Raw genomic sequence first — 72,089 nt, forward strand, 5'->3', positions numbered from 1 at the left:
TCCTTATGGAAGATGATATCAAGCCAGTACGTGATGCTCAACGTAGGATTAACCCCTCAATGATGGAGGTCGTAAAGAAAGAGATCCTCAAATTTCTAAGTGTGAGTTAAAAGTAAGAGTATATGAAGATATTCAGAATACTAAGTCTCTGGCTAGTAAATCTAACTTATTCTGAATTCTGTTAAGAATGCATAAAGATATTCGGAATACCAAGTCTCTGGCTAGTAAATCTAACTTTTTCTGTTTAGATAAGTTTCATTTAGTCAACACAATTAGCTTTCCGGTTTACTCGTTTATGTTTGTCATATCATTCCTGTAACTTGCATGAGTTAATAAAAATCTATCTTGGTATGTGTTGAAGATCAATATTATTTCAGCTTTCGAGTTTCTCGGTGTATGTAGGCCTTATTACTGAATCATTTTGATTCTCATGTCTTCTTTACTTATAATTGATTCATATTGTTTAATCAATGATTCTTCTCGATGGTATCTATTATAGTGTCGGAGAGGAGAGAGCCGCTCAAATCGCTTCTGCAATAAAGTTAAAGTTTTCGTTTTTCGCATCAACAAAAGTTTTCTTTCTCTTTTCTCAATTATTTACATCTAAAATAGTCGATACTCTTTCTACTCTCAAGCAATCAACAACAAGAGTTGGTCATGATCTTGTATATAAGGTCTATGCAATTTTATCTAAATCAATTGATTTTTTTTGGCCGCTCAACAAAAAAATGCACTTCCATCAAAGAGATGGGGATGATGAAATATACATTCACTGAAGTACTTTAACTCGACTTTCATCTGTTGTTGTTCTTTTCCTATTCCGCATGATTAAAATAACAACCGACTTTTCTTTTTATTTGTGGTGTTATGGATTATTCAACCACAGATTAATACTGGTCTCATCTATATTTGTGATTAATGAGAATTCATTAAGTCACTAAGGCTTAGTTTGGTATTGCTGTAGCTTTTGGAAAAGCACTTTTCTGCTGTATTAATTAATAAAGTTAAAGCTGATTAAAAAAGAAATCAAAATGTGTTTGGAAATATCATATTCAACCATTGTTGTTGTAGCAAATGACAAACACATACATATATCTGAAAATAGTTTTGTTCAATTGTATTGAGTTTAAAATAATTTTTTTTTACTATTAAACATAAACATATAAAATATTAAATTTACTTAACCAATATATTTATATAAATATATAAATATTTTATTATTTAATATTTGTTTTTATTATTACTTTTGACAAAGTAAATGAAAGGGTAACATAAAATAGTTTGAAAATAAAATATAATAATATTTAAAAAATAAAAATAATAAAAAATTGATTCTATATATTTTTAAAGGTAATTTTTGTCATTTACAAAATATAATAGGGACATAAAGGATAAATCAAACATTAAATTTTGGTGGGACCAAAACTTATGCTTTTGTAGCTTTTAAAAGCTCCTCCTCCCAACCTTTAAAAATTGAGGAATTTGGGAAGTGTTTTGGATAAAAAACACTTTGAATTTTTTTTACCAAACACCAATTTCAATTTTTTTTAACATATGTAGGTTTTGAAAGTGCTTTTGGAAAAATAAAAGTATTACCAAACCCATCCTATGTCAGATGAGTATGTGTCAGAGGCCCGATATCCCACCACCATGAAAGTTTTGGTAGGACAAGATGATGCAAAAAAGACTCTCTCACTTGGTGAACTTCTCATGCAAACTCATCCTCACAATCGTTTCAATCCTAGGATCTGATCAAGATCTGAGAGTGCTAATTAAACTTCTTCCCTGTCCAAGGATGAATCCATGATCTTTTCCCTTGGGACTGAGATTTATTGATTAGTGGAGTTTTGCCATCGTCAGCATATTTTCCTTTTTTTTTTATTTATTTTACAAAAAGATCAAAGCAAAGAAGAGATCATACGATGAAAGAGCTGGATAAGTCACGATCTGTTTCTACCAGTGGTGATAGAGAAAATATTGGCTCTTTAAGAAGATTCATTCAGCTAGAAAGGAAATCTTTCGCATTAGAACGAGACTAGCTACTTTAGTGATATAAAGGTATTAAATATTAAAGAGACAGGAAGTTGAGGTTTTAAACCTTGGCTTGCAATTGACCCAAAAATGATTTGGTGGATGATTCATGCAATTATTTCCTCTATTGACCACGAAGGACGAGTGGTCCTAGTAGGATTTAGAAAAGTTTTCAAAGTTTCCCTTTCTGGTACTATTAGAGTACTCGGGATATTTTTCTCAATGTGAGAAGAACGTTCAAAAATAGGACTCTCTAGATTAAGGAAGATTCTTGTTTCCTAAAATAGAATTTCTAGGTTTCTCACGCATAAGCCGACCTAGAGCGTCCCTCTTACGTCCTGACATACAAATATTCAGCAAAAATATGAGCACATGGAATTGCTGGCTCACTAATTTAGGTAAGCTTGAGTTACCTACAACAAAATATACCTACAGTCGAACACCGGTCACAGTTACGAGGATGAGATTTGTGGTGTATCGGATAATAACGCCCAGAGAGTTCACCGTACTAAACCACGTGTCTTCCTAAAATCGGTGTCGTACAAAAATGCAATTGGTGTGTGCATGTTTTTTTTAAAATAATAAAATACAAACAAAAATAAACAAACAATAAAAGAAAATTACAAGTCCAAAATAAGAAATAAAGAAACTAACAAAAATAAAAGTCCAAAAATAATATCTTCGGTTTTCTTCTTTTTTGGCAAGTTCAACTTTCCATTTTTAGCTTCGAGTCAGTCCTTCACAACAACAAAAAATATACCAAAGCCGTAAAATAGAACAAAAATCTAAAAAAATAAAAATAAAACTACAAAACCTAAAAATAAAATAAACCTAAAACCTAAACCTAAATACAAGTCCGCTTCGGCGGCGCTAAAAATTGATGTAGTTTTGAAAGTGGTAAATAAGTGATTAGTTTCTCGAACTTGTGAAGATTCGATTTTAGATTCAAAATTCTAATCCTAAAATTGCAAATTAAATTAAAGTTGATAACAAGGTTGTTGAGAACACTGAGATTAGGATTCCACTATTTTCCAATTTTTATGTGATTCAATATTAATAATTATCATGCAATTCATACGTTCAATTGATTCTAAAATACTTCCAATAGTAGATTTTCAAAATACTAGTTGTTAATCGCAAGCATAGAACATCAAGAGCCCTAAGCTAAGCATGCACCATCAAGTGAAAACACAACGAGTTAAAAAAAATCATTATTTCAATTTTGATTCAATGCAAAAGTTATAAAATGAATTGCAGAAATTAATTAAATAGATATTACCGCATATTTGTTGGAAAAATAGCTTCCTCCGTCGCCTCAGCAATAGGGTTTAGCTCCTCATATTAATTGTGTGCTTAAAGTACATGTTTATGGCTCAAAAGTTGATTAAGACATGTCAAATAATGGAATTTGGAACGGATATAAATGTTTTGATACACTGTTACACATAATTTAAAAAAAAAAGTGTGGCCTAAAAGTTAACACTAGTTCTCTCTCCTAACATGTGCTCGCAAGTGAAGTAGAAGCGAGATCGAGGTGATGAATGGTTCAACACCACAAAAATCACCTTTATGCTGAATGGTTCATCGCTCACAAAAATCACACAGATCACAAAAATCACAAAATTTGATCTGCTAGCTGAAATTGGTTGCGCTGAACCAAACAACGCTAGGCGGTGGTCGCAGCTAAAGTGGACTGCTACTTTAGCACTCACGTAGGACTTAGGAGGTTGTCCTAGCTGACGTGGACTGCTAATCTAGCTGTTAGATTAGCAACCACAGGACTTAGCCTTAGGGGTGACAGTTTGCTTCTGATTTGTAGGTTGGACATAGCGAGCATTTCGTGTCTGAGCTTCTAGTAGGGCTTCCAAGTTTCCAACTACAATTATGGATCTTAAGCCTCATCAGATTCACGCCTATTAAGGATCAGTAAGTTTTCTTCTCTTAGCTGAGATGGCTAGATTTTTAAATGTACATCTAAATACTGATTGTTGTTGTTCTTCTCCGAAGGTTGGTAATATGGTTTCAGAGTCTACTGCTGAAAGAAGGATGAGCATCTCCAGAGGTCGAAGGAATTGCCAAATCAGGTGAGATTTCTAGTTTGGTTGTTATTTTGTAATTCTTGTGCTTTGCAGCCAGGGGCGGGGCCACATGGAAGGATGGGTGTGCACTTGCCCACACATTCCATATAGTTTCCAAGCCCAATTTTTCATATTTTAGCCCAATATACCCATTTTTACCCATTTTGCACCCTTTACATGTCCACCAATTTATAACTTTCCCACCCGATTCTTAAAACCTGGCTCCGCTCTTATTTACCGCCTTTTGCTACATCTTTTTGTTGAACTATAATTTTAGGCATACCAAAAACTTTCAAGGAATACAAATAGTTTTCCCATCCTAGGTGACTTTATAAGGGGTGTCTATTTGGTAGTTCAATTACCTATATACCCTTGAACCTAAAATCAAAAAATAAATTGTCCTAAAAATCTCTTCTTCTTCCTCTAGCTAAACCACCTTCCTTTTCTCTCATATTTTTTTTCATCACCGTAATTAATTATCGATTCGTGAAAATTCGATAATCGGTTAAATTGGACCATATAATGGATCGTACAAAGAAAAAAGAAAACGTCAGGTGTTCTAAATCCTCTTCCAATCCATGAATTAAAGAAGATGAACCAATTGAAGATGAAGGTGTAAAAACTATAATTGAACCAGAAATTGAATCGAAATTCAACCATTTGAAGCTCCAAATACTGAAATGAGGATAAGAAGGTATTCCCTATAAACCCAATCTTTTATTTGTTATTTTTCATGGATTGAATGGGTTAAATTGCTAAAAACTTAGGGTTTTTGACGGTTACAGTAGCGGGTTCGGCTGATAATTGAGTTGAATTTTGAGCCGAACTGTTCTTGAAATTTCAACCTGAAAGTGTCTATGAACAGTTCGGCTAAACCGTAAATGTCAATTTTTAGACGAAACCCAAAGTGTGTATTAAATACGTCCCAGAACAGTGTCAGGTTCGGCTAATACCTTGCAAACCTTCCCGGCCGAACCTGAGAAGTGAAATTTAACCCAGGTGGTTGTCAGGTTCGGCTGACTCGATTAGATCACTTTCAAGCCGAACCTCTCTCAGTAAACACTTCAAAAATATTGATTTGCAGGATCTAGGTTCGGCTATCACGTGTTGTTGAGTTATCAGCCGAACCTTCTCTTTGCACACTCAAGATTTTCGATCTTGTTTTGGCCATAAATTTTTCGTCTGATGTCGGAATGACCTCATTCTTTTAGCGTTGTGTTTATCTTTTCATTCTCTTGAAGTTGAATATAAGATCTCATTGATTTTAATGAGTTTAATATGGACCTTGGTATTCTCCATCATTAGATTTCACTTTCTTAACACTTTTAGTAATTTTCACTTTTATTGTTTGGTTCATCCTATGAAAGGCTGCACAATAGAAAACATATGTAATAAAAATCCTAACCCCTAAATGTGTATGAATTTAAGTGTTTCATGGAAAATCAGTATCATGTTCGGCTGATGTGATTTTTTGAATATGAGCCGAACTTGGAAAAATATATAGTTCGGCTGATACGATATTTAGAGTGAAAAACGAACCTAACTCTCAGGAATAGGTTCGACTTGTTATTAGACTTTAATATAAGCCGAACTAGGATCTTGCAAATAGGTTGGAAGTTGGAAAATGAAGGTTTGGCATATAACGTTAACAAATTCAGCTAGTCGAACTGTTCATCAATTTAGTGGGTTCGGCTTATATTTTTAAGCCGAACATAGTCCTGGTTCGCCGAACCATGATGAAAAATACAATTTTTCGATGATTTCAAGCTACAAAAGTGAGATTAAACATAAAATAGAAGTGTACATGTGTGTTAGAAGCATTGGGTTCCTCATCTATGTATTCATCATCTGGATTTGGCTCATAAAAATCATCATCTTGAGTTTGAGTTTGTGTAAAATCATTCTCATAATCTAAGAAATCAGCCATTTCTGGATCATTGTTGTAGTTGATATGTATTTTCCTAGGTTTTTTAGATGAAGAATGACCCTTCTCATCCTCCATTGAATCAAGAAATTTTTTTTCTCACTTTCTCCTTTTCCTTCTCTCCTTCTCAATAAAAACTTGATTTTTTTTTCCTCAAATTATTTTATCTACCCAAAACTTTATAATTCTAAATTATCTTAATCACTAAACAAAAGTTTTAATCACTAATCCAGATTACTAACACTAATACATAAAGGATAGATTTGCCATTAAAAAAAATTGGTTAAGGGGATTTCTTATTTTGTTATTTCACATTCTTTTTTTGTCTTTATTCAATATGCCTAATAAGATTTCAGTATGCCCAAAATCATGGTTCTTTTTGTTTGCTCTTTTTTGGTTGGTTCTTTTTATATGCATTCGTTTAGCTTGGGGATGTATGAGAACCTTCTGTTATGCAGAAATGGGCTGAAATTATTGGACAACCATTCTAGACTTTCTCAAGGATCAAGATGTATTGCCGGTATTTTTCAGTTGTCAAATTGTTGGTTACTAGCTTCAACTGTCAACATGCTTTTTATTTTCGAGGGGCCATTTGTAAATTATTTTAAAGGGACTCGATATTGGTTTTACTACGCATTGCTACTTTACGGACAAATATTGGTACTACACTTGGAAATTTTTTCCCACCACAACAAATGTTGTTGATCTTTTTGGACATGCTGAATGTGTGCATGTATTTCTTGTCCACTTACATGTTCCTTATTCAATAATCTTTGCTTACATGATTATTAGCCTGGCTAAATTGGGGCCTATAAGCATTAATTGGGTTCTATGAATTTTTCATCCACCCCATAGAGAATGATAAAGGGTGTCTAAGTTTGATGAAACTATCATTTTATCATCTATAAGAAATTTTAATACTACCAATTTATCCTCATTTAATCCTAATAACAAAAAACAAAACAAAAAAAACTAAATCAAATCAAAATCACTTCCATTTCCATTTCCATTAAAATTAAGAATTCAAAACCAAAAAAAAACATTATTGATAATCACCAAATTCACTAAAATAGGTAATTTTTCGTTTTAGCTCGAATCAAGTACTTTTCTATTAACCCAATCCCCTAGAGTAGGTTTCAAAAACATGTAATCACTCAAACAATCCAAAAAAATTTAAATCAAAGTTTTTTGGGTATATAACAATCGGTCTACGTCAATGCACTTGTAAACCGATTTCATTTAGAAATGGTTGTTGTTTATGCCCACAAAGACCGATTGTCCTGGATGGCATTCTGGTCGTAGGAAATTGAACCAGAATCGGTCTACTTTAATGCCCACATAGCCCAATTCTGGTATGGAAGAGATAATTGTTTTCCTGTGTTTTTTTTTTGTTAGAATCGGTTTACACGATACATATATAAAAACCGATTCATGTTATGCAATGTTAGGAATCGATTTTTATATATGTATCGTGTAAATCGATTCTGGTTAACCAAAAAAAAAATTAGTTAATACTCGATCATAAAATGAGTATGAAATCATAATAGATTTCATTTCGATTAAAAATGAAAATGAAAATAATTCTATATGCTTTTAACCAATTTGAAAATGAGTATAACTTTATATTTGAGTTGAAAACGAGTATAACTTTATACTCGAATTGAAAACGAGTACAACTTCTTAAACGATTTGAAACTGAGTATGAAGTCATACTCATTCTTAACTCGGGTATAAATGAATTTTAATTTTGTTTGATGTTTAAAAACACATAATTCACAGATAAAAAAGAAAAAATTTACCCACAATCGGTTTATGTTCATGCCCATATAAATCGATTCTGGATAATCGGTTGATTTTCATGTCCATATAAACCGATTCTGGGTAGAAGCAAGTTTCAGAAAATCTTTGTATGTTTTTGAGGTTACAATCGGTTGATACCAATGGCAACATATATCGATTCTGAGTCAGTGTTCTTCAAAAAAATTCAAAATTTCAAAAAAATTCATGTTCAGATGATTCATTAACAAGTTAATTTCACATCTAACACGATATTTTACCACTAATCAATCGAATTAATACTAATTAATCAGAGGTAAATTAGCCATTAAAAAAATAGTTGATTAAGGGGTTTTTGATTTTACTTCAAAATATCTCTTTTTTGTCACGTAGTGATAGGCCCAAACTAATCCTTATAGACCCCAATTTAGCCAGGATTATTAGCACGTGTAGGTTAATTATGAATTTCAACACATTAATTGGTTTTAATAAGCCTACAAACAAAACTGTGCCGGGTCAGAAAAGTCATTAACCTATGAGATGCCAAGAAAGACTAAAAATAGATACCATAAATTAGAATTACATGTACAAATCCTTAATTATATACTGCATTGAAAAGTTACAAGCAATTATGGAAGCGTACAACAAAGTGTTATGCTACCGAAACTTGAAAACATTGACAAAACAATATATACTCCCTCCGTTTGTGAAAAATGTTGCTTTCATTTTTTCAATTTGGCTTATTTTTAGACTAAAATGAAAAAATGACAGTAACACTTTTCCATAAACGGAGATAATATATTATTGTGGTTGCTAGTTGTTGTTAATGATGTTCTTGTTGCTGATTCAATCAACTAGCACAGTTCTACACTAGCTAAGCCATCTCTTGATTAAACTGATTTAAAGCTTGAGATTCAAAACCCCGGTATGAATTTCTCTGTCTTTTCTTGGAGTTGCTATAATTAATGAGCTTTGTTTTTCAAATTTTAGGAATTTGGGTTACTTATAATTCATAGTAATAAATTTTGGCATATTACCCTTGTGCTTATAAATAAAAATATTGCTTGGGAAAAAAATTAAAAAAAAAGGAAAAGAAAGGAAAAAAAACATGTTTATTCAAACAGTCATTATCAGCCTGGCTAAATTGAGGCCTATGACGCTTAATTGGGGCCTGTGAATTACTTCAACTAATTTAAAGAGTAGGATATGGGGTGTCTAAATGATGGTAAAAATACCAAATTAACCTTGAAATAAACTTTAATTATTCTAATACAAATACAAATACAAAATCACGATCACTTAATTAACAAATAAAAAAATCATTAATCAAAACTCAAATTCTTTCCAATTTCCATCAAAATCAAAACTAAAACTAAAACCTAATCAATCACAAACAACAATTGAAATCTAATGACCTTTTTTGAGTTTTTATAAAAAAAGAAAAAAATAAAACCGAACAATTCAAGTGATTGAGTTAAATTCTTTTAACCAATTCTTGCTAAGAGGTACTCTACAATGATTTACCTCTAAATCTTTGAAATTCACTTATCAAATTTTCTGAAAATCCACCCAGAATCGGTATACGTGTGCACCATATTAGTCCGATATGGTTGATGTTACAAGCAATCGGTTTTTATTGTGCACCAACATATCCCGATTTTGGGTGAACATCAACCATAATCGGTTTTTGTCAATGCACTCATTAACCGATTCTGGATTCAAGTTCGAATTTATAGAGAAATACAGAATCGGATTGTTAGTGCATATATATAATCCGGTTGTAACTGTTAACGAGTATTTTTTGAAATTAAAATTATAGCCGTTGTTACTTTCTGTATATAAACAGGATAGTCTATTCTCTCTCATACACTACCTAATCCAAAGAAATCTTTCTCCATTGTTAGTTTTTTTCATTTGAAGATGTCAAGTCCATCATCATCAACTACCAATTCAATCGAACACATACTTAGAAGATGCAAGCGAACAACCAAATCAATTGCGTCAATGGAAGAAGAGATACGAAAAAGAAGAGAGCAAACAACTACAAACGCGACTTAATCTTCATCACCTAACAAATATATTATTGTAATGAATGAAGTGTTAAGCAAACAAATAACTACAAAATAAACCATATCATCGTCATCGACTACGATAAAATATAAAGAGAAACTCAAGGCAAAGAAACGAGGTCAAGAGCAATTCCAACTAAGGGAAAGAGTGAATGATGTTGAGGAAGAGACTGAATGGATTAAAAATTATTACATAGTCAAGGATCTTCCCAAAGAACAACAAGATGAGAGTATATTTTGGCTTCAAGTTGGTTGGGCCCTTTCGTTAAACAGACGAGCAAGAAACCACGCTATAATTATGAACCATCCCACATTTGTTCAAGGACGAATCATGGTAGGAAATTATACATCAAGTACAACGAGATTCTCGCTAGACATAGAGGAAACCGGTTCGCGGCACAAGATGAATATACCGCTTGGAGAACAGAGCGTTTTTATCATTTCGAAGCAGCATTGATAGTTAAAGCTCACACTAAAAAATAGAACCGTGCTAGTTTCAATTTTAAGATTTTATGAAAAGTGGAAATGACCCACAATCGGATCATGTTGGACCGTATGTAATCCGATTACTGAGTTAAAAATTGTGTGTTCTCCTATAACTTTTCTTCCCAAAATTGGATTACATTATCGTCCATAAAAACCGATTCTGAAAGAATCCCAGACAACGTTTGTTCATAATCGTTTTATAATAGTTCATTAGTAAACTGATTTCTCTTTGAAGTCAGAAACGGTTTATAACAGTTGTAGCTTAAACCGATTCTGGAAAAGCTGCAGCAAGCTACCTTCACAATCGGGCTTTAGAAACGTATTATAAGACCGATTATGTTTCAAATTTCATGGGTACAACATACCCAAAAAGACAAATCACTTTCATTCAGTAAGCTTGGTTCACTTTGCAACATAAAATATATGAAAGCGAAAAAATATAAACATCTGATAGTTCGAGTTATTAACAAAAGAAAAATACTCATTCCAACACTTGAAGACCCTTCATTTGATCCGGCTCGACTAACTCTTCCCAGCGCTTCAGGTTGGGCTCGTATTTTTCAAGAAATTTCTTGGTGAGATCTGATTCATAATGAAACCTACACAGTGGTGTTAATGGACAATCTTCACGTATCCTAAGACCGATATAATGCATGTTGTTAGAGTTGAACAAAACAATTCTCCGATCCTTAAGCGATTCATCCCAAATGTTGTACTTGGGGCGTATGTATAATATGTTCCCTGACCAAATAAATGAACAACACAACTCCACGTTTCTGCAAGAAGATGACCACATAGAGGCATGGTCGGGTAATTGGTACATTCCCCTTTAGCCCTTGAACACTGGAAACCATTTCATCAAATCTCACTTATCTATCCTTTCTTGATCCTTCTTTCATCATCGAAATGTAAAACTCCTTGTCTTCTTGTAGGCGTAAGGCCATCGTCTTTCTAAAATATTGACATTAGGTTACGTTCTCATCGTCCTCCAAACTTATATCACCTATTTGTTCCGACGCAACGTGGTAACCACAATTCCCATCCGTATCCACATCGTCAGTAGATAACACATAGGGATTAATGAATTCAGGAAGTTTCGGATAATACTCATCGAATATGGTGTAACACGTTCGATGGGGTCTACCTCGTTCATCCTTAGGCGTACTTCCATCACCAAGAGTGGCCCTTAGAGTCACCATAGAACCCATTTGTTTTTCTTGTCCCTTCCATGCACGTATCCTTGATACTCGTGTTGTACTCGCTTGACTCTATTTGGAAGAAACGATTAGATCGGATTATATGACTAATTATAAAGTCCGATTGTCGGAAATCGGATTATATGAGCAATTATAAATTCTGATTAAGTACTTGATGATTTGGGATAAAAATTCACAAATCCCACAATCGGTTCAGGTTACATAACATGTAATCTGATTTTGCACCTCATTTCTCCTGAAACTTTTCTTCTTCACAATCGGATTACATATACACGTAAATGAACCGATTATAAACTTCGTGTATTTTAGGTGATTAACAAAAAGGAATCAGATTATGCACATCACTAGCAAAAACCAATTTTGGTCACGTACCCATCGCGCCAAAAAATTACTACAATCGGATTATATGGTGATGAACAACAACCGATTATGATACCCAATTTGGGGATTTTATCCATAATCAGTTTATGTGGTGATATCGAATAAACCGATTCTGGAAAAAAAATTGAATTTTTTTCCTTTGTGGGAGATCTAGACATGCAAATAGATGTTTGTGTATCATTACAGATCATACCTGTTTATTTGAAGCATCATCACCTTCTTCTTCCCGGATATATTGTTCTTGTGCTTGAATAATATCCTCAAGCATTCTTTGGTTGTCATTCTCTTCTTCATTAAACAAATTTTCCAATTCAGTAGGATTGAAATCATGATTATCTGATGCACCCACTTCTTCATCACTACTAAAGTCTTCATCGTCACTATAAAGTTTCATTTCTGCTAAGAAAATCACAAAACCTATTTTTTTCTTTTTTCCCTCTACTTCTTCTTTCCCTCCAAACCTTAAAAGAGGAAATTAATTTCTACTCTAATCCTAACACCATAATCAAACTCCAAACACTAATTAATTTAACTAATACTTGTTAGTCTCTATGTTGGTTTAGCAACAAAACGTGTTTTATATTTCTTTAAACTGGATTAGTACTAATCCTAATCAATGAAGGTTAAGTTTTGTTTATATTGATTATGTAAGTTTAAGTGTACATAATGATAAGTATCTCTTAGACTACTTAGAATGGCATACTAGTTATAATAATGCTATATGAGGTTGTTTTTCAACTCTTGATGGAAGGTTGAATGACACATGTCTTTTCTAGCATGAGGTGGACCCATTCTAGCTCTTGTTTAAAAGAAATGTTTTCAATCATCAAAGTACAAGAGAAGATAGTAGTGGAAGTGTATACCTAGATAGAAAGCAACTGAAATTTCTAGGTTTTCCTTTCAACTATTGTGAGCTAATCTAAGGTATGTACTTAAACTTCCTATCCACTTCCATCTTAATGTTACATAGATGTAGAATACATGATCCAGATGCATCAATTAATACACCAACTTATAATATTAACCTTGAATGAAGAATAACATGATTTTTATAGCTAATAAAGACTTAGAAGCATGATTATAGGTTGATATTCCAACATTGGTATCAGAGCTTTAGGTATAATATATTCTGCAACTAGTTTTGAAACGATTACTTAAATTCAAATCATGGGTTATACATGTTTTGATGTAATCTTGTTACAAGACTGTCATAAAGTATTACTTGAACCTTGTTGCAGTTTTCATGTTCTTTTATTGTTTCTATGTGTCGCCAAAGTGATACTTAGGGATCTGATAAAACGTCATATTTTGGTATGAAACGACTGCGTAAGTGGCATTACAGATGTTGTCTGTATGATGATACCCAAAGGTTAATCATAATGGTAACATATGTGATGGAGCAAGAGAATCTACTTGTACATGGTAAATGATAGGTCTTTTCGACCCAAAGGTTTAAAAGTGCTGTCGAGTACTATGTGTGAGTTGATTAGACTTGTTTTTGTTTGACTTGATATATTACAAGTTTACCCAAAGGTAAAGCTGTGGTTATATCGAGTCTGAAATCAGAATTTAGTTGTTATGAAGTATTAATAACAATTGTGTTAATTTTGATTTATTGTTATATAAAGTTTCAGATTGTTTTATGTTTATATACATGCATATCATTCATATGGAAATAAATTAAAAGGTTAGGCATGCATATTTCAGCTACTTCAATGAATCCTACAAAAGTTCAAGGTTATTTGGCTGGTATCGAGCCACTAACTGGTTCTAACTATCTCAAATGGAGGTCGTATCTGGATAAAGTTCTTGGTTACTTGGAGTATGATATTTCTTTAAGAGAACCAATGCCTCAAAAGCCTGTAGATAATTCTAATAGAAGTGAAAAACAGAATTTCTACAAGTGGGAAAAGGCAAACAGAATGAGTATTATGATCATTCAAGGTACGATCCCAGATGCGATTCAGAGTGGAATTCCAATGAAAGATACGGCCAAAGAGCAGTTGGATGTTATTAAGTCACAATTTATGAGTTAACCAAAGTGTATGGTTGGTGCTCATATGAGTCAGATGACATCAATGAGGTATATTGGAGATGGCAGTGTTCGAGATCACATATTTCAAATGGAAGATCTAGTATACAGGTTACAAGGTCTGGATACGAACCTAAATGATGATTATCTAGTGCAACTCGCAGTAAATTCACTTCCAAAATAATTTGAGACTTTCAAGATCAACTATAATATTTGTGACAGAAAATGGGATGTAAACGAGTTAATCTCTCATTGTCTGCAAGAAGAGGAAAGGCAGCGACGTGAAACTAAAGAATACGCACACTTTGTTTCAGCTGGTCCTAGTAAGAAAAGCTTCAAGAAATCAGGAAAGAACAAGAAACCTCATGAACAGAAAAAGGAAACACCAAATGATGAGTCTGAAGTTAACAAGAATGGTAAGAAGTTTCCATTTAAATGTTATTTCTGTAAGAAGAATGCCCATATGAAGAAGGCCTGCTTTAAGTATAAGAATTGGCTGAAAAAGAAAGGTATTGATTTCCATATGATGTGATTTTAAATTAATCTTGTTGATACTCCTTTGAATACTTGGTGTTTAGACACTGCAGCAACCATTTATATTGAAAATTCCTTGCAGGCATTCACAAGCCAGTGGAAACTAAGTAAGGAAGAGCGGTGTCTATATATGCCAAATGCTCAAGGAGTGGAAGTTAAAGTTATTGGAAATGTGCGACTAACTCTGGATTCCGGGAATTTTTCGGATCTTTTTGATGTATTTTATGTACCTACTGTAAGAAGATGTTTAGTTTCAGTTGGTAGACTTGATACTAAGGGTTTTCGTTTTCTATCGGTGGTGGCTGTTTTAAGATGTATTTTAAACCACAACTAGTTGGTTATGGGCAGAATGTTGATAATCTATACAAGTTGAATGTTGATCTAAATTCTATGAATTCAGTATCTTGTATAAATGTTGATACAACTAAAGGTATCAAAAGAAGTTTAGACACAGAAAATTCTTCAATGTTGTGGGATCAACGTCTAGGACACATATCTAAAGATCGAATGAAAATGCTTATAAGGGAAAATATGTTACCACAACTGGATTTTTCATATTTCAGCACTTGTGTAGCCTGCATTAAAGGGAAGTTTGCTAAATCTAGAAAGAAAACAACTATTAGAAGTCAAGGGTTACTTGAAATTGTGCATACTGATATATGTAGTCCTTTTACAATTGCTTCTAGAGGTGGTCAGAGATATTTCATTACGTTTATAGATCATTATTCTCATTGTGCTTATGCTTATCTTATTCGTGAAAGATCATATACTTTGGAAGTTTTCCAAACTTACAAGACAGAAGTTGAAAACCAACTTGAGAAGAAAATCAAAGTGTTGAGATCTGACAGGGGAGGAGAATATTATAGGAAAGATGATTCTCATGGTGAGCCTCATGGAAAGATGATTGGATTTTTGCGAGAACAAGGTATTGTGGCTCAGTTTACTACTCCCGTATCACCGGAGAAAAATGGAGTTGCTGAAAGACGTAACAGAACTTACAAAGATATGGTTCGCATTATGATGAGTAATTCTACATTACATGAATCATTTTGGGGAGAAGCTCTAAAAAAACAGTGTACATTTTAAATCGTGTACCTAGTAAAGCAGTTACGAAGACTTCCTATGGGCTTTGGACAGGTAGGAAACCGAGTCTAAATCATTTTCATGTTTGGGGTTGTGCAGCGGAAGCTAGGCTATTTAATCCTTCAGAAAAATCACTTGATTCTCGCACTACGAGTTGTTTCTTTGTTGGTTACCCGAACAGATCGAAGGGTTACAGATTTTACTGTCCGTCTAAGCCTTTCGAAATTGCTGAAACTAACCATGCTAAGTTTCTAGAGAATGATCAGATCAGTGGGAGTGAATCTCGACAAATAATATTTGAATAAGAGGATCCTACAGATCTGGATGGAACCGAAGTTCATAAAGAATCAACAATTGACATTCCAGAATCATCTAAAGCCGTCGAAAAAGAAGAAATAGTTTTGCACAGATCTGCTAGACCAAGAAAAACAGTCTTCAAGCCTGGTTTTAGTACATTCATGGTGGAATCAGATGGAGTTATTGACGATATGGAAGATCCATTGACATATTCACAGGCAGTGAATGGAAAGAATTCTCATTTTTGTCTTCCTTCCATAGATGAGGAATTAGAATCAATGGACTAGAATGGAGTATGGGATATGGTGGATCTGCCAGAATGTGCAACAACAGTTGGATGTAAATGTATTTTCAAAATCAAACACAATGCTGATGGTAGTATCGAAAGATTCAAGGCGAGACTTGTTGCGAAGGGGTTTACTCAAGAACCAGGTGTTGATTATGAAGAAACCTTTTCTCCTGTTTCCAAGAAAGATTCATTTAGAGACATCATGGAAATGGTAGCTCATTTCGATCTAGAATTGTTTCAAATGAATGTGAAAACAACTCTTTTGAATGTTGATCTAGATAAGAAGATTTATATGGTACCACCGTAAGGTTTAACATCTAAAGATCAAGAGGGAAAAGTCTGTTGCTTGAAGAAATTTCTATATGGGCTGAAACAAGTTTCTAGGAAATGGTATATGAAGTTTTATCAAGTAGTGTCATCTTACAGTTTCATTGAAAATGAAGTCGATAGATGCATATATATGAAAACTAGTAGGAGCAAGTTTATCATCCTAGTATTGTACGTTGATGATATTCTACTTGCTAGTAACAACATTAATATGATTCATGACACTAGAAATTTTCTCTCAACCAATTTCGAGATGAAAGATTTGGGAGAAGTTTAGTATGTTCTTGGTATTTGGATACATCGGGACAGAAACAGAGGTTTATTGGGTTTGTCTCAAGAAGCCTACATCAAGAAGATACTCCAAAGAATTGAGATGCAGAACTGTGCACCGGGTGAAGCACCTATTGTGAAGGGTGATATTATCAACCGCATGCAGTGTCCTAAATTTGACTTAGAAAGGAGTTGAATAGACTCTAAAAGGTATGCATCAGCTGTTGGTAGCTTGATGTATGCCATGATTTGCACCCGTCCAGATATTAATTTTGTCGTTGGTGTTTTGGGACGCTACCAGAAAAATCCAGGTGAACTACACTGGAAAGTAGTGAAGAAAGTGCTTCGCTATTTGCAAAGAACAAAACATTTCCAACTTGTATACATAAGATCCAATGAATTGGAAGTGGAATGTTTCTCATACTCTGACTTTATGGTTTCGGATAAGCTGAAATCTATATCTGATTATGTATTTATGTTTGCTAAAGGTGTTATTTCGTGGAGAAGTGTAAAGCAATCTGTTGAAGCTCAATCCACAATGGAGGCAGAATACATTGCTTGCTACGAAGCAACAACTCATGCAGTTTGGCTGAGAAATTTTATGAAAGGTCTTTTGGTTATAGATTCTATATCTAGACCTATGAAATTTTATTGTGACAATCAATCTGCAATTAGCTTTGCGAAAGACAATCAAGGGACATGAAGAGTGCGACATATATATGTTAAATACTTCTTGGTAAAGCGCAAAGTCAAGAATCGAGAAATTGATATTTCTTATGTTTCGACTGATAATATGCTTGCAGATCCTACGACTAAAGGTTTGAACCCTAAGGCGTTTAAAGAGCATGTAACTGCTATAGGTGTTGTTGATATGTCATAGATGTGTGATTTGATTGTAAATAATCAAATATCTCAGTTTGCATATCAACATACTTTGTTATGATTGCTCTTGCTATTTATTTTTTTTGCTGTAATGTCTTAATTGATGCATTATAAAGTTCTAAGATATCTTTTCAGGATTAAAAGGAATGCGGTAGTCTTTTAAAAGACGTTAGCAGATCTCTTTTGAGGTCATAAGAGTGCGGTAGTCTCTTAAAATACGTTGGCAGATCTCTTTTGAGATCATAAGAATGTTGTAGTCTCTTGAAAGAGGTATTAGAAAATCCTTTTAAGATCACAAGGAAGTCCTTTTAAGGCATAAATGAATCCTTATGAGGATTAAATGGTTATTGTCCTTTATGTAAGTATGCCTAAATATTAACTCAAGAACAATAGTCTGTCTACATTTCTGATTATGTAAACAACATGTGTATCTTTTAAATGGTGTTTGGATCTTCATAGTCGAATTCTAGCGTATTGTTGATCTTGAGGATAAGGTTATACATGAATGGTTGCTCATTGTAGGATTATATTTTCTAAAAAGGGTTGGCCACTTACAGTTTTCTACCTCATTAATCCAAGTCTGTTTTTTGTAAAGTTTTCTTAAACTTAAAAGGTTTTGTTGCTGCCCAAAGTGGGAGATGTTAGTCTCTATGTTGGTTTAGCAACAAAACATGTTTTGTATTTCTTTAAACTGGATTAGTACTAATCCTGATCAATGAAGTTTAAGGTTTGTTCATGTTGATTATGTAAGTTTAAGGGTACATAAGGATAAGTATCTCTTAGACTACTTAGAATGGCATAATAGTTATAATAATGCTATGTGAGGGTGTTTTTCAACTCTTAATGGAAGGTTGAATGACACATGTCTTTTCTAGCATGAGGTGGACTCCATTCTATCTCTTGTTTAAAAGAATATTTTCCATCATCAAAGGACAAGAGAAGATAGTAGTGGAAGTGTCTACCTAGATAGAAAGTAACTGAAATTTCTAAGTTTTCCTTTCAACTGTTGTGAGCTAATCTAAGGTATGTACTTAAACTTCCTATCTACTTCCATATTAATGTTACAAAGATGTAGAATATATGATCCAGATGCATGAATTAATATACCATCTTATAATATTAACCTTGAATGAAGAATAGCATGATTTATAACTCATAAAGACTTATAAGCATGATTATTGGCTGATATTCCAACATTGGTATCAGATCTTTAGGTATAATATATTTTGCAACTAATTTTGAACTGATTACTTAAATTCAAATCATGGGTTATACATGTTTTGTTGTAATCTTGTTACAAGGCTGTCATAAAGTATTACTTGAACCTTGTAGCAGTCTTCATGTTCTTTTATCATTTCTATGTGTCGCCAAAGTGATGCTTAGGGAGCTGATAAAACGACATATTTTGGTATGAAACGATTGCGTAAGTGGCATTTCAGATGTTGTCTGCATGATGATACCCAAAGGTTAATCATACTGGTAACATATGTGATGTAGCAAGAGAATCTACTTGTACACGGTAAATGATAGGTATTTTCGACCCAAAGGTTTAAAAGTCCTGTCGAGTACTATGTGTGAGTTGATTAGACTAGTTTTGGTTTGACTTGATATATTACAAGTTTACCCAAAGGTGAAGCTGTGGTTATATCGAGTCTGAAATCAAAATTTAGTTATTATGAAGTATTAATAACAATTGTGTTAATTCTGATTTATTGTTATATAAAGTTTCAGAATGTTTTATGTTTATATACATACATATCATTCATATGGAAATAAATTAAAAAGTTATGCATGCATATTTCAGCTACTTCAATGAATCCTACACAAGTTCAAGGTTATTTGGCTGGTATTGAGCCACTAAATGGCGCTAACTATCTCAAATGGAGGTCGCATATGGATATAGTTATTTGTTACTTGGAGTATGATATTGCTTTAAGAGAACCAATGCCTCAAAAGCCTGTAGATAATTTTAATAGAAGTGAAAAACAGAGTTTCTACAAGTGGGAAAAGGCAAACAGAATGAGTATTATGATCACTCGAGGTGCGATTCCAGATGCGATTCGAGGTGGAATTCCAATGAAAGACATGGCCAAAGAGCATTTGAATGTTATTAAGTCACAATTTATGAGTTCGACAAAGTCGATGGTTAGTGCGTATATGAGTCAGCTGACATCAATGAGGTATAGTGGAGATGGCAGTGTTCGATATCACATACTTCAAATGGAAGATCTAATATACAGGTTACGAGGTCTGGATATGAACCTAAATGATGATTATCTAGTGAAACTCGCAGTAAATTCACTTCCGAAACAATTTGAAACTTTCAAGATCAACTATAATATTTGTAACAGAAAATAGGATGTAAACAAGTTAGTCGCTCATTGTGTGCAAGAAGAGGAAAGGCAGCGACGTGAAATTAAAGAATACGCACACTTTGTTTCAACTGGTCCTAGCAAGAAAAGCTTCAAGAAATAAGGAAAGAACAAGAAACCTCAGGAACAGAAAAGGAAACACCAAATGATGAGTCTGAAGTTAACAAGAATGGTAAGAAGTTTCCTCTTCCATGGAAGCCTCCATAAAAATTCTAACCTTTTTTATTGGTTAAACAACATGTTGGGGATTTGGCTCGACCCAAGCCCATGAGATTTGTCCCACATGGGATACGCGGAGTTCTAGGTAGAGACTAATAAGGTGTGGAATCTCCCTACATAGTGCCGAGTCCTTTTCGATTAAAACCCCACACCTTTCTGGACAAAGATGGTGAAAGTGAGGACAGTATAGGTACTATGTAATGTTCGTAGGATCCATCAAATCGTATCAGAATTAGGGCTACTAAGAGATCGAATGGTTATGGATGTCAACCCTAAGGAAGGATTAGGCGCGCAAGGTGGAGTTAGGTGGTACGGGAACACTTTAACTCGGGTGGAGTATGGCAAGACGAAGCTATGGATCATGGTGGAGTTAGATCGTCTCCCTCTCTAACTCAGGTGGAGCAATCTCGAAGTGGCGTCCAAGGCTCAAGGGCGCATATTGACTGTAACCAGGTTTGACGGTAGTATATGGATGATGATCGTGTATGGTATATTGAGTTGGCATGCAGTACACCTAAGTGGTGCCAATCAATGTGGAGTTGTGGACATGAAGGAGCAAGGTGTACCTCAAGATGTTGCATAACGGTGATCGTACGACGATAGTTGGTGAGATATCTTGGATCTCGCCAAGGTGGAGATTGTTGGGGATTTGGCTCGACCCAAGCCCATGAGATTGGTCCCACATGGGATATGCGGAGTTCTAGGTGGAGACTAATAAGGTGTGGAATCTCCCTACATAGTGCCGAGGCCTTTTCGATTAAAACCCCACACATGTCTGGCCAAAGGTGGTGAAAGTGAGACAGTATCGGTACTATGTAAAGTCCGTAGGATCCATCACAACAATCATACTTCAAAAAGTTCCATTTAGAGACTCTCTTTTATATCGTTTACAGGTTGCCGTCTTTTTTGCCTTTCTTCGTCATTGATATACTTTTTCTTCTCTTTGTCATTCTGTCTTTCGATGCTAGGGTGATCTTGATCAGTTTGTGGATTATTTTTCATAGCATGTAGTTGCAAGTTTCCTCACAACCACACTCCACTATAACTATAATCAATATTAGGTAATCATTATTAAACTCTCCATTGATTTATCAAGACTTAAATCGGTTTACAAAATGGATACAAGTATTACAACAATCTTACTTGCTCCTAGATTTACTTTCTCTCTCCTGATTTCTTATCTAACACTCACCTAAAGAACCCTCTCCAAGTAACAACCTCTCCACTTTATATAATACGTTACATAGTGGATGACAGCTAATAGATCCTTTATTTTCGGAATCTCTATGCGTTACACTCGCTCATGTACAATCACTCGTTCTCGCACATATCTTCACACTTTACTCGTGACTTTGCTGACATCATCCATTACGTCATCTCAACCTTGCTTTGTGCGATCTCCCTCGTTTAAGTTATATAGCCTTCACTTCGCATACTTACTAACATGTGCGATATCTCACTCCTACATTCTGCCTCTTCTCATTTCGCTTATTCTACAGGGTGAGGGATATGAGAAACTCCTACCCTATATTATCTCATATGCTTGTCTTTTTACATTTTGCTTTGCCGACAATTTTCCGTAATTCCGTCTTCCCTTGTTTACGTGTGTCTTTTTAACCATTCATTTTTTGACACGTCTTTTTAACCGCTTGTTTCTATCCATTCCTTTTATCGCATTAATGAGAAGAACTTTTGAAAAATGGGACATACTTTTCCTATATATCTTCCTTTATCTTCTTCTTCATTCTTTTTATTTGTTTTATTCTTCTTCGTCTTCTCTCTATTGTTCTTTATCAAACAACCTCCATTCCCATTCTTTAATGGCTCCTGCTGGTAAAACGATGGAGACAAAATTTACCAAATTTAAGGAAGAACTTCATTCGAAAGGTTATATACTTCTTCTTCCTCCATCAACTGATTATTCCTCCAAACTTAATTTTGATTTGATCAACTCTGAACAGTGGAGTAATCAGAGAGTCATTGTTTCATTAGGGAAACTTCAAATTCTTCCAATTCCCCTTTATAACCCTGAAATTCCTCTTTTCTATAAAATTCTTGCTGATGAGAGATTCGCATGGGGAATATTCCAACTGAGTAGTGATGCGATTAGAATAACATTAGAATATTCTCGTCGCACAGCTGGATTAGAGTCTTCTTACCCTTATGAGGTCTGAAACAAATTGTATCGCGATAAAGTTATTAATCTCGCTGAACATACTCTTGATAATTTCTTCAATCATTATTATGTTGGGCTTATGAAAATTAATTTAACCAAATGGGACGTTCGCTTAAGAAGAAAAGACGGCATTGCTGAAGATAAAAGAATCATGCGAGACGATGACTGGAATGAAAAATCCAATAACAGTGCTCGCAGATCTAATGATTCAAGTTGTCTTAATTGTCCCACTATTTTAGAATGTCCCTACATTTTTGGTAAAGCTGATGATGGTTCTGATCTTCCGCTTCCCGATAATCTTTCTTCTTATCAACCTTGGAAGTTCGCATTGTCCGAGAGTGAGACAAAGAAAGTGGTATGTAATTTGGCATAAGTATTTTCAATTTCGCATAACCTTTCTTTCAATTTCTTATTTTCCTGTATTTTTCTCTGCAGGATGCTAAGAAGGACAAAATTTCAGATGATGCATCACCTTCGCAGATTAAGAAAGTAAGAAACATCCTTTTTAATTTTAACAATATTGTTGCCTCTGTTTTTTATCTTGGTTATTCGCGTAGGTGAAATCTTTGGGTGATAAGACTTTGGGCAAGGGTAATAGCATTCTGAAGAAAACCTTGTCTAAGTCTTCATCCAAAACGACTTCGTCCATAGATGATCTCTCTAAGAAGCGCAAAAGATATGATTCTTCCTCAAGTTCGGAATCCACTAATGATGACATTCTCGCTCCTGAAGAAGATTCATCAATTGATTCTTATGCGAAAGAATTATCAAACCTTTTTTCTAGGGATGTGCTGACTACTATTGATCATGAAGGATTGGATCTTTCCTTTAAAATAGTCTCAAATGTATGTATCACTCCTAACTTGGAGGATCCATCTCTTCGTGGACTTGACTCTGCGATAAACCCATATCTCCAATTTATATTTAACTCTATGGTAATATTCGCAATTTTATTTTTAACTTTTACTTAGTATCCCCTCCTTTTACTTATAATGCTTCTTTTACACTCTCGCAGGGAGATCGTTTGTCTTATGCAATTTCTGTGGATTATGAAAGGAAGCTTCTCAAGCTGAAAAATGAGAATGCCAAACTTAAAGATGAGAACTCAACTAATTCTGAATTGATTCGCAAGGCTCGATAAAGAAATAATGAACTTATTGGTATGTGATTATCATTTTCTTTATTTTTTTTCTTTCATGCGATAATTCGCACTTCTTATTTTATTATGTTCGCAGACTTGTATAACCTTTCAGATGAAGCAGCTAATCTCCCTGCTGCTGAAATTCTCTTAGAGCATCTCAATTCTTCCCTAAATAATTATCCCGCTCAAGGATTTGATAAACTTATCTTGGAAGAATTAAGGTTGAAATACACTACCCTTAGGCAAAGCCATAGAAATGCATTAACCTCATTCAATAGCTTTAAACATCGTCTTTATGAAAGTAGAGAAACAGTTCGAGTATTGGAAGCGAAGAAGAATAAACTTATTACTTAAAAAGATGAGATCACTCTTAATGGTGCGAAATCACTAGAAAAGTTCCAAGAATCACTTATTGAAGTTAAGAAATAACGTGATTCAGCTTTGAGCGAAAGGAACACGCTCATTGAAGAAAGAAATTCAATTCGATCTAAACTATTTATAGAGAGTGAAGCTGAATTTAGTTGGGCTGCTAGAGTTCTGAATGATGCTGGGAATAATTTAGGTGTAAATGTGAGCCTTCAGACTGAGCATTCCTCATTGGTCGCATACATTGTTTCCAATTATGAAGGTCATTTGTTGTTCTTTAACGCTTGTTCATACTTCAAGAGTAACATCTTACGTCGTTTTAACTTGCTTGCTCATATTTCGCAGTGAAGGAGAAGGATTATCTTGAGAGAATTAGAGATTTAGAAACTCGCTTAACTGCTAAAGAAGAAGAATCTTCTAATTGCAACTTCAGGTACCAACAATTGAAGGAAAACTGGACCCGTATGGTTTCAAACAACAGCAATGACGCTAATCGCGCTCGTATAGCTGTTGTTAAACGAGTCTGTCTAGTGAATAATATACCTGTCTCGAAGTATAAGTTTCCAGAGATTCCTGAAAATGTACCTATTCCTGATATTATAATCAGTGATGGAGAAGATGAAGATTCTTAAAAAGAAGTTAGTGATTTTGATGCTGAGCGAGAAGATGAAGAAAATGAAGATTAATCATTCATTTTTTTCTTGTTACAAATTCATTTGTTGTAAATTCTTCTTTCTTTTTGTATATCTTGAAGATATTAACTTTCATCATTTTAATGAAAATCTTCTTTTCTTCGTGTTCATGCTGAAAATATTATTTCTCGCATGTATATAAGACTATTAAATGGGGCAATTAACATTTCCTTCGCATTCCCATTCTTGCCTCTTGTTAATTGACGCATCATGATAGGCCAAGTATGATTTATATCATTTATCAACTTCTTGTGCGAACATTATCGGATTAGCTTCAATAATTTTTTCTCTTAGGTCTTATTTTTCCTTCCTATGTAAAGGTCTTATATTGCTATATTTCTGAGCAACGAGATCGTAGGTAGTCTTTACACTATGGTGTATCGACCCATTGATCTCGTATTATTACCTCTTCGGTTTTTATCGCATAAATATGACAAGTCTTAATACTTCCGTGAGTAAAAAGTCTCATGAAATTTACGTCTTTTGACACAATTCAGCTCCCTAATGGAGGGTGTCGTCCTTATCTCTGATTGCCCCTTCAAGGAAGCTTACCTCTACCGGGTTAAGGTTATGGCTCTTCGCATCCGGTAATTCAACAACCAGTTGATTTCGCAGTCTCGCATACACTACCGATGAGGTTTATGGTTGCGAGACTGCACCCTAGGTGGGGTATCTTTGGACCGAGTGCATCATAGTCAGGACTTGTCAAGAGTGAAAAGGTACGCTCCAGACGCCCCGGGCACTCTTGACTCAATCGGGTACCTCGGCGCCATGATCGAGTTTCTGCACTCCTTGAGAGAGACTTTCTCACCTTAGGCTCTCAATCTAAGATTATTATCTTAGACTGAAAATTTAAGGTACCTCTCCCGGATGGGCATTTTCGTTTATTCTCACCCCAAATCTCCATAACTCAAGTTCCAGGGTCGGTGTTTCTTTCCCTTGAGTCATGCTTTCTAGGTCTCTCCGACTATGACGTGCGATATGTCTTATTTTTATATGTTCTTTTGCCTCTTGCATGTATGCGAACTAGGTTGCACTCCATATTCATATTTCTAGTCTATCTGATAATAAATATCATTTCTGTTTCCTTATTTTAAGGTCTTATTTAAAGATTTAACTCTTTCTTTTTTCTTTGACGTAATATCACTATATGAAATTTGAATTTTTCAATCCATATTTCCAATATTTGAGTTTTCACAACTCTAGTACAAAGATATTTTATTGTTTTTGTATCGCATAAAGAAAAGCATGTGCATTCCTCATACTACTCCTTTTCTCTCCTTAAGCTTGCAAATGTTTTGCAGAATATTAGTTCTCTATGCGAGATTCTTAGTATCCTTTGTTTTTGTCTTGAAAATAAAACTTCTGCCTCTGCATGCCTACTTCTTCTATAGAAGCAATATGTCTGATTCGCTTAGCACTGTTACTCGCAGAAGATTTTGCTTAAGTATTCTGCTTATTTGTTTATAATTAACTTCTCATCTTTAATTTCTGCAAAAGTTTGTGCATTCCTCAACTTTATATGCTGAATCTACCAACTTCTCAGCTCTTTGACTCTCTGCGATACGTTGTTTCCAATTCCTTCGCTTACTTTCTCTTTCTTCGCACTTATCAATGTCGATTTCTTGACAGTTCATACTTTCAATTGTGTCTCCTCTGATTATTCCAATGCCATTAGGCAAAGGGAATTTTATGCATTGATGAAATGTCGATGCCACCCCCAGTATATTGTGCAACCATGGTCTACCAATTAAAGCATTATAAGGTGATTCGAAATCCACTACACATAAAACAATGTCCGTTGATAGGTTCTGTAGGAGAATTCGCATTGTCACTTCTCATTTTGGCTTGTTTGCAGCTCCATTAAATCCATAAATTTTGTATGTTGAAGGAATTAACTCATCATCTCTTCCTCCCATAGTTTTGTATGTGTGATAGAAAAGGATATCAACAGAACTCCCAGTATCTATTATTATTCTATTCATAACCCATGTGTTTGCTTCATCCTCTTCATCATCCTCTACTTTCGGATTTGGATTAATTCCTAATCTTACCACCAATGGACATTCATGTGATTCTCCTCCGCCTGGTGTTTCTTCCGCGCTGAATGTGATAACTTGTTTTTTCCACTCTTTTAATGGTGATACTTTCACAAGATTTAGGATCTCTTTGCCTTCAACATCTCTCGCATACACCCTATTTAAGATATTATCATGGAAATCTTCTATATTCTTGAATGAATGTATAATCGAATTACAATACAAGTTCTTCAATTTCGCACCTACTTCAATTATATGTACATTCTTTCCATTATCCGCTTCATACTCATTTCCCCTTGGTGGTGGTGGTGGCAATTTCTTTGGTTGTGCTAAGAAATGGTTCAACTTTCCCTGTTAAATCATCCTTAATATGATTTTCCTTACATTTCTGCAGTTACTTGTTGTGTGACCGTGAAATCTACGATATACACAAAATCCTTTACTCCTCCTACCTGGTGGTGGTTCGTCTCCTGCATTATGTGGTTCTGGAATATCTTTCATTAGGATGGAAGCTTCCCATATCTTATCCACTGTGGTATTCAACTTTGGCAAATTTATCTGCTCCCACACTATTCTTAGAATTTTTTTATTATAATGTGTTTGTGGACCTCAAGAACTTCCTGGTTGAATCGTATCAGTACCTCCGCGATTTTGATGTTGGTTTTCAAACTCTGCTTGATCTGCACTACCCTTGGCTACCAGTTTTTGTTCCATTTTTGCAACATTCCTTCCTTGATTCCCTTGTGATGTACTCGCAACAGTGTTTGTCAATCTTGGAAGTAAACTTGCATTTCTACCCTTCGCATCTGGTATTGCAACTGGGTACGAATCCATATCTCTTTGTTTCTCTTCAAGTGCTATGTACTCTTCTTGAAATTCGCGCAATTCTGACATTGTTATCGTATCCTTTATCCGAAATATTTGTGTATACAATAAATCTGTAGGAAAGAGAGCATTGATAAATGCAAGAATAAGGTGTCGCTCATCTACTCGTCTTCCCATTTCGCAAAACATGGTTCTCCAGCGTGTTGTTAGATGACGCAAAGTCTCATTTGTTCTTCTGCGAAGTCTGAATGTTGTCTCAATCCCTGGTCTTGACATATTATTGCTGATGTATTGTCCTAAAAAGACGTTCTGTAAATGGTGAAATGACCCAATGGATTCTACTGCTAGCCCTTCAAACCATTTCAAATCTTCTCCCGCCAAGCTCGCAGCAAAATATTTACACATGACTGCATCATTATTTTCCCATTGCAATAGAGATCGAGTGTAGGCTTTCACATGTTGTATTGCACAAGCACTTCCATCAAATATACTAGTAAACACTGGTAAGATGCACTTGGAAGGTATTTCTACCCTTTGGATTTGTCTTGTAAAAGGAGTTTTTCCAGCTTCTTCTACTGCTTCTTCTAATTTTCTCTTTCCACCATTTCTTCGTGTAGTCATCATTTCTCTTAATTCTGCCATTTCTCTCAAAATTTCTTCACTTAGGGTTTGATCTAAATCTTCTCGCATTGGTCTTTTTAATCTTGCTTTCCTCAGTCTATTCTCATGATTATTCTGACGTACTGCCTCTTGTATTTCGCATTCTTCATCTTCTTCTCTTCTTCGCCTACGCCTTTCTCTCTCAATGTTCATATCATTATGCACTCTATCATGCCTCTCTTCTTCATCTCTTCTTTGTTCTTTATCATCCATGCGATAACGTTCGCGTCGTCTTAATCTATTGTCATGATTGTTTTGACGTAACGCTTCCTCCAATTCTCTCTCTTCAATTTCTTCTCTTCTTCTCCGTTTATTTCTTTCATCTCTCGCACGTGCAATCTCCTCTTCGCGCTCATACTTATTCCTCACTATTTATCTTCAATGTAACATCATCTGCTCTTGTCTTGGATCATCTTCCTCTCGTTCAAGATTATGATGTGTGCGATGAAGAAGCTGATAGACACATTTTTGTGTCTGAATTGTCCTTAGTGTCTCTATTGCTAGTGCTTGATTTTGTACTTATTATGATGTCTTTATGTTTGTGTAGGTGTTTTTGGAGAAATACACTTGTGTGAAAAAAGTTGCTCAAAAAGTGCTATTTGGACCCCTGGAGGACATTTGCTATACTGACCCCAGATTTGGCTAAGGGACACCCAAGGTTATGCGTATCCCAAATTTTTCTATAGCACCCATTTTCTGAAGGCACCCCAAGACCGGATAGGGGGGAACCCTTCCTCTTCATTTCAAATTTCATTTTTGGCGGGAAGAAGAGTTTCACCTCTGACAGATTTTTCGATCAGATTTTGGATGGGTTAGAGGTAGACTGAATCGCTGAAACTTCATAGCTGGACGCGATATGACTATATAACGTTGGTATGGGTTTTATTTTGGAAAAAAATTGGCAGAATCGTCGCGTGGAGAAAAACAGAGCTTCATGAAGTTTTCACGGGTTTATTTGAATTGCAGAGAGTTTCTCACGTGTTGGAGAGAGTCTATCCTGTTATGGAACATGATATGAATGAGATAGAGTGTGTAATACATCTCTAGGCGCGTGGAAACAACAAAACAGGAAAGAAAATCTCCCCGAAAATAATTTGTATCACCCGAGTAATGAGAGAATATTTGAGAGTTTAATGCGATATTTGGAGGTTCTGTTGGGTATATATAGGGTGTTGGGGACTCATAGAGGGGGTCTGGAGAGTTTTGGGAGAGTTTAGAACAACAATAGAGGAGATTGATCGTGTTGTAGAGAAAACTTTTCCGCTGCTGCTAGGAAGAACGCAAAGAACAAAATACCACTAGAGACAGTCGTTTATCAACAGTGACAACGACAGACACACGAGGGTCGCAGAGATACAACAACGTCAGTTCTTTTCTATCGTTCTTTGTAACAGTGTTTTGCAACAATTATAAACATTGCAAACACCCGATTTTTCATTATTTTCTCTCCATTTCATATTTGTAAACAAATTTTGAGCATGAATCAATACTTTGAGCAAGTTTATACAATGATGAGACAAACCCATCCTCTAGGGTGACGAAGGAAGCTATTTCGCCAATAAAATGTGATAATCTCTATTTTATTTAATTTATACAATTATTATATGATTATTTTCCTTGATAAATAAATAGAAAAAAAATGGTTTTTGTTAAACAATTGTTATTTCAATTGATGGAGCATGCTAGCCTAGGGTTTTGATGTCCATACTTTCGATTTACAATTGTTATTTCTAATAAAATCAACTTTTGCAATATTTAGAATCAATTTGAATGAAGGATTTGCATAATTATAATTAGAGAATATAAAATCACTTTGATATTGGTAATTAGTGGAATCCATAGCCCCAGTCTTCTCCATATTTTTCATATCACTTTTATTTAAGTTTCCTATATTTTTATTTAAAATTAAGTCTAAAATCTGCTTTCACAAGTCTTGAACGAATCTTATTACTACAACAACTTTGAAAACACATCAAATTTTTGGCGCCGCCGACGCGGACTTGTCTTTAGGCTATAGTTTTTAGATTTTTTTTTAGGTTTTTATTTTTATTTGTTCTTCTATACGTTTTTGGGTTTTTGTCTTTTTCTTTCAGATTTTGGAATTTGGAGCGAAAGAAAATTTTGCCAAAACTTTTGGTGAATACTTAAAGACTGGAGTAAAAGGCAAAGCGAAAGGAGCGAAAGAAGAAGATTTTTTTTTTATAAAAAAAAGAGAAAAAAAAAAGAGAGATATTTTTATTTTTTTAGATTTTTATTTTTTTAGATTTTTATTTTTTTAGACTTTCTTTTTCTTTTGCACTTTATATTTTTGGACTTTGGACTTTAAATTTTGGGACATTATTTTTTTAAACCCTACGAAAGGGTAGTTTAAATATAAACTGTTTGCAGAGAAGGACGGTGATTACGATATCAGCTCGGCCCCTCGGGTTCGTACATGACATAGGAGTCGTGGCCCGAGTCGACTACAAAGGTTCATCCCCCGTCTGGTACGGGAGGTAAGTTTGTCGAAACACTCGCGAATCCCCTGTCAGCGAGTTACTGTCTTCCTTCGGTTGCTTTAATTTCCTAGTAAAGGGAAAGGACTAGCCATACAAGATAAGGGTTCAGATTTCATCACCGTTCTCTTCTTGCCCGCCTTAGGAAAACGACACCAAACGCGAACCTAAGCCTAAAATTTTGACTAGAACGAGACCGATAGGGTAACGAGCTTAACAGGAAAGTCATTCGAAAAATATTGGTTACTCTTTTGAGCATACTTCAAAGTTCTTGACGGTTTCTGTAATTGAATGCGTGACTGCGCCGCCTTGTAATACTGGTGAGGCCTTGGGTATCAAAGCTCCACCGAGATTTCCTCGCCTCTATTCAACTTACTTTGACTCGGAGATTCCAGAGGGGTTTTCTTAAATTGTAACGAATTCCCGTTCGAAGGATTAGAAGCTGGTCTAGAAACAATCTAAGTGGAGCCATCATGCTTTTTGTTTGCTAGAAATCAGTAGGTTTGCTGTGGTGGAGTCAGCCTTGTTTGTGTTTGCATAGAACATCCCTTCCGTTTTAGGACTTTTCTTTTTGATTTTGTTTTTCTAGTGTATGCCCGAAGTTTTTAAACTGGCTTGTAAAAGAAACACTCTAGGTCGTTTGATTAGTGACAAACCTAGTAGTTCTTCTTGTGAAGGCGGGGAGCTCGAAGACTCTTCTTTTGAGAGCCCCATTTTTGGAAACTTCAGTTTTGAGAATATGTATCTTCGTGAGGAAAGTACCCCTAGTACTCCTAGTCCTTCGGTAGTGCCAGAAATGGCAACTTTGAAAGCTTTGCTAAACCCAACTAGGACCTCTCGTCCGTCTTTTATCAAGTTAGCTGAAACCGAGGCAAATTATGAACTGAAACCTGGGACTTTACAGATGCTCCTAATGTTTTTAGGGAAGGAGAATGAGAACCCCTATTTTCATGTTAGGGAATTTGAGGAAGTTTGTAGTACTCTGAAAATTAAGAACCTAAGTGATGATGCGTTGAAACTTAGGTTATTCCCCTTTTCCTTAAAAGATAAAGCCAAATCTTGGATGTATAGTTTGGACTCTGAGTCAATTGAAACCTATGACCAACTTACTTCTGCCTTTATACATAAGTTTTTCCCAAGGCATAAAACATCGTCTATTAGGACACAAATATGTACTTTTGCCCAACAAGCGGAAGAATCTTTATATAGGTACTTAGAAAGGTTCAATGACTTGATATCTCAATGTCCTCAACATGGTTTGGAGAAGGTTAGGTTAGTTCAGATCCTCTACCAGGGTTTAGATTATTCAACAACAACCATGGTTGAGTCCTTATGCACAGGTGGATTTGAGAATAAAACTGTTGATGAAGCGATGACATTTTTGAATGAAATCGCCGATAAGACCCAACAATGGGAAAATAGTAGGGAACCCCAGAAAAAAATTCTTCTAAGTAGAGAAAATGTTAATATGGTATAAGGATCTCATGAGTCAGATGCAAAAATAGCAGCTATAGCCAAAAGGTTAGAAGCCTTAGAATTAGGTCATTCTAGTGGTAGTAGTGGAAGAAATGAGCCTTTTTGGGAAGGCCATGTTGTTGAAGAGAAAGACAATGCTCTTTATAACAACACTAGGTTTGATAACCGACAGAAGTTTGACCCATATTTAGAAACCTATAACCCTGGCTTGAGAAACCATCCAAACCTTTCTTGGTCCAAGGGCCAGAATCAAGGTCAGTCTAGTAATGCTCAGGTTCCCCCAGGTTTTGGCTATATTAAGAATCCTTCAGCTCCGGCACAGTTTCAGAACCCTTCGGATAAGAAGATTATGAGTTTAGAAGAGTCTCTTGCTTTGTTAACTCGTAACACTGTGTAGTTTCAGCAATCTGTTGCTCAAGGTTTAGAAGAAAATAAGAGAATAGGTCAGGCCAACTCTCAGGCTATTTCCGAGTTGAAAACCCAGGTTAGTCAGATAAATGAGTCTTTAAGAGAAAGTGGTAAGTTTCCTAGTCAGACTCAACCCAACCCTTGAGGAATTAATGAAATAGGTGAAAGACCATCTGATCATGTGAATGCTATTAAAACCCTTAGGAGTGGTAGAGTGATAGACAACAAGGTTTCCATGCCTGATAGTGAGCATGATGTAGTTCACCCTTCTGAACCAGAAACTGAGGAGACTGATAGAGCCTCTAAAGAGACCAATGAGGGTCATATTGAGCCTGACTTTGTCCCTAGAGCCCCATTCCCACAGTTGTTAGTTCCAACTAAGAGGGAGTCCAATTTTAATGATATATTGGAGGTTTTCAAGAAGGTAACTATCAACCTTCCACTACTAGATGCAATTAAGCAGATTCCTTTTTATGCCAAGTTTCGCAAGGATATGTGTAGGCGAAAGCGAAAGCTTAATGTCCAGAAGAAAGCCTTTCTAGCTAGTCAGGTGAGTTCTATTATTCAGAATATCACTACTCCTAAGTATAAAGACCCAGGGTCCCCTACCATTTCTTGCACTATAGGTAAATACCGTGTTGAGAAAGCGTTGCTTGACTTAGGAGCTAGTGTGAACTTACTACCATATCATGTGTACCTTAAGCTAGGACTTGGTGAGATGAAACCTAGCCAGATGACACTTCAGTTAGCTGATAGGTCCGTTAAAATTCCTCGTGGTATGATCGAGGATGTTCTCATAGAGGTTGACAAGTTTATTTATCAAGTGGATTTTGTTATCCTAGATACCCAACCTGTCCCTGACCCAGAAAACCAGATACCGGTAATTTTAGGTCGTCCGTTTTTAGCTACATCCAATGCGATCATTAACTGTCGAAATGGTATTATGAAATTGTCTTTTGGTAATATGACTATTGAGCTGAACATTTTTAATATTAGCAAGCTACCCTCTGAACTAGATGACTCGAACATAGAATAGGTGAACATGATAGGAACATTAGTCGAGGAGTCATTACCAAACACATTGTTAGAAGATCCATTAGAGAAATGCCTAGCTCACTTTGGGATTGATTTTGATGATGATAATATAATTAATTAGGTTAATTCTTTGTTAGATTCAACTCCTTTGTTAGATACTAGTAATGGATAGAAACCTAAAGTCGAACCACTACCAGTTTCTAAGTCTACCCTAGTTCCTTCGTTAGAAGAGCCTCCTAAGTTGGACTTAAAACCATTGCCAGATTCCCTGAAATATAGGTTTTTAGGCCTAGCTGAGACTTTACCTGTGATTATTTCTTCCGTCTTGGATAGTGACCAGGAAAGTAGGCTAGTAACCGTCCTTCAAAACAACAAAGAAGCTTTAGGGTGGACCATAGCTGACATTAAGGGTATAAGTCCCACTGTTTGTATGCATCAGATCTATTTAGAGAGTGATACCAAACCTTCTAGGGAGATGCAACGTCGACTAATACGAAAGAGGTAGTTCGAAACGAGATCCTTAAGTCGTTAGATGCAGGCATTATCTACCCCATTTCAGACAGTAAGTGGGTCAGCCCTGTTCAGGTTGTACCCATGAAATCCGGTATTACTGTAGTCCAGAATGATAACAATGAGTTAATCCCGACCCGAGTGACCACGGGTGCGTGTTTATATTGACTATAGGAAATTGAACAAGGTCACTAGGAAGTACCACTTTCCCCTTCCCTTCATCGACCAGATGCTAGAGAGATTAGCTGGACATAGTCACTACTCTTTTTAGATAGCTATTCTGGATATAATCAGATCATTATTGCCCCAGAAGACCAGGAGAAACCACTTTTACCTGTCCCTTTGGTACCTTTGCGTATAGACGCATGCCTTTTGGGATTTTTAATGCCCCTGCAACTTTTCGGCGTTGCATGATGAGCATATTTTCTGACATGGTAGAACGGTTCTTAGAGGTCTTTATGGATGATTTTTCAGTGTTTGGTTCGTCTTTCAATGAGTGCTTGCATCATTTGTCACTAGTGTTGACTAGGTGTAAAGAAAATAATGTAGTGCTTAATTGGGAGAAATGTCACTTCATGGTTCATTCAGGAATTGTTTTAGGGCATATCGTATCTTCTAAGGGAATAGAGGTTGATAAAGCCAAAATTGACCTGATTAAGACTTTACAGGTCCCAAAAACCGTAAGAGATATTAGGTCATTCTTAGGGCATGCAGGTTTTTATCGTCGATTCATTGAGGATTTTAGCTTAATTTATAGACCTCTTTGCAAGTTGCTTGTAAAAGATGTTAAGTTTGTCTTTGATGATGCTTGTTTAGAGGCTTTTGAGAAGCTTAAGAATTTACTCACTACAGCCCCATAGTCCAGGCACCCAACTGGAACCTACCCTTTGAGATCATGTGTGATGCTTCAGATTATGCTATTGGTGTTGTGCTAGGTCAGCGAGAAAACAAATTACTTCATGTGATTTACTATGCTAGCAAAACTCTGAATGATGCCCAGTTGAACTATACCACTACTGAGAAGGAACTGTTAGCCATTGTGTTTGCCTTAGACAAGTTTAGACCCTATCTCTTAGGTTCTAAGATCATCATATATACTGATCATGCTGCTTTGAAATATCTTTTGTCTAAGAAGGATACAAAACCTAGATTGATTAGGTGGATACTTTTGTTGCAAGAGTTTTTTCCAGACATTAGAGACAAAAAGGGTGCCGAAAATGTTGTAGCAGACCACTTGTATAGGCTAGTTGTTAGTTCCCCTGATGATTCCCTTCCTATAAGGGATAGCTTTCCTGATGAACAATTGTTCTTTGTTACCCAATTACCTTCGTATGCGAATATAGTGAACTATCTTGTTACTGGTCGAATGCCCCAACATTGGGGTAAACAAGATCGTTCTAGGTTTTTAGCTGAGGTTAAGCACTTCTTCTGGGATGATCCTTATTTGTTTAAGTATTGTCCAGACCAGATTATTAGGAGATGTATACCTGAGAGTGACCAGTCCAGTATTATTTCCTTTGTCATGATCATGCTTGTGGGGGTCACTTTAGTGCTAGGAAAACTGCTGCTAAGATACTGCAGTGTGGATTCTATTGGTCTTCGTTGTTTAAAGACTCCCACAGTTATTGTGTGACTTGTGAACGTTGCCAGAAATTAGGAACCATTTCCCGTAGGAAAATGATGCCCTTGAACCCTATTTTAGTTGTGGAGGTCTTTGACGTGTGGGGTATTGACTTTATGGGTCCGTTTCCTAATTCTTTTGGTAACCTATACATTCTTGTCGTTGTAGACTCTGTCTCTAAGTGGATTGAGGCGTATGCGTGTAAAACCAATGACCATAGGGTTGTGACTGAGTTCTTGAAAAATAATATTTCCTACACGTTTTGGTACACCGCGAGCTATAATTAGTGATGGAGGGTCGCTCTTTTGTAATGGACCTTTTAGGCTTTTGATGAAGAAATATGGTATTACACATAAGGTATCTACCCCGAATCATCCACAGACTAGTGGTCAGGTAGAAGTTTCCAATAGGGAGATAAAACGTATATTAGAGAAAACAGTTAATCCTAATCGGAAAGACTGTTCCTCTAGGCTTAGAGATGCCTTATGGGATTACCAAACTGCGTTTAAGACCCCCATTGGAACGTCACGTTATTGACTTGTGTATGGAAAGGCATGTCACTTACCTGTTGAGTTAGAACATAGAGCTTATTGGGTTGTTAAGCAGCTAAATTTTTCACTTGACAAGGCAGGAGCCCATAGGAAACTCCAGCTCAATGAGTTGGAAGAGATTCGTAGAGATGCATACGATAGTGCTAAGGAGTATAAGAACAAAATGAAACTTGTGCATGATAGAAATATCTTAAGAAAGTCATTTTCTCCAGGTCAAAAAGTTCTTCTGTATGATACCCGCTTGCATCTTTTCCCTGGGAAGTTACGTTCTCGGTGGACGGGTCCTTTTATTTTTCGCACTCTCTTTCCTCATGGAGCTGTTGAGATCGAGACACCGGATGGTAGTAGTTCTTCGAATATTAATGGTCAGAGATTGAAACCATTTTTAGAGCCCTTTCCTACAGGTGATATTGAGGAGGTCCCTCTGGAGGACCCTGTTTACCCTTGATTGACCATCGAGGCGATTGTATGTTGTTGTATATTAGCTTTTGATTTCTCTCTTCACACAGGTACTATCTTTCCGACTTCTCTCTTTACTAATTCCTCATGTTACTTTACTGTTTGGTATTGCTCTTTCATTAGAAACATTAAGGACAATGTTAGATTTAAGTTTGGGGGTGGGAAGAAACTTTTTGTTAGATTTTAGTTGCAATAAATAACCTCCATAGCCTAGAAATTTATGCTTATTAAGGTTGGCACTAACCAATCTAAGTGGATGGGAACATCTTGGTTATAGGAGTTGAGGAACCAATCTGATTAGATGGAAACATCTAAAGAGTCTATTCATAAAATCACAGAGCTCAGGTGTTAGAATTAAAAAAAACATGGTAGTTTCGCTATATCTCGTTGAATCCTAATCCTTCTGTTTTTATTTTTTTAAGTGATTTGGTGGGGCACACGATTCAAGTTGTTACCTTTGCTAGGGTGGAATAGAGTGATTGAGATACAAAAAAAAGAGACCAGACCATTAGACCAACCGAAATAAATTCAATAAAGTCGACCATTGGTGCCCTTGTATATGCCAGTTGTGTTGACCTAGAGTTAGGTTTATCGACCACTGGTCGCCTTGTATATGCCATTTGTGTTGATATTAGTCAGAATTGTATCTCAGTCCATTAGGATAGGTTCACCTTGGCAGAGGCCTTCAGACAGATATGGGAAACATCGTTCACTTTTAACCATCTTCTTAATATTTCCATGTGATTGGTTGACTCCGGTTATGATGTACAGAAACTATCTGAGTAGAACTCTGTCACTTATATATGAATTTAGTATGCTGAGTGCAAACTCGTGTACATCAATTGGAATTTCGCATCAGGGTACTTCCTCCTGTAGTCAATAAGAGTATGCCAACCAAGGAGATTCTTTAGTGTTTTCCAAGGTTCTGCGTAGATAGTTAGGGTCTAGAGTAAAGATTTTGTGGGTACACCTCTGGTAAACCCTACGGAGACAACACTCCTCCACTAGGGCCTCCTAGTGGTTTAACGGCTTGTTGCACGTGCTAAGTATAGTCATTTTTATTTTCTAGATTATATTTGCTCGAGGACTAGCAAATAATAAGTTTGGGGGTATTTGATAGACACATTTTTGTGTCTGAATTGTCCTCAGTGTCTCTATTGCTAGTGCTTGATTTTGCACTTATTATGGAGTTTTTATGTTTGTGTAGGTGTTTTTGGAGAAATACACTTGTGTGGAAAAAGTTGCTCAAAAAGTACTATTAGGACCCCTGGAGGACATTTGCTATACGGACCCCAGATTTGGCTAAGGGACACCCAAGGTTATGCGTATCCCAAATTCATCCTCAGCACCCAAATTTGTCTATAGCACCCATTTGCTGAAGGCACCCCAAGACCGGATAGGGGGGGAACCCTTCCTCTTCATTTCAAATTTCATTTTTGGCGGGAAGAGGAGTTTCACCCCTGGCAGATTTTTCGATCAAATTTTGGATGGGTTAGAGGTAGACTGAGTCGCTGAAACTTCATGGGTGGACGCGATATGACTATATAACGTTGGTATGGGTTTTATTTTGGACAAAATTTGGCAGAATGGTCGCGTGGAGAAAAACAGAGCTTCATGAAGTTTTCACGAGTTTAGTTGAATTGCAGAGAGTTTCTCACGTGTTGGAGAGAGTCTATCCTGTTATGGAACATGATATGAATGAGATAGAGTGTGTAATACATCTCTAGGCGTGTGGAAACAACGAAACAGGAAAGGAAATCTCCCCGAAATTAATTTGTATCACCCGAGTAATGAGAGAATATTTGAGAGTTTAATGCGATATTTGGAGGTTCTGTTGGGTATATATAGGGTGTTGGGGACTCATAGAGGGGGTCTGGAGAGTTTTGGGAGAGTTTAGAACAACAACAGAGGAGATTTCTCGTGTTGTAGAGAAAACTTTTCTGCTGCTGCTAGGAAGAACACAAAGAACAAAAAACCACTAGAGGCAGTCGTTTATCAACAGTGACAACGACAGACATACGAGGATCGTAGAGATACAACAACAACAGTTCTTTTCTATCGTTCTTTGTAACAGTGTTTTGCAACAATTATAAACGTTGCAAACACCCGATTTTTCATTATTTTCTTTCCATTTCATATTTGTAAACAAATTTTGAGCATGAATCAATACTTTGAACAAGTTTATACAATGATGAGCTAAACCCATCCTCTGGGGCGACGGAGGAAGCTATTTCACCAATAAAATGTGGTAATCTCTATTTTATTTAATTTATGCAATTATTATATGATTATTTGCCTTGATAAATAAATAGAAAAAAATGGTTTTTGTTAAAAAATTGTTATTTCAATTGATGGAGCATGCTAGCCTAGGGTTTTGATGTCCCATACTTTCGATTTACAATTGTTATTTCTAAAAAAATCAACTTTTGCAATATTTAGAATCAATTTGAATGAAGGATTTGTATAATTATAATTAGAGAATATAAAATCACTTTGATATTGGTAATTAGTGGAATCCATAGCCCCAGTCTTCTCCATATTTTTCATATCACTTTTATTTAAGTTTCCTATATTTTTATTTAAAATTAAGTCTAAAATCTGCTTTCACAAGTCTTGAACGAATCTTGTTACTACAACAACTTTGAAAATACATCAGAATCTCACGTGGATGTTCATATCGTTTAGTTCCTCGATCTTGAATTGTACATCTTCTCTCTTGTTGATCCTGTGAATTGTTATTTTCTTGCGAATTTTCTTCAATAACTTCCATGCGATGTCTTTGCCTATCATTTTCACGGTTAGATTGACTTTGTTTGGATGAACTTCTGCTTGACCTTGATCTTGACCTTGTAGCACTTCTTGATCTCTGTTCATGTAACCTAAGATTTTCTTCTCTCAGATCATCATTTTGACGAATCAAATTCGCACGCTCTTCGTCATCTCTTCTCCGTTCTGCAATCAATCTTTGTCTAAGTTCTGCAATTGTCATATCTTCTTCATTTCCATCAATTCTTCCTGGTATTCCAGTCCTTTGTGTTTCTTCTCCAGTAGAACTTGTTTGCGAAGTATGAACACTCACTCTATCATAATTAATATCATTGTTCTGCTCTTGTTCGGGATGAGGTTCATGTTGGAGTTCATTTTCTTGAGTTTCTTCTATTCTTTTCTCTTGGTGATCAAGATTTGTAATTCTTGTTCTCTCAACATGTTGCCTCTGGATCTTGTTGTAATCAATGATTAAATGACATTTTACTTTCATTTGTTAAAGTAACACCGAAAGAGATGTCTATGGGCAAGCTGCATCCAATCTTGTCGATTAATATAACTTTGAGGCAGCCATTCAACAAATTCCTGACATGGGAGGGGGTACTTGGGACAGGGATACTGTAATCCGTGCTCTACGGGCTGCATTTAATCATCCATAGGGAGCTATTGACCATCTATATTCTGTAAGTTGGTTCTATGTCAGAGCACACATTATGCATGAGAGTTAGAATTTACTTTTCGTCTATAACATATTATTAGCATTACTTACCCGTGCTACATTATTAGCGTTCTAGCATTGACGTAAGTCAAGCATGTATCTACTGCTCATCTAATAATACACCGTGTTTTTTCCTTTTCTACCTCAAGGTATTTGCGAGCAAGCAGTAGTTCCACCTGTGGCCCAACGACCAACAACAGCACCAGCTGTGAATGCTCCTGCCCAGGCACCGCAACCGACACTACCAGTTCCTTCCACTAGGCTTAATGCAAATCCATTAGGTTTCTTTCCTAAGGTATACATTTTCTAAATTCATCTCTTCAAGAGTGGTTCGCTTGTACTGAGTATTTTAATCAAAATAATCAAAGTAGAGCTCACACAAAGGTGGTGACTGATGACAGAATCCTTTGTCTTCGTGTTAGTTTTAATGTCCGTGGGTTGACTATTGTGTTCTTAAAATAATGTCTTCTGAATCGTGAAGCCTGTGTGGATTTAGTGTGGTTCTCAAGAGGCCCCGATATGTTCTGTAAAAAATCCATCCTTTTGATGAGTTTTTATGCCATTATATGAATGTCCATACATTTCTTAACTTTTGGTATGTTGTCTTTTGCCGATCAAATTTATTTTTATTTAATTTTGTAGCCTTAGAAAATTAATGGGATTAATGATTCCTTCTAACTGCGAGAGGAAAGGATGTTCGTTCAGTCAGAATTAAGGGGAGCTAGGATGTCACTAAGTTGAAGGTTAGGTGCTCCCAAGTATTTGTACGAACTTTGTGTATTTGTTTGCATTCTGATTATCTCACATAATATCTCTAATTAATTTCAGCAGAGTTCGAGAAATTTCCCAATTTTCTGGCCAAGTTTCTGAAGTTACGGTCAACTAGGACAAGGGATAGACCGTGAGGTATGTCTAAGCAACAGTTCACGCCCCATTCTTTTCACTTATGTTTTCCTTAGGAATTCTAATAGATTGTTTGCTTCAATTACAGTACAATGCTAAAGATGGCTCTGTCAGCTTACAAGATGAAGACTAATAAATAAGAGCAGAAGTCTCTACCATACAAAGCAATTGCAAGAATCATGCTAGCAACAACACAAAGTAGGGCTGCACATGGGCGGGTATAAGCTAAAACCAACCTCGCACCCATATACTGTGGGTTCTTTTTTTCATAACCAACCCCGCACCCATAAACAGCGGGCGGGTTTTGTTACCCACCCGCTACGGGTTGGGCGGGTATGGGTTTAAACGGATTTAAACCCGCTTTATATTCAAGTATTTAGAGTAACATCTATTCTCCTTGATTAAGTGAGAAAAAAAAAACCAAAACCCCCAAAATATTCATATCTAGGAAGTTCACAGATGAAGATTAAGTGTTGAATCTGTTGATTTTTCGATTGTTGTCGATTTCTGGTGAAGATTCGAAGTTGTTGTTGTCGATTTCTGGTGAAGATTTCTGGTAATTGTCGTTCGTAGGTGAAGAAGAAGAACTGAGGAGGAAGAAGAGGAGAGGCCGAACAGAGAGAAGAGTGTAGAAAGTGAATGAGGGTTATCAGTTATCCTATCTACTAGTATTAGGGTTTCATAATGGACGAATAGGATTAGTTTTATCTAATGGTATATAATCTGCGGGTTTTTTGGGCGGGTATGGCGGATATTAGCTTAAACCAACCTCGCACCCACAGACAGCGGGTTTTTTTTCTCATAACCAACCCCGCACCCACAACGGGCGGGTATGGATTAAAAATCCACGGACTTAGCGGGTACGGGTAGGTTTAGGTATCGTGGGCGGGTCTTGTGCAGCCCTAACACAAAGCAACCAGAACATTGTAAAACAGAGTATAACGATGATGTTAAATAGTAAACAGAGTATAACGATGATGTTAAATATTTTATTTTTCTGTTGTGAGTTGAATCATAAAACTGTTTGATTATTAATCGTTGGATCGGGATGACCTAAAACTGTATCATATCTGCAGCTGTGGGTCACCTGAAATCCAACATTTTTTTTTTGCGGGTAATATATTTTGTAACTTGAGATGTTCATGAGAAAATTTGTAATACCAACAAGAAGACGCATATCATTTTCTTAATGACCAGTTAAATTGTATTAAAATTATTACAAAATATTGTATGACAATAGCAACCATCACAAAAGAAGCCATGTGTCATAATTTTATTGGCAAAATAAATTCAACTTTATTAAATCTGTTAAAAAAATTTATGACAACTACAACCATAATTAAAAAAGACACGTGTGATCTCATAATTAAGTTGATGATAAGCATAATACAAAAAATTTAGCTACCTAATGTGATGGATTTTAGTTATAATATTAATGATTCTCTGTAATGGATATTAGTTTTCATATTATTAAAATTATAACATGTTGTATGGCTTATAACTCATAGATGTGTGGCGCAAAACAGATGCCTTTTGATTCCCAATTCGAATTACTCTAACCAGGGAGTGTGTTTGCAGTTACACTGGAACACTCACTTATTGATTTAAACAATCAGGCGGATATGGTATACCCGTCTAGATGACTATTTTATTGGGAAGGGATAAACAAGTGAGGTTTTGTGCCATGCTTATAAAATAAGTTCCTAATTCAAAATTATAACTATCTATGTCGATGGTATGGACATGGTAAGTACTCTTAATGGAATAAGATATCTTACAAGACATTTAAACTCTGAATTTGATATGAAAATCCTAGGAAATATCGATCTTATCTATGTTCTGAACTAGAAGACTGGGCTTGTGGTATATTATTCCACCAGTTTGCATATGTCTAAAGTTGTCAGGAAATTTAACAAAGACATGCATCCTGATAGCACTCCCGTGATTAGTCGAGGTTCAAATGTAAGTAACTGACCATTTCGTCTAAAGGAAGATGACGAAGATGTGTTGGGAGATGAAATTCTCATATCTAAGTACAATGGACACATTGTTGTACTTAGTATAATAATGTACTCGATTAAATCTTACATCATCAGTGAATTGTTAGCTAGATATAGCTTAGCGCCAACGCAACGTCATTGGAATAGTATAGTGAATGTAATCACGTACTTAAAAGTAACCATTGACATAAGTTTTTTTTATCCCTGCAAAGACATAAAAGGAATGCTAAAGGAACTGCAATCCAAAGGTTGTTGATTATGAAGGAACAATAATATCTCTTCTCCAACGAAAGTAATCAGGGGGAGATATGGTAGACTATTTTCTAAGTCATTACCGATATTCAGTTTCGAACAGTACATGACTAAAGGAACAGTTTGGAACAACTCTGAAACTAATAAGGGGGAGATGACGACATCAGGGGGAGGATTCAAGGATATGACGTCGACATATTTTAGTTCGAAATTGGAGATGTGTTGTACTCTTTTTCCCTTCGATCGAGAATAGTTTTTCCCAAAGGGTTTTGTTACTCGGAAAGGTTTTTATCGAGACAACACTAAAAACATCAAGTATGTTGAACGTTGAAGACATAAAGATCGCGTTGATATTACTGAAAATATCTGAATCAAATAAATGAAATGTGATAGTCTGTTAAGCAACGTGACTTACAGAATCAACAACAAGGTCTTGTAAACATTCAAGTCACCAAAGTAAAGTGTGATAAAATCCTTTTGACTGCATTGGACTAATGAAAATTTTCTGACATCACGGGGAGCATCTAATGGTGTGTTGAACTATTTTCCTTCACCGAGGTTGCTTTTTCCCACAGGGATTTAATACTCGACAAGGTTTTTAATGATACAACAACAAACACCATGAAGTAATTTGCTAACTAAGGCTATTGTCTTTCCTACAAGGATTTTCTTCCTTATGAGTTGTGAAGCAACTAATCAACTTCAATGGAGAAAAGTGATCATATGCAACGGATCACCTTTACTTGCATCTGTCACGTTGTACTCTTTTCCCTTCGTCAAGGTTTTGTCCCACTGGGTTTTTCCTTGTCAAGGTTTTAATGAGGCAACGTATACGCATCCAACTATGTTCTAAGTTTTCTTAATATTGTAATCTTTCTTTAGTTCAGGTTTTGTCCTTCTGAATTTTCCTAAAGAAGTTTTAACAAAAAAATTAACTTAGACATGTCGGTCTTTGAAGATCGTATTGCATGTGAGGAACTACATGTAAAGTAAGAGATAACATGTGAAGTACTACATGTGAAGAGTTGTACCAAGGTTTTATCCCACTGGATTTTTCCTTGTCAAAGTTTTAGTAAGGCAATTGATTTCTGCACAAGTCATCAAGGAGAGAACGACATTTGAAGTACTACATTCGAAGCACTTTATGTGAAGCACTATATATGAAGTTTTATTGAACCGCACAAGAGGGAGTTTTGTAGGGCTTACATCCCATAGATGTGCGGCCCAGAATAGATGCATTTTGGTTTTTCCATCTTCATGTATATACATGTATTATATCCATGTAATCTTATCTCTCTAATAATAGTCATTTTCCTTGTTTCCACATCTTGTATCTTCACCTCTAATTCTCCTCAAACATAATACTAATTATAACACCATATTTAACATATTTATAATCCATAATAAATATTTTGAGCGATGGATTTATTGTATAACAAAATCCTTATGGTGCAGTGGGGATGAATTATGCCACCACTAAAAGCGACTGTTTTGGAACAATGGCCAAGTACCCTAATAAGGTTAGTCTTTTTAGCTTTTTGGCGGTTCACCGTCCCAAACAAAATTCTTCTTTTAGTTAAGATATTATCATGTGGATAGATAATTTTTTGTAGTGGGATTTTAATGCATATTAAATGGATGTTGGTAAAATTAAAGTAAATTAGTATATATAAACCAAAGCCTGTTTGTATTGAAACCCGATTTGTCTATATATCCACCTAATACAAACACCTTAGTAAGTAACTGAGGGGCTTAGTGGGGTGGTGCTCACACTCGCAAATTAATGTAATGTTAACAACTGGGAAATTAATAGTTGAAGAAATAGCGTAAATTAATGGTTGGTAAATTGATCGAAAAGTTACGACCAATTATGACAGCAACAAACTGTTAAGCTACCGATACTTGAAAACATTTCCGATTCAACATATATATATACACAAGTAATTGGACCTACAGTAAAACTTCGATATATTAATAGTCTTGGGACCGTTAAAATATCATAGCGAAGTATTAATTTATCGATAAACTAATAAATTAATTTTAAATTTCTAAAATAAGTGTATAATATCAAATATTTAGAAATTTTATTTTCAACTCAAATTATTTTCTAATTATTTTATGGCATATTACGTGTATGAATGTATATACTTTAATGTTAAAATTAAAATACGAAAAAGAAAACACTATAAAATCATTTTGGAACTTCTCAAGGCAGTACACAAAATTAAAGATGAAGTCCCAATGTATTATAAATATGAACAAACACAAATAATTGAAGATGTCTATTTTAGTAAGCACCATAATATATTGTTATTAATTATTAATTTATACATTAGTTGGCCTATTGAAAACCTAAATTTCTTATTATCTTACAAATTTAACTGAGTTATTAATTTAACATACTGACAAAAAATATTATTTTAATTATTTCGAATAATGAGAACTACTCTAGAGTATACTAAGATAAGTTGGACCTATCGTTCAAAAATAAAGACTTGGTATTTTCCTGAATGTGGCCCCCTGGCTTGAATTTATAGGTCCTGCTATTAGAAGTTAATAGGTCCTACTATTACTAGGTCCTTGAAAATTCTTCTTTTGGATTTATCATGTGAAGCTTGTGTAGTGGGTAAAATAATGAAAGTTAGAATATTGTTGGTAAAATTAAATTAAGTAGTACCCCAGTATAAATGTGAGATCACTTACACTTAGCATTCACAGAAAGAAACCCTAAAATCTCACAGCATTCTGAGAAAAAAAATCATCAAGAACACTTTCTTCCATCTTCAGTTTCCTTTTCATTTTTCCTATCTGTAGAGATACAGTGGGTGACCGAGGTGAAGACATCATGAACAGAATTCATAGTTGGGCGTCGGATGCTGCTTACTCCTTCATATATGCAAATGTAGCCTTTTCACTTTTGGCTCTCTTATTCTTCTTTTATCTCTTGTGTGGATACCAACCCCCAAGACCAGATATGATGATTCGAAAGATTGTCCATGGGTTTTCGTTGATCTCATCATGGTTACAGACGAAAAGGTATAAATAAATCATATACATAACATATTCTTTTTGAAAATAATATACATATTTCATATGACTAGAAAGTAATTTTGGATCTCATATTCTTGGTTTACATTAATTTCTTGATGAATCAGGATCAGGTGGTGAGACAGGAGGAATGGGTGATGATGATGAGTATTGAACTTAAATATTAATGAGGAGGTGGTGACTGTCTTTCTTAATTTCGGTGTTATTTTCTTATCAAGTTAAATACGTACTATCATATCTAGGAGTCAAGGATTTAATTTGGTTTAGTATTATCATCATGAACTCAGATTATTGTAATAAGAAGGATTTGCATATTTACGTGAGATTGATATTTTGATTTTATGTCTCTGTTAATTTCATTAGCCTTCTTTCTTTTTCAGAAATGCACTCTTAATTATTAACCCGTTTGGTTCTTGAAATTTCTAGTTTTTGACATATTCTGATGAGTTAAATGATTTAGGTTGTTCAGGCTCATCTCCTCCTCGTCTTTCTATACTATTATTAGCTAGATGCAGTAGTAGTACCTCGGACCTCCAAAATGAGCCGAGGGTTTGATGTTGGTACTTTAGAATAATTTGGTGTTGATTATATATGTGAGTTTCCCCCAAAATATGTCTAGGAAGGAACCAATTGTAGTCTTAGGAATTAATGAGATCAGGGATGAGCTTTCATGGATACTACTAGGAAATAATGCTAGGCAGACAAGGAGATAGCTGTTGGCCTAATAATCAAATTTTGGATTTAGCATTTAACTTTTGCGTGCTTCTCTTGTGTCATGATGGGTTCTCATTGATACTGATGTTAACTGCATTTTGAATATGGTTTTCTTGATGAATGTTCTTGACTGTGGGGCACATTAGCACAGCCATGGCTTTTGTTGCTGATTTCTTATCATATGTAGGAGTCAAGGAAGGTAATGAGGGAGACTGGTCTGTAGTACTTTAGAATAATCTGGTGTTGATTACGTGAGTTTCACTTATTAATGCTTCTTTTGTGTCAACATGGATTCTCATTGATGCTTCTTTTGTGTCAACATAGGATCTCATTGATATTGGTGTTAAGTCAATCTCTCTAATCATTTGCATCTTTCTCTGGTTGGTTACTTAATACACTAGAATAAGCTTGTTAAGAATTTGAAACATAGATCTATTCAATAAACTTGTTATTCATCTTGCATTCAGCCTAATGAATCTCCGGTCCGAAAATGACTCGAGAGCTTGTATGCGTGGGCAGGGTTCGTACACCTTATCACGACTAGTTGCAGCTTTCTATCTTACGGAATGCAATGTAGAGACATTGCCAAAACTTCATTTTGCAACTCTTATAATCACCCGGAGTAACACGGAATAGGTGTGGAGATAAAATATACGGAGTATATTAAAAAAAATGTGTAAAATTTATCACGTGGAGGATACTTTTATAGTTCAGTTATTAAGTACATAGAGGAAGAGTCTGTCGCCTTCAGTTCAGAAGAACTTTCATAGTTAGATGGGACATAAGCAGTTCACGAGTGACATGTGTACCCACTCTCTAATTCGTCATCTTCCCTTTTTCGTGTTATTCCTCGTTATATAAATGAGAATATATCTTGTGTGCAATTGGTGTGGAATGTGGATCAACGGTGGATTAAAATGTTGTCACTTGAGTTAATCATCATCTGTAGTGATATGTTGGGGTGGATGATATTTTCTTTTAATGTCTTTGGCTCCCCTTCCTGCCTTACCTATATTTGATCCTTGTGCATGCTCTAGATGATGGCATGTGCTTTTAACCAGGTCAATCTAGGCTTGAAAACATGTCACTGTTTTGGCAAGTGTTGTTAGTTGCTACGGCAAACACGAAAAGGTCAATGCTTCAAAACAATATAAAAAATGATCAGATTGTACCACTAACCGGAGGTATAACGTGGTGGTAAAAAGATGGTATAAAGATGATTTGAAAATTGTGTACTTGGCTAAACTCTAGAAGTGCTATCTTCTATTTAAATATACAAAAATTCTTCACAAACCATGAAAATGAAGACTCTTCCCAAGCTCACTTTTTGATTTATGCTTCAATTTTCAGCCTCCCACTTTCTGTGGGGCTAAATGCTTAGTTCTGGTTATGGCATGATCCATTTTTGTGACCATTTGGAGGGAATTTTTTTTTTGGTGGATTCTAGATTTACAAAAGAAATTGCATGTTTGGTGGATCTGTAAACACCAATAGAAAAAAAGAGTAACCCCCCGTTTACATGTGTTAAATTTTACTAGGATTTTGAGAATCATGTTAGTCTCCGACCATACCGAGTTAAAATTTGTGATAAACTTTGCGACTGGTACCCCTATTAACAATCTTATACAGTAGGAACATACTTTATGCTTGAACTGATAAGAACATGCAGAGCATCGTCTAAGTACAGGCAAGCTAACTTTAGCGCATTTTTAGTGGTATGGAGACACTCCTCAAATTTCTATCGAGAAACTTGTTTTGAAAGTTTTATGCAACTTAATTTTTCATTTCTTTTCAGGCACAAACTCAAAGTATCGTTCAAACAAATTTACAAACTGATTTTTGACCACAACACGATCCATTAGTTAAGAGTCTTGCACCATACATGTCAAAAAAAGAAAGAAAAAAAAAAAGAAAAGGTCTTGCGCCATTTTCTTCAACTATACATTTCGGTCTTGTGGATGTTAAACAAATAACCAATTTTCATGACTTTATTTGAGGATTTACCATGTGAATGTCCGCGAGGAATATCATCAATTGTCAATTGCCACCATATAGATAAGAATTAACCTACCTGCTTTATTTAATTTCCTTTTCTTCCACGAAGCCAGCTTGTGTTCCATTCTAAGCAAAATATGATCCCACACTTAAGTACTACCCATATGGGATCCAATTGGCGTGAAAAAATTATTGTTTGAAGCATGGTCTAATAATGTGTTGCAAGGGAGAGGCAAGGATGTTTGGGAAATCCTACATTATGCAATTTGTTGGATTTTATGGAGGGAGAGGAACTGAAGAGTTTTTGGAGGTCGTTACAAGAGTGTCCAAAAAACTATTGATTTGGTTAAGCAATTGGTAGTCTTATGGTCTTGTGATAGTGATACTTTTAAGTATATCTACCCTAATTTAATTTGGAGTAATTGGGATACTCTATTGTATATGTAATCTGTATTGTATTAACCTTGAAGTGATCCTTGATTCTTCTCTCTTTTAATATATCCTTTTCTTCGGAAAAAAAATAAAAAATTGGCATGCTAAGATAAGTAATAATAATGTAACCATCTTTCTTTGCTTTTGAAGTTCCCTTTGCCATTTTGATAACACATCCGACCAACTGAATGCAAACTTCAACAAGTCACCAAGGTGGTAGTAGTTTGGAACTTCCCACAGACCCCTGTCAAAATCAAACCACGGATTATATATCTCAACTAATTCAAAGGCAAATGGCTTCTTGTTTCCCTTTCTACATAAAGTGCTAATTAATCCCCATATGGACATCGCTTTTTTAGGAATAAAAGGAATCAACATCAGCATTGGGGAGTGGTATTGAATATTTGACAGGGGACCATTTACACAATAGAAAATCCATACAGCAGTACCAGAGAAGGAAGGCAATGTTCCATGAATCTCCTTATTACAGGAATGAATGGTAATTAATCCCCATATGTCCATCGTTTTTTACTTTTATACCGTTTTCATTTCTCTAGTCAAAACTTTAGTACTCTATAAACTTAATTCGCATCAAAATAACATCTAAGTGAGGTTTAGATCCCTGCAGTAGGAGTATGTGTGAGCCATACAGACCGTCAAGAAGAGCGGCTAGTGTTGAAATACATTCCTCATATACAAGATATCAAGGTAACCGTACGTGAAGAGAAGATACCAAGGTGTCCGTGCAATGTCCATGAAGAGAAGATATTAGAAAATAATTACAGATTACAAGATCAAAATTATTAAATGTAATCTTTATATTTTCCTAAATATTTACCTAGTCAAGATATTTTAGTTGAGGTATTATCTTCTTAGGTTTAGTCATATACACTATAAATAAGAGCGTGAATGTAAATGTAAAGTTATCCCAGAATTATCAAACTCTGGAGATCAATCATATTCACCCTTCGGGTTTCTATCAGTGGACGTAGGCGTTAGTGCCGAACCACTTTAAACATTGTCTTATTTGATTTCTGCTTTTCGATATATGAACCCTCGATACCCATAATTTATTATGGTATCAGAGCGGGGAGATCCGCTCGAATCGCTTCCGCTACAAAATTAAAATCTTCGTTTTTCGCATCTAAGCATCTTTTTTGTTTTGAGTTTGATGTTTACATGGTGCTTGATATTTTCACTGCTTCCCAGATTTCTTAGGGTTAGTATTTTAAAATCACGGGGAAGTTCAAAAATTTATTTTCCATGTTATCAGAATTGGGTATCAAACTTTTGAAGAGGATTTGTTTCATTATTTACAGTTTGTTTACATCTAAACTAATCAATGCTCTTTCTGTTCTTAAATCATCAAACATTAAAGACATGGTATAGTGTTCACGTCTTTTTTTGTATATAAGATTCGTGGGTTTTATAATATTCATCTCCTATTTTCATACTTCTGGTCAATATCACGCCAGAAATCTTTATTTATTTTCGATAATATTCTTTCTATTTGTGGTGTTATAAATTATTCAACCACACATTAATATTGGCTCTCATCTATGACCGTGACTAATGGGAATCCATTAAGTCAAATGAGTTATTTTTGGTATTTTTGGTTGTTACCGGTTGTCAAACCTTTTTTTTTAATATTTTGTTACTGGTTGTTATCAACCACGACTCTATCAATCTATCATGCTCTTGTCCCATATTTTTTTGGGATATATTAAGGGTTGATTCATTAACTCACGATCCATTTATCATGGGTTTCTTTAAAATCTTTTGAAATCAGTTTTCAGTCACGAAAACTCATCTAATGTATCTACATTTTGATCATTATCCAGGATCTCCAAAATCTTACAATTCGTTGCTTGCTCTGATTTTATGAGCCAATATTCCTTAAATAAAAGATGTATGTATCACGTCTCAACTCTTTCCATATTTTCTGAGAAATATTCATCTGATTCCGAAATATCATTCCATTTTCGAGAATATCTCATTTCTTATGAAAATATTCACCAATATCGTTTGGAATATTTTTTTTTCACAATTTAGAATCCATTAGTCACTATATGGATCTAACACCAAGATCGAAATCGCTATCGTCTGGTCGATGATATAATATATCTCTTTTAGATCTTTATCCAAGATCTTATTTTAACATCAACAAAATATCAATCATTGTGTTCATCTTTACACTTTTTCAGAACCAATGATATTCAAATTCCACTGTTGGATATCCCTATGGATATGTTAACTATCTTGTTGTCAAATCAATTAAGTCGCATATTCCGCAATTGATTTTATTTGCAGATCGAAATCAATTATCTTTCTGTTTCACTGTCTAGACCTTTTTTTTTTCTTTTTGGTATTTTAGAAACTCATTTACTCTCCAGAATTATTGTGCTGGGATGTTTCCAAAATTATTATGCGTCTCCAATCAAGATCGGTTCATATTAGCTTCTGAATCTTTCCAAATGGGTTGTTTTACCATTTTGTGTTCACTTTATAGGAGTCTCTTCGAAGTCCATTAATGTTTCTCAACATGAATTTCTCGTATGATTAGTAATTAACAATCAAGTCCATTGGCCAATCAAGCCAATTCTCCGTAAAAGACCTACATATATACTCTGCAGTTAATCATTTTGTTGCTTCTGCTATCGCGACTTTCCTTTATTCAACTATCGTGGTCTGTCATCGAAGATCAAATGCCATGGTCAACAATCAAAGTTCAAGCTACAAGACATTTTATTGAGATGGTTCAAGTTAAACACTTCAAAACATTTCCGTGTTTAACTTGAGGGGGGGTGTTGAAATATATTCCCCATATACAAGATATCAAGGTAACCGTACGTGAAGAAAAGATACCGAGGTGTCCGTGCAATGTCCATGATGAGAAGATATTAGAAGATAATTACAGATTACAAGATCAAAATTATTAAATGTAATCTTTATATTTTCCTAAATATTTACCTAGTCAAGATATTTTAGTTAAGGTATTATCTTCTTAGTTTTAGTCATATCACACTATAAATAAGAGCGTGAATGTAAATGTAAAGTTATCCCAGAATTATCAAACTCTGGAGATCAATCAAATTCACCCTTCGGGGTTTTATCAGTGGACGTAGGCGTTAGTGCCGAACCACTTTAAACATTGTCTTCTTTGATTTCTGTTTTCCGATGTATGAACCCTCGATATCCATAATTTATTAGCTAGTAAGAACTATAAACTTATATCTTACACCGTATCCTGTACGGGTCACGACGCTACACGTGAAAAGTGGCAACACTCTCGTAATTCCACCAACTCATCGGTATTATTAAAGTACGACCAACAGAAAATGTCAAGTGTTCAAGAAAATGTCTGAAAATTGGATTGTTTCCCGTCCCTGTCCTTCCACGATAGATGTTGCGATAAGCTCATGGCCATGCCCTTCAAGTAAGTCAAGAAAAAATCTAGTGATTAAAGCTTTACCTGCTGCCATTCTTTGGTCCTTGTGGAAGGAACGGAACCGTAGAGTTTTCAACAACAAGACGCTCATAATTGCAAAGATTATACAGAAGATAAAACATACAATTGCTTACTGGCTTTACCTCCAACCGGAATTCCAGAACTCCTCTCTTAAAGAATTCATGATAAAGTGGGAGAGAGTGGTTTTCGAACCACCCTAAAGTGATATGTGTGTGTTTAAGAATTTTTCTATTTAGTATCACGCCGGTTTTTGCAGTTTTTAGTTTTGGAATGATTTTTGTATCCCTTCCTAGTCGGAAATCTATAAATTGTATCAACATGCAGTTGGTTTCTACCCTCTTTAATAAAACCCTTATTTACCGATAAAAAAAAATAAATAATAATACCAAAAAGTTTGGTGAAATCCTGTCTTTGAAATATTTATTAACACGTGTAGTGATGTTAGTACTTTTCTAATGTTCGCCCTGTACTTTTGTTTAATGTTAGAAACATCTGATCTGTTTCTTCTTGTTTGGGACCTTTAGGTGTAGGCATGCATGACAACGGTGGTGTATGTGCGTTAATATGGTGTTTTAATTGTACCTCTTTGAACAAATATTGTAATTGTCATACTGCCTTTTCTGTGCGGTTTAATCTGGTTGCCGTCTCTTCTCTTTTTAATTCGAAAAAGATATATTTAAACTGATCTACAGGGAGTTGTTGTTTATCCAACTTCATTGTTGGAGCTGTGAAGTAATGAGTTATGGTTGGCTCCAAAATCAAACCCTTGGATCATTTATAAAAGAGACTAATAATTAGTTCGTAATTAGATTAACTAGTACATGAAATCAATTTATAAAAGAGCTAAACAGAGACTCTATATATCTCAAAATGCTGATTGATACAATCATACCTTAAAATAACAAATAAGTCTTGTTACAATAATCCAACTTCATCATACCATATAGTTCATTAACACTACCAACAGACCAATCATCCTCTCTCATGCTAGACTTTCTCCACCATATGAATATAATAGTATTGGCCTCATAAATAACGAAATTAATTCTCACTCCCTGATTTCTTCTAATTACAATGATTTCCACTAATTTTACCAACATCTCTTATTCACACTTAATTCTCATTGCATTAAAATCCCACCACATCCGCAAAAGCTGTTCAGATAATAATCTTATTAGCCTTGCATTTTTAGGGGCCACTCAAAAGAAATTAGGGGCCAACAATAAGATAAAATAGGGTCATCCAAACCTAAACAGAGTTCACCCCTTATCAAAAAAAATCGTAATGACAAAATTGCCCTCCAACAATTTGGTAGTTATTTTTTATCTGATCTGATTACTTGAAGTCAGAAATTTGATCAGAAAATTTCTTGGATTTGCAGCAGCAGAAACATAATCGGTAGATAACAATCTATTTTATCTCCCTATTATGGTTGATGTTCTTGGATTTACAGTAGCAGAAACGTAATCGGTTGATAATAATATATTTTACCTACCGATTATGGATGATGTTATTAAGAAACGATCAACATCAACTAGAACCGGTAGATAAATAATTGTTATCTACCGATTATTCATGATTCAAAAAATTTAATTTTTTTGTACTAAAAATTAAACACAATTGGTAAATAATGAACACAATTAATTACCGATTATGATAGACTAAAATTTGAAAATTCAAAAAAAAATTCAATAACTTATTTTGGGACCATTATATAATCGGAAGTTTTTGATAAAGGATGAACCTTATTTTGTCTTATTATTGACCCTTAATTCCTTTTGAGTGGTCCCTGAAAATGCAAGGCTTAGTGTACCCTAAACAACCATTTACTAATCAGGAAATTCTCTGCAGTCCACCCATAAAAACATGTAAAAACTGAAGTGTTTTCAAAGGTGGGGCCAATAAGTAACTTCCTAATAGTTCCAAGGGTATTCATGTGAGTGTTGGTTTTTGATTGATTTTATTTACTGTTTATTGACAATGACCGTAGGAACAAAACATTTATTTTTCTTTTCTTTTCTTCCTGGAAGCAACATTTTTATTTATAAGCATAAGAAGGATAATACGCCAAAATCTAAATCAGTTTAATCAAGAGATGGCTTAGTGTAGAACTGCTAGCTAGTACCGGTTCATTGAATCAACAACGAGAACATCATTAGCAACAGCTAGCAGCCACAATAACAGTAAATAACCTCCTGTCAAGGATGATTATCAAGGACCTGGACATTATTTGATTAAGTAAAACAAATAAAGTGTCACTTTCCATACCATGCAGAACAAAAAAATATGGATATTTCTAGTCTTTCATGTAAATTTTCAATTTGTAGTGTTGTCCATTAAACTCAGCGAAATTACCATCTCCATCTGACGCCTTGGATAGCTGGACTTAACAGTAAAATTTGCATCTATACCAGCAGCAAGGACCTTTAGAGAACCCTGGATAACGACAAACGGAAGAGTTTAAAGCATCGGAAAGGTCTTACTAGGTGTTAAGATTTGCTTACTTAGATGCAAATCAAATTAATTAATTGAAGGGACGAACAACTGCATTTTATTAAGCAGAACAATGCCACGTACACTACACACCGTTAAGAATGATATGATTATTTTTGTGTTTATGGCATAAAAAAATTATGAGTTCCATCATGGCATAACTGTGGCGCAACAACGGTTGAAATCAAGGAATAAATATATCCATCACCATGAAACACCAAAAATTCTTCCAAAACATTATGGATTAGGATAAAAGATACTGTATAAGAGTTATGTTTTGTGTTGCTGGAACACGTGCATCCTAAAATGAAATGAAATATCAACCAAAGGAGAGCGCATGGCCCTAGCAAAGGGTTAAATAAAATAGGATGTCGCATTCCATGTTAACGTTAACAACTAGCTGGCACCACTACAAGCACTTTCCATTCACAAAGAGACCGTCTCATAACTCGTAAGGTCTACAACCAAATGACCACCTAACTTAAGTTGCCAACACTTGATCAAAGCTCAAAGCACCGAACAAGTTTTTTGTGCTTACTTTAATACATCCATGCAGGAAAATGCCAAGTCCAACTTATGTTGAAACTCTACTAGGATCGACTCGTCTATCTAGAGTAATTCCTAGTATTCAAGCAACTGTGGGTGATTTCACAACATTGTGATTTTTGTGTATGCTCACACTATATGGGAGGTCCAACTATTTATTTGTGTGTGTATATATATATAATTTTTTTGACGAACGGAGTTGGACAGGTTCGTTCTGGACCTGGTTGGTACCGAACCGTGTCTAAATTACATTGCTATCCATTGATTGGCTAACTTAACCAAAATACCAATACTCGTTTACAAAATTAATGAGCTGCTGTCTATTTTGTCTAATGATTCTACAACTTTTCTATCGGGTTTACAAAATTTACAGCACAAAAGAATGGTAATTAGAAAATATTCCCTTGCATTTGCAGCATCCACAAACTCGGTGGAGTCGCCTTTCTTCGCATATCACACGACAATAGTTTCCCATGGAACTCTCTTTGATAAAATCTTCCTTGGTTCCTCTTTACTTTTCTTTGTCTTATTCGGTACCCAATTACAATCGAGCTTAAATTTAGTTACCATGACTTCTTGAAAAAATTATACCAACTCCATCGTACGCTTACTTCACAATTCTTGTCACAGTTATCTCCGTGACAATTCTTTCAGTTACAATAAAAAAAAATGGGTAGCCTAGATCATTTTCATGGACCTGGACTTCCAATTTACAGTCCTGTAATACTACTAAATTACAGGCCAAGAAAAAGAACCTCCCCTATCACCGACGACTCCTGGTCTCACTGGCTCGCTGACGGATCTGCTATTAGGCAAAACAGACAAAAAAATGCTTCAGAATAAGGACAGCTATACTGAAAAAAACATGGTTTAAAAGTTTATAAGAGAACATTGACCAAGTTGAAACTAAGACAACATATATATATAAAGACACTGGTTATACAGCAGTGGTTAAAGACTGCTTAGAACCACAGCCACGTAAGTAGTGAAGAATAACCAGTACCACAGATTTTGGTATTGGAAATACAAATCAACAGGAAAAAACTAAAGCAACAAAAGTCGCCCTTGTCTTTTAATAAATGGGACCTACATCAACATGGCCTTGCATGACCCAAACAAGTCTACAAGGCTGTAATATTTAGTTTCGGCACTTATTGTACAACAGAGAACCAAACATAGGGTTTACACAGAGGATGTGGACTCTTTTAACACATTTTCATCAATCACAAACATACATGCGCATGTCCAGAAAATTGTCAATGCGGTGTGTTAAACTATTATCACTCATTATATGTAGCATTCATAAGTCTAGTATACACACAAAGAGGATGTTGGCTCAAAGTTGTTCTAACATTTTACCTCCTTTGTATACCCATTTTTATAAACCACAAACATGCATTTTAAGGTTAATATCATTCACTACGATATGCAGTATTTAGCGATAGTTATAGAAGATATGGGATTTACAAGTATCTTAAATGCAAGTAGGTCAATCACTTGTGAGTGGTCGAGACAAGTGTTTCCACACCAACCTTAAATCCCATCCTAAGGTGATCGACATACTCTCAATTTGAAGCTCATATGAATTATCGGCCATATGAATTGCCTCAAGTAAAACTACCGTTCAATAAAGAAAATACTTTTACAAATTGTAGGATAGGCAGTAGATGAAATGCTTACACTACTGGATTATGCAAGAAAAATTTTATCACATTTTCCAGAACTGGCATGACTTCAGAAAACTAACCTTCAAAGTATTTGCAAGGTCATCAACGTCCGGCAAAGATCCTAGACTTTCACCCTGCAAACGCAAACTAAATGTCAAATTTTAACAAGGAAATACACTCCTCTATAGAAAATAGTTATGTAAATACTAGGTAGACCAGCATGCTGTCACATTTGATCATCTTGCAAATTGACAGAGTTCATTAGCTACAAAACTTACACTTCTTGCAACTTATACAAATATGACAGCTGAAAAAAAAAATACTAGGTAACATAAATGTAAAACTTAGATTGAGGATTAGACATTGCAGTTTTTTGTTTAAAATTGCTAAATGACAAATGAGTTCTACGGCCATAACTTCTAGTTAATTCACTATCTTAGTTAAGTCATTAACTTGAACATCATTATCAAACCATACCAGTTCAGCTATTGTATTTCTGGCAAGCAGGATTACTATTGTTCAAAGATTATAAGCATATTGTGTAACTTTTTAAGCCGTAAAAAAAAGATTAGCAAAATAGAAGAGGTTAAAAGTGAATAATGCACAATACCCCATGTCCTCCATTTTTTAGGCTTAGTGGAAATGGATTGTTTGACATCTACAAGACAATTAAAATAGAATCATATTCGGTTGGTACGTTTGAAATTTACATACATCAGCTTTGAGATGATTAAAAATTATGTAATTTTATTTCCACCAAAACCATGGGCATATAGGAAACATTCATAATATCTAATCATAACAAACAATATCTAAGAGCCAGCAAGTGATAAGATTTTCTTTAATTATTTCACCTACAAATAATACCCAGCACAACGTCTTCTATTCGGAAATGCAGCCACTAACACAAACTAGTTGTAACTCAGTGCCAGCGAGGCGCTGTCTGTCGGTTTATTACTGCGGTCAAAGATATTTCGACAAAATTGTTGAACTCAACCTACACATACGTCCCATGAAAATATATGGTTGAGCAAGAATTAACATGCCAATCTCCAAGAACATCATAACCATTACTAGGAACATTTCAAAACCAACTGTCTCCAGTAAAGATTTCTGGGGACGGTGTTTAGAATTAGATCGTCCCTAGAAGCCATCTGTTTTGTAGTGACAGAGAGTCCCATAAAAGAGAGAGACAATAAAGAACACACCTTTTCCCTCCTAGTGTTAGCACAAAGAACAGATAGTCCATGTTTACTAACCCCTAAAGACAAGCTTAAATTTACATATGCAGTAACAATTGTACCGATACAAGTCACCCTAGCTCCTACTGTTGATACTGTTCCTAATACAGGTACAAGCTGTCCTACAATTCCTACCACCCATACGCACACTAAAACTACTCCTGCAACTGGTACAAACTGTCCTACAATTGCTACTACAGATATAAACAGTACTACTACTTTTATTGGTAGAAACTGTCCTACAAACGGTCTGTATATGTACAGACAGTTGAGCACCGTACATAATACACAAAGAATAATACTTTTTTCTCAAAACAAATTAAGCAAAATAACATAAGAAAGTTAAAACCAACAAGTCCCAAGACTAAAGAACTACAGCCTGCAAGATTATCATGCAACATCAACATAGCATCTCTACCATTACTGAAGTAAAGAATATAATAAGAATTTGACCCTTTTTCTATTCATTCGGGCTTTTTCTTTAACACTTAATGTGCAGTTATGTTGGTCTTTTGTTCAAGATTGTCTCCAAAGATCAGTCATATAAGCACTGAAAACTACAATCCAAAGATCAGTCAAACACGAATCCAAATTCAAAAAATTTACCTTCTCAAAACCTTGTAGTCCACCATACTAAGGGTATGGTACTTCTTTCTCATTATGCTTCTTGTGGTATGAGCACATTAACTTAACCTGCAACACCAACAACATGAACGAATACACATTTTTCTAGTCAGTGACATTCAAGTCAAGCCTAAAACTAAAAATTGAATTCAGATACAAAATTTATAGGAGTTCCAAATATAACCTTCTTATGAGCATCATCAGGAAGAGTCTCTTTAAATTTCCACCTCTCAACTGCACCCATTATATCATCTAGTAATTGAAATCATCAAGACATAACCAGATAAGACAAAAGCTAAATTTAACCACTAATTTATAATAATCTACTCAGTAATAGTCATCTCTACTATTAATTTACCTTTGTTTTGCATATCCATTGCAAGGATAAGATCAAAATATCTGAAATCAGATGGTCTAATTGAAAACACAAATATTGTCCAGCCCTACCATTAATGAAGAAAGTAAAGAATAGAATACAAAATTTTAACCCTTCTATACTCTTTCAGGCTTCTTGTCTAACACCTCATGGGCAATTTTGTTGGTATTTTGTTCAAGATTGTCTCTTGTTTCCACACCTCGATTGCCTTATCCACCGAAGCCAAACTGCAGAAGAAAAATTAGACCAATTAAAGCTAAAAGCTACTTCCATTAATAACATCAACTCAATATTGACAGTAAACCCTCTGCTGCAGAAGTTGAAACCTGAACCAATATCAAAGTCCCATGTTATTACAGTAAACTCTAGCTATCACTTCCATAAATAAATAAGACTTAAATCCGAAAAATGACTAAGAAACCCAAAATTAAGACTTCAATCAAAAATAGCAGACAAACCCCAATTTCCCAACCATTTGAAAGGAAAACTGTTATCCCTAAATTTGACAGAACAAACTAAGAAAATTAAGAAAATAAACCCCAATGTTAACTCATTAAATCTGAAACCTTCCATTCATAAAATCATATCCAAACAAAAACTAAAGCAACGACATTGTGGAAAAGAAGGTGGTGTGCAAACTCAATCAAAAGAAGTTACACAGATAAAAATTGAGCATTACAATAAGAACAAGTAAAACTTTGAACACCAAACAAATAAAAATCAATCAATCAATCAGTACATGATTCTATTCATTCACCCTCAGAACAAATGCTAGATTTCAACATAAATGTTTATTCAGACAAGGCTGAAACTTAATTATGTATAGTTCATCACAGAGGGAAGATCTCAAATCAAAATTATTGAAAATATAAAAAATCAGTAATGAAAAATCTGGAGATAAAAGACTAAGAAATTAAGATTAGGGTTTTGTTCTCGATCTTGATTTCGAGACAAATAATACTCATAGATTTAAACTTCGAAAGCAGATTTAGGTTCCCAGTATAAGTAACAATCAGATCATAGACAAACTCTACCAGCCGATGCAAACAAGGGATAAAACAAAAATAGTAGAAGATGATATGAATCAGGGTTTCAAGTTCTTGAAGCGAGCAGTGAGAGGATGAGAGGCGGAGGAGAAAGAAAAAGAGATTAGAGCAAAGGATATGGGTTGTCTGAGACCAACTTAGCCACTGTGGATAAATATAAAATAAGGATTAAACGCGGGACCGTCCCCTGTTTAATAGTTTTTTTGAAACTTTACGGGGGACAGTTTCCTGTAAGAAATAAAAAGAAACCTTGATGGGGGACAGTCCCCGGCTAAAATAAAAAAAAAATCCAAATGGGAGTTAGACCCGAGTTTTAAATAAAAAGAAACCTTCGAACATCACAGTTCAAACATTATTAGAGTTAGACCCGAGTTTCTTGTTCAGATGAACTGAAGATGAAATATATCAGATTCGAACATCACAGGTTCAATGATTGCTAGAGTTAGACCTGAGTTTCTCGTTCAAATGAACTGAAGATGAAATATATCAGATTACTAGAGTTAGACCTGATTTTCTGATTCAGATGAACTGAAGATGAAATTTATCAGATTTAAGCATCCCGGGTTCAAAGATTACTAGAGTTGGACCTGAGTTTCTCATTCGGGTAAACTGAACATGAAATTTATCAGATTTGAACATCCCATGTTCCAAGATTACTAGAGTTAGACCTGAGTTTCTCATTCGGGTGAACTGAAAATGAAATTTATCAGATTTGAACAACCCAAGTTCAAAGATTACCAGAGTTAGAACTGAGTTTTCTGATTCGGATGAACATCAGATACTAGAGTTAGACCTGAGTTTTTAACTCTATTAACCTGTAACATCAGAATTGAACATCACAGATTCAAAGATTACTAGAATGAAAATGACCAGACTACCCTTATCGGAAATAAGTAAAGTAATATTACAGATTAAGAAAATGACCATATTACCCTTATCGGAAATAAGTAAAATAAATAGTACAAACAGTGAAAATGACCAAATTACCCTTACTAGAAATTAGTGCAAATAAATATCATGGAGATAGTGAAAATGATCGTACTACCCTTATCGGAAATAATTGAAATAAATATTACAGATTGTGAAAATGGCCATATTACCCTTACTAGAAATAAGTACAATAAATATCACACATACTGTCAACATGACCATATTACCCTTATTAGGAATTAGCAATAAATATCATGGGGATAGTGAAAATGACCATACTACCCTTATCGGAAAATAAGTGAAATAAATATTACAGATTGTGAAAATGACCATATTACCCTTACTAGAAATAAGTGCAATAAATATCACACAGACATTGAAAATGACCATATTACCCTTACTAGGAATTAGTGCAATAAATATCATGGAGACAGTTAAAATGACCATATTACCCTTATCGGAAATTAGTAAAGTTAATATTACAGATTATGAAAATGACCATATTACCCTTACTAGGAATAAGTTGATAAATATCACAGACACAGTGAAAATGACCAAACTACCCTTATCAAAAATAAGTAAAGTAAATATTATAGATTGTGAAAATGACCAAACTATCCTTATTGGAAATTAGTGCAATAAACATTATGGAGACTATAAAATGACCAAACTTCCTTATCAAAAATAAGTCAAGTAAATATTATAGTCTGTGAAAATGACCATTTTACCCTTACTGGAAATAAGGTTAATAAATGTAATGGAGACTGTGATAAGGGTAATATGGTCATTTTCATAGTCTGTAATATTTACTTTACTTATTTCTGATAAGGGTAATCTGGTCATTTTCATAGTCTCCAGAATATTTATTACACTTATTTACAGTAAGGGTAAAATAGTCATTTTCATAGTATGTAATATTTACTTTACTTATTTTTGATAAGGGTAGTTTGGTCATCTTCATAGTCTTCATGATATTTATTGCACTTATTTCCAGTAAGGGTAGTATGGTCATTTTCACTGTCTATAATATTCACTTTACTCATTTCCTATAAGGATAGTCTGGTCATTTTGACAGTCTCCATAATATTTATCATACTAATTTCCATTAAGGGTAATGTGGTCATTTTCATAGTTTGTAATATTTACTTTACTTATTTTCGATAAGGGTAGTTTGGTCATTTTCACAGTCTTTATTACATTTATTAATCTTATTTCCAGTAAAGGTAAAATGGTCATTTTCACAGACTATGATATTTACTTGAGTTATTTTTGACAAGGGCAGTTTGGTCATTTTATAGTCTCCATGATGTTTATTGCGTTAATTTCTAGTAAGGGTAAAATAGTCATTTTCACAGTCTGAGATATTAACTTTACTTGTTTTTAATAAGGGTCGTCTGGTCATTTTCACACTCTCAATAATATTTATTACACTAATTTCCAGTAAGGATAATATAGTCATTTTCACAGTCTGTAATATTTACTTTACTTATTTCAATTAAGGGTAGTCTGGTCATTTTCACTATCTCCATAATATTTATTGCATATGTTTCCAATAAGGGTAAAGTGGTCATTTTCATAGTCTGTAATATTTACTTTACTTATTTTTGATAAAGATAGTTTGGTAATTTTCATAATCTCCATGATATTTAATGCACTTATTTCCATTAAGGGTAATATGGTCACTTTCAGTCTGTAATATTTACTTTATTTATTTTTGATAAGGGTAGTTTGGTCATTTTCATAGTCTCCATGATTTTTATTGCATTTATTTCCAGTTAAGGTAATATGGTCACTTTCACAGTCTATAGTATTTTACTTTACTTATTTCTGATAAGGGTAGTCTGGTCATTTTCATAGTCTCCAGAATATTTATTACACTTATTTCCAGTAAGGGTAACATAGTCATCTTAGTATGTAATATTTACCTTACTTATTTCTTATAAGGGTAGTTTGGTCATTTTCATAGTCTCCATGATATTTATTGCACTTATTTCTTGTAAGGGTAATATAGTCATTTTCATAGTCTCCATGATATTTATTACACTTATTTCTAGTAAGGGTAATATGGTCATTTTCACAGTAAAGGTAATATGGTCGTTTTCAAAATGTGTAATATTTCCGATAAGGGTAGTTTGGTCATTTTCACAGTCTCTATAATATTTATTGCACTTATTTCTTGTAAGAGTAAAATGGTCATTTTCACAGTCTGTAACATTTTCTTTACCTATTTCTTATAAGGGTTGTATGGTTATTTTCACAGTCTGTAATATTTACTTTACTTATTTCTGATAAGGGTAGTCTGTTCATTTTCACAGTTTCCATAATATTTATTGCACTAATTTCCATTAAGGGTAATATGGTCATTTTCACTGTCTGTAATATTTACTTCACTTATTTCTGATAAGGGTAGTCTGGTCATTTTCACAGTCTGCATAATATTTTGTTGTACTTTTTTCCATTAAGGATAATATGGTCATTTTAACAGTCTGTAATATTTACTTTATTTATTTCCAATAAGGGTAGTCTGGTCATTTTCACAATCTTCGGAATTTTTATTTCACTTATTCCGATAAGGGTAATCTGGTAATTTCACTGTCTTCGGAAGAAGCAGATATGTCAAAGTCAAATTTCTATAAAGTCATGACTTGTTGACTTGGTCTTGATCTTGTTTTCTAATATTAAGAAAATTAAAAAGAAAACGAAAAATGTATTTTGATTTATAGAAATGAAATATAATTGTTTGTTTGTACAAAGTGGGAAAATTAGTGACAAGTAAAATTCAAAGTGTTATAACTTTGGGGTTGTTTTAGATGTTGTGAAATGTTTGGGTGGATTCATCACTTTGAATTATAATTGTGATTGTCTGTAAAATTGTCAACAAATATTATTGTGACTAATAAAAGAATTTAATATTCCTAATTATTTTCACGAATACAAAATTTAATAACATTTATAACTGTTGCAGGACTTATCACAGATGTATCTGTGACTGAATAATAAACTGTGACAGGTTGCACTGTTACAAAATCCTGATTTTGGTTTAGTGACGATGCTATCACCAAGAAACTGAGGAAAGTAAAACAACATTTACCTTTGCACATAACTGGTCATATCCTTTATTTGGACTTAATACTTATTAGTCAATCCAAGGTTCATTATTTCGTCAATATACGCGTTCTTAAACGAAGATTTCCCTCGTAGCTAAACTCAAGTGATTGTGGTTGGTTTCCATGAAAGTGAAAAAAAAAATATTTTTGCAAGACTAATCAAAGGTAGATGCAGCTGAAATATGATGGGTTGTATAGGTGCAGGGTACTTTACTCTATGCTGTCAGAAAATTTTATCTTTGTGTATTAATGCTCTCCATAAATGAAACGAGTTGACGAAAAGTCTAAGCTTAATGCAAAAATTACCATTAATTAATGAATCTTATAGAAGACCCAAATGCAATAAAACACAAATAAATAAAGCATAATACAATTAGTGAGTTTATCAGTACCTTTAGGATAATGTGTTCCTGATCATCTGCACCTCTTTTGATTTATTTCAAGCATCTACGTTGATACTGCTATCGTTGCTCTTAAAGAATGATAAATATTGTGTTGGTCGAAGCACCTTCTCCTGCAAATAGCCATTAATGGATTTAATAACCTTAAATGGAAAAGATAATGACTCGGTACAAATAGTTGAGCACAAACAATCGCTTTTCAAGCTCTCCCTGATAGTTAAACGAATCAAAAGTATGGAAGGGGTGTAAAGAAGGACATTTCTTCCCATCTTTTGCTTGGGTCAGTAGACAACCAGAGACTAATGGAGGAAGATTGGAAGAAGGATGACGTGGATATGGATAGAGAATGAGCTATACCTGAGTAACAACGGAACAAAGGTGATAGAATCAGTGAGATAAATCAAATCCATTTATATAACCAGAAATACAAAAACAAAAGGTTGATATACAATTCAATTCCACCACCAACACCCATTGGATTTCTGGTTCACAATGGAAAATAGTGGGTTTGCTGACGGTACAAACGGAAACAGGTCAAGGAGATGCTGTTGCTAACGGTAAATACGGAAAAGATGGTTTTGCTATTGTTACTGATCTTATGAATGATTGAATGGTTAATGTGGGATTGCTTAAAAAATGAGATTGCAGGGAAGGTTGGAATTTTAGAAATTTAGAAGCAAGTCATATTCTTTAGCACCAGCAAAACCGGAAGACAAGATGTTACTGAAATGCCTCTATGAACAGCACGAAAAGGCAGCAGAAATAGCGAGCTGGTGGTACTAGTTATGGGTGTCGGATGTTGGAAAATGAATGTGGGAATCGTAAAGTTTCAATAAATCATGAAGAGAGTAAGAATCCTATGTGAAAGTTCTTAATTTTTGTTGTATATCACCCATACCTTGTCCTTTCTCCAGATGTAAGCCTAACGACTAATCGGACATACATGTGGCTAATAGAATCCGATACCACCGCCTACATCCATTGAGAACCCGAAGGGTGAAATGTTATGGATCTTCAGCGTATACCGAGAGAGATTTATATTAACCCATGCAAGCCATAGGAATGTTGTGATAAACATAAATAAGTAAACCTAGAAAGCTAACTGTGTTGATTTAATGAAACTTATCTAAACAGAATAAGTTGGATTTACTAGCCAGAGACTTGGTATTTCCGAATATCTTCATGCACTCTTAGGTCTTGTTTGGTATAGTTTTCAAAAACAGTTTTCTGTTTTTAAAAACAGAGAAAACAGAAAACAAGAGAAAACGCGTTTGGTAAGGACATTTTCAGAAAATGTTTTCTATCTGTTTTTTGTTTTTAAAAACAAAAAAATGAAAACAACAAATTATTGTTTTCTGTGTTTTCTCTTTTTTTCTTTTCTTTATTCTTTTCTTCTTTTCAGAACAAAGTAAGAGATGGGGAATGACTGCAAGTGAGTCATGGCTAATATCACTATCTCTTAGACGAATCTTTACATTTGATCCGATTTAGTTGGTTTTCCTTGTTTTCAAAAACAGTTTACCAAGCAATTTTTAGAAAATGAAAACAAGGAAAAAAGGGTATGTTTTTAAAACAGTGGAAAACTATTTTTAAAAACTGTTTTTCAAAACTATACCAAACAGGCCCTTAACTTTTAACATATTCCAACACGGTGTGTAGCTTTGCAAGACGTGTACATTGTACTTGTCATGGTGTTCACAAGAGCAACACCTTTGCATGATTTTTAACAGGGCTACCAAATTATCTGGGAGACTGGGAGTGTAATATAATAACATCTACTCTATAAAATACAAGTAGGAAAATATTCTGGAGCTGATCATATGTGTCTAATAGAATCCGGCCTTCTGTATTTTCCGCTATAATGGGATGTCTGATCCGTGGCCACATGTTTTTGCGTGTATATCTTGTAGCTTCTCTGGTGCACTTCTTATGCATTTGCACGGCATTCCCCTGGTATTGATGAAGTATACTCTATTAATCTACCAATCAATGGCCGTGTACTTGCTCAGTGTCTTACATGGTAATTGGCGGTCCTCGGGTTTGTATTCGAAATCTGCCATGATTGCTCGCCTCCAATAGCTTGCGTCTTCAAAGATAATTTCTTCGAACCATGTTGATGCTGTTTTATTTTTATTACCGATATCGTCTCCTCATCACTATCCAGCATCTGCAAACTCGAGGCCAACGTAGCTAACACGTTCACATATCTATACGAGAGTCTTCCTATGTGTTCGATGGATACCTTATCGAATTCTTTTATCAGGCGTTGTTCCTTATATATGTAAGCTGCTAGCGTGGGTTCTTTTAACTCTGAACTCCCCTACCAATTGTTGCAACAGACGAGAATCACCTTTGATCTCTATATGTGTTATTTGCAAGTCACGCGCCAATTTAAGACCAATTAAAAAGCTTTCATACCCCACAGCGTTGTTTGCATGAGAAATCGAGTTTAAATGCCGTGGAAAATGGTTTTTGAGTGTTGTTACTCCGTGAGTACACACCTATGACCGTTGGGCTTCAAGAACTTGGTTCTAAGGGCTCTTATGGGTTCAACTAGAGGTGTAAATTGGGTTGTGCCAGCACGAGCACAGCCCAGAACAACACACTAAAATCGAAGCCCAGAACAGCATGCTAAAATCGGAGCCCAGCACGGCCCAGCATGTTAGTTTCTCGGGCTGTGCTGGGTTAGCCTAATCGGCACAGTAGCACAGTAAAGCACGCGGTACGAATAAGCACGTGGCCCAGCCAAGCCCAGCACGTTAAGAAAGCACGTCACAGCATGCACAAATACATAATATAACAAGGTATAATACATCACATTTTGTGTATATTTTACAAAAAAATCACTATTGTAGCTAGTTTTTGACATTTTATGCTAGCTTATTTTTATAACAACACATACAATACCTAAATATTTGGAAAATATATATCTCAATATCGTTGTTATAATGTCATTACCTATATATACTTGACTAGAACATTAATTCACATGACAATGATCCAATTTCATATTTGGTGTGATATTTCTTTTTATTGAATAAACTTGTTAATTTTACTTGAAATAATTCTGAAATAATTTTAAATTATATGTTGTCTATTTAGATATCGTGATAATGTCCGACTTAATGTATACCATTAAGTGATCTCACATTGTTTATAGCACGTGTGCCAGCACGGCACAGCACGTGCTTCGCCCGTGGATTGTGCTGTGCCTAGCTTTTGACTAGTAAAACACGGTACAACACAACACGCTTAAACCGTCGGCACAGCACAGCACCGCACATGGCACGTGAAGCACGCGACTTCGTGTGCCGGGCCAACACGTTTTACACCTCTAGGTTCAACTATCCTAAATATGAATATGGGGTCCTAATTTATTATCAAAAATACAAAAGTACCCTTTTGTTACGGGTAATAACTTTAATTAGATTAGATTTCATTAAACTAGATTTTGAAAAATTAGATTTACGGTGGGAAAATATTGTATGATTGATTTACGGTGGGAAAATATTGATTTCTCCATCGTACAATTTTTATGGTTGGGAAAATATGAACTCCCAACTGTAAGTGAGTTACCTAACTTTTGTACACGGTTGGAAAACCAAACCTTAAGTTATCCTGGTTTTGCATACGGTTGGGAAACTATGAATTCCCAACCGTATATTTGCGGTTAGTTTTCCTAACTGTAACTTCAATTCTAAAAAAAGAAATGGAATTTTCGATTTTGATTTTAATATATTAATTATTGATCAAATGATTAATCTAATCTTAAAACTAATCTTATCACTGCTTAATTTAGTTAACCTAGTCATTAGTGGTTAATTTAGTTAACCTAATCATCGGGATAAGGAGTTTTGAGATTACTTGATGACTCGGTTTTTTTCATCTTGTGAACCTTCTCGATTTTCTGTCATCTTGTGAGTCCTCAAAATCAAAACTTAGGAGCCCCTGTAATAGGTTACATAAGCATAGCTATGTATTTCTGGAAGGCGAAATTACAGTTTTCGCCTGACAAGAACCCACCAACAGCAATATATCTCAAGAGTCTAGACTGTACTATTAAGATATGAAACTTTTCACCGATAAATTATTACACTCCAATACAAAAATGACATCTGGTAAGGTAATTTAACATAGGGCTGCACAACGGGTAGGGTGGGTAGGATGTGGCCTATACCCGCCACCCTACCCGTTTATTGGCGGTTAAGAAAATCTTTACCCGTCACCCTACCCGCCAAATAATGGATAGGGTAGGATACGATTAAAAAACTGGCGGGTAGAGTTGGCGGGTATGGGTAGGGTATGTGCACGCCTAGTAGGAATTGCTCGAAGACCAGTAGGGTAGGATAATTTCGAGCTTTACCCGCCACCCTACCCGTTTATTGGCGGTTAAGAAAATCTTCATCCGCCACCCTACCCGCCAAATAGTGGATAGGCTAGGATACGGTTAAAAAAATGACAGATAGAGTAGGATTGGCGGGTATGGATAGGGTATGTGCACCCTTAATTTAACATGTGCAAAGATTTATAACCACCGTATTCCAATTACAGAAAATCATGACTAAAGGCTGCGTATGTACCATTTAGTCACGATAAATTCTGTAGCCGCTACATTTTTTATTTTTATTTTGAAGCATGCCTCTTCTTTTTATCAACCGTGCCCACAACTTCATTAGCGAATGAATTTTACAGTACGCCCTGACAAATTTGCTCACTCGGAATAGGATGCAAATCTATAGATTGGTTGAGGTCCATACATTTTCACCTCGTCCAAACTCCAAAGACTCCAAACACATGTATGCCGAAGCCAGAACCACCTTTATGCTTTACAAAAAAGAAAAGAAAAGACAAATAGGAGTCAGTCAATTAACAAACAATCATAAAAGTACTACCCAAATCTGACAATATCATGAAAATTTTAAAATTTGTATTCATCTTGATATTTACATGCACTTTTTTTACTATAATTATTACAAGGATTTTAACATAATCTGCGAGAATCAAAATTTCAACACTACAACTAAGTCTTTCCAAAAAATATGCTTTTAATATACAAAATCTTTCCCAAAAATATGCTGAATTTAATACACAAAATATTTCTCTTGATTTTACAACTAAAATAATAAATCTTTCACAATAAATTTATATATATTATATATATTTGATAACTTAATTACCCTACCGTTTGGTGTATATATATGGCTTCAAACCCAAGATGGAGTACATGGATTTAGTTGAAAATGAGTCTTTAGAGTCTTTTCGTGTTGATAATAGTGCTGGTACTTCTGAATCTCAGCCTTGAAAATCACCATGGAGCAGAAGGAAAAATTACCCGACTAGTATCGAACGAAGCGGATATGGAATTGGAAGAAAAACTTAAAATTCTTAATAAGCCTTCTGTGAAATCTATCAAGGTAACATATATTTTATTTAACTAGTTTGTCTCCGAAAAAATATCAACCTATCTAGTAAACGTATAGAATTTGTTCTTGGATATTTCAATAATTTTTCATGTGTATTGTTTCTTAATTTTTGGTTGTGGTGAATAACTTCAGACGAAATTGGGTGACATATACGACTGCATAAACATTTACAAACAACCAGCTTTTGATCATCCACTGCTTAGAAATCACAAGATCCAGGTAACTGAATTTTCAATGTTTTTTTATTTGAAAAAGAATGTAAAGGACCTTTTTATATCGCACAATCTCATTTTTACTTAACAATCTTTTTATGAAGATTATATATGATGTTTACATATTTTTCAGATAATTATGTCATTTGTATGTGTATTTTAATCTTTCAAAAGTAAAATAACACTCTTATCATGTAAGCATTCTTATGAACCACAAAAAGAGAAAATAATTTTTTTTGTTCGTTACCAAACAAGAAAAAGAAACTAAATTTCCGACAAGAGGAAAAAATATAGGAAAAAATTTATCCATACTTATCAACTAGGTATATCTTGTATCTCTAAGTATACAATGAATAAATCATTTGTTAGAGTTTCTAGTTAAATGAGGTAATTTTGGTATACTGATGCATTTTTAACAACTGATATATATGTAGATGAAACCAAATTTGAATCAGGAAGAGCAAATCGATGAACCTATTTCTAATATGGTTCCCAATGTTGTACGATCTAAAATTGAAGGGTGCCCATCAGAAACTGTTCCAATCCGAAGAACCACAAAGGAAGAATTGATAAATGCAAAATTAATTTCTACCTGGATTAAGCGTCGTCATGTAAGTACTAATTTTCTTTTTTTGTATTTTATCAATGAAAATTGTATAACCATTGCCATTTGGGGGAAAATAAATATTTTACTTTTAGTACTGATTCCAAATTATATAAAGCGGATGACTGCCTCGTTTATATATAACGTGCATTATCCTAAAGATTATCTTGATATATACAAGTTTTTTAACGCTTATAAATCCTACTAAAAGAAATTTATTTTGTTTTCAATTGTTTTCAGTATGTATCAGCTCAACCTGTTGCTGATACAGTATATTATGGAGGTAGAGCTAAAATTGCCGTAGCAAATCCAAGTGTGGGTCCGAACAAGTTTAGCACTGGTCAAATTTGGATACAAAATGGTCCTGCCGAAGAATTAAATAGTATAAAGTTTGGATGGGC

General features: G+C 34.9%; 4 protein-coding genes and 1 long non-coding RNA gene across 5 annotated transcripts in view; 3 read left to right on the forward strand and 2 right to left on the reverse strand.

Annotated features, from left to right (window-relative positions):
* The first annotated feature begins 19,488 nt into the window (after window positions 1-19,488).
* On the forward strand, window positions 19,489-20,255 carry LOC113324038. The gene is made up of 2 exons (XM_026572376.1): window positions 19,489-19,968; window positions 20,130-20,255. Exons 1-2 carry the CDS (start codon window positions 19,489-19,491, stop codon window positions 20,253-20,255), a joined length of 606 nt encoding a protein of 201 aa, XP_026428161.1.
* A 6,225-nt stretch (window positions 20,256-26,480) lies between these two features.
* Window positions 26,481-28,148, reverse strand: LOC113324039. The gene is made up of 3 exons (XM_026572377.1): window positions 27,323-28,148; window positions 27,134-27,211; window positions 26,481-27,010 (listed from the first exon to the last, which is right to left on the reverse strand). The coding sequence occupies exons 1-3, from the start codon at window positions 28,146-28,148 to the stop codon at window positions 26,481-26,483; spliced, it is 1,434 nt and encodes a 477-aa protein (XP_026428162.1).
* A 10,245-nt stretch (window positions 28,149-38,393) lies between these two features.
* On the reverse strand, window positions 38,394-39,980 carry LOC113324040 (pre-mRNA-splicing factor 38B-like). The gene is made up of 2 exons (XM_026572378.1): window positions 39,386-39,980; window positions 38,394-38,398 (listed from the first exon to the last, which is right to left on the reverse strand). Exons 1-2 carry the CDS (start codon window positions 39,978-39,980, stop codon window positions 38,394-38,396), a joined length of 600 nt encoding a protein of 199 aa, XP_026428163.1.
* A 6,113-nt stretch (window positions 39,981-46,093) lies between these two features.
* Window positions 46,094-46,731, forward strand: LOC113321347. Its single transcript, XR_003346616.1, has 2 exons — window positions 46,094-46,396; window positions 46,516-46,731. It is a non-coding gene; the product is annotated as an uncharacterized LOC113321347 (long non-coding RNA).
* Window positions 46,732-70,690: 23,959 nt separating this feature from the next.
* The window catches only part of LOC113324041, a 2,316-nt gene continuing 917 nt past the window's right edge, over window positions 70,691-72,089 (forward strand). Inside the window, exons 1-4 of the mRNA XM_026572380.1 lie at window positions 70,691-70,863; window positions 71,005-71,091; window positions 71,519-71,695; window positions 71,929-72,089. The exon at window positions 71,929-72,089 is cut by the window's right edge and continues 1 nt beyond it. Coding sequence (XP_026428165.1) covers window positions 70,807-70,863; window positions 71,005-71,091; window positions 71,519-71,695; window positions 71,929-72,089 — 482 coding nt within the window. The 5' untranslated portion in view covers window positions 70,691-70,806. The remainder of the gene's footprint in view (window positions 70,864-71,004; window positions 71,092-71,518; window positions 71,696-71,928) is intronic.

This window comes from Papaver somniferum, chromosome 11 (genome assembly GCF_003573695.1).
Source record: "Papaver somniferum cultivar HN1 chromosome 11, ASM357369v1, whole genome shotgun sequence".
NCBI lineage: Eukaryota > Viridiplantae > Streptophyta > Magnoliopsida > Ranunculales > Papaveraceae > Papaver > Papaver somniferum.

Coding starts and splice junctions, on each gene's coding strand:
- LOC113324040 (XM_026572378.1), bottom strand. CDS start 39,980: ATGAAAGTAAAATGTCATTTAATCATTGATTACAACAAGATCCAGAGG.
- LOC113324038 (XM_026572376.1), top strand. CDS start 19,489: ATGAATCCTACACAAGTTCAAGGTTATTTGGCTGGTATTGAGCCACTA. Junction 19,969..20,129: donor ATTATCTAGTGAAACTCGCA/GTAAATTCACTT, acceptor AACTGGTCCTAG/CAAGAAAAGCTTCAAGAAAT.
- LOC113324039 (XM_026572377.1), bottom strand. CDS start 28,148: ATGGCAGAATTAAGAGAAATGATGACTACACGAAGAAATGGTGGAAAG. Junction 27,212..27,322: donor CCAACATCAAAATCGCGGAG/GTACTGATACGA, acceptor TGAATACCACAG/TGGATAAGATATGGGAAGCT. Junction 27,011..27,133: donor AGGAGACGAACCACCACCAG/GTAGGAGGAGTA, acceptor ACCATTTCTTAG/CACAACCAAAGAAATTGCCA.